Raw genomic sequence first — 72089 nt, 5'->3', positions numbered from 1 at the left:
GTGGTGGGAGATAGGAGGATGATTGCTAAGCTGTCATCCCTGATGGACAACCTCTCCCACCCCATGCAGGACACTCTGGCAGCCCTGTACAGCTCCTTCAGCCACCGGCTGCTTCACCCCCGGTGTGTGAAGGAGAGGTATCGCAGGTCCTTCCTTCCTGCTGCTGTCAGGCTGCACAACCAACTCTGCTCCCAGCAGACCACATGATGCATGTGCAAAAAAATACAAAATACACTGTGCAATTTATAGCTGTAATAGTTTTTGTGTCTGTACATATAATATTTCAGTTATTGTGGATTTTTTTTACTGTTTTTTTATTGCTTATTTATAATACTTGTTTTTTATTTCATTTTATTTTATCTTGTTTTTCTTTTACTATGTCTCTTGTTTTGCACTATACTCTATGCTGCTGTAATCCTGTAAATTTCCCCGCTGCGGGACTAATAAAGGATTATCTTATCTTATCTTATCTTATCTGTCTTTATATTACATGTTAGGATATAGTGAGGGATGAAACGGATATTGTATCTCACAACAAAGCATATGATAAACCAATTTCTACTTTTCCTAAAGTGAATTCAACCATCTCCGTACCATCGTCGAGGAGCTCCTCAGACCCAGAGACGGCTGCAATGAGGAAGAGGTTCCTCTCCGTCTGCTCGTCTTCCTCGGCTGAAGAAGACGGTCCAAGCGTCTATGACAATGTTCCCATTTCTGCCACGGATCCCCCAGTGAACCAGAACATCCCTATGAAGCTCTGCTCTGGTAAGCTTCCTCTGCTGGTGGCGGATACAACTCTTAGTGGAGGAAGTAGTGAAAGTTAAAATGCACTGCAAAATAGTCCTGCATTAAAAATGTTACGGAAAAAATATGTTATGTATTATTAGCTAAATGTACCTAAAGAATAGAAATCCAAAGTAATTAATGCCGAAAAAGTTACCTCCTTGAGTGTAATACTATTATATGTATATTAGCATACTTGTCACTATAAGAGACACGTACCAGCCAGGAAGAGAATTAAAATTTCAAAACTACTTCGAAGACACCAAAACACAACCTCAAAGAGACACAAAACAACCTCAAAGAGACATAAAACAACTAAAAAGAGACTCAAAACAAATACAAAGATACCAAAATAACCTTAATGAGACATAAAACAACTTCAAAGAGACCAAAACAACTTTAAAGTGATACAAAACAACTAGAGAGAGACACATAAAACCTCAAAGATACCTAAACAACTACAAAGATACACAAGGTGACCACAAAGAGACACAAAACAGCAACAAATAAAGACTGAAAAACCATAAGGTGTGCGTGTCTTGCTCCTATGTAGGAGAGTGTGTGGAGCCTTTTGCATGTCTGTGCCCAGGAGCACAATGTCTCATAATATGCACATGCGTACTATAAATCTACAAGCCATCAGCTCTGATGAATATTTTGTCCCCCATGCCCACATGTCCTCCCTTCACCTTAGCTGGAGGGAATTCCAGTTGAGGTGTTTGCAACTCTTAAGTATAACAACATGTTGGTCACACTATTATTGTCAGTGAGAGCATATAGTATCTTCTGCAGGTATAAACATCCATCTGCAAGGGGAAATATCTGATCAAAGGTAATCAAAGGTGCAGTCACAACAGAATTTGCAAAGGGATATTTACTCAAAAACTGGTAAAAAACTGAGCCTAACACATGATGATGACTAAAACAAGTCTCTTTGTCCAGTTGTCATCGTGTCCAAGACTCGTTGCTGAGCTCCAACAGCAGCTTCACCGAATACAGAGGCATCCTCAACTGGATCATCATTCTCCTGGTCAATTTTCTTTTCTTTACTTTTGATTATTACCGAACAAACTTTCAATTTAGGTAGAAAAGCCCTCACTTATAACGTAATAACCCACTGGTGTTTTACTGTCTGTATGTGTGTCATTCTGGCTTTCAGGTCCTGACTCATGCTCACTTGTTCTTGGAGAACTTCATACAGTGAGTATGTGTGTGTGTGTGTGTGTGTGTATATATATATATATATATATATATATATATATATATATATATATATATGTGTGTATATATATATATATATATATATATATATATATATATATATATATATATATATATATAGGCAAAACAATATTATCTTCCGTAGATTTTGTAATTGAATTTAGATATATAGGCACTCATAAAAAGGCCCCTAAAATGTGTGTTAATTGTATTATTTATTTGTTACCAGACTCTAGTTGTATTCTATTTCAAATCTAAAACTCTGTTGATGGCAATGTCAGTTGATCAGGCGGGTCACCACTGAAATACATCAATAACTGTTAGATTGCCTTGAAATTTGTTCAGACAAAATTATTGTCCCCAGAGGATGAATCCTAATGACTGGTGGTCAGCTGACTTTTGGTCTAGCACATCTTTTATTTGCCCAAATAATGAACGTAAAGCTTCAGCTGTATTTTATGTTTAGCGCTAACTTGCTAATCTTAGCATGCTAACAGGCTACACTGAGATGGTGATCATGGACAAACATTATACCTGCTTAGCATCAGCATGTTAGCGTTGTCCTTTTGATTATGTCAGTTGTTAGCATTTATCTCACATTAGTACCTGAGTACAGTCTCTCAGAGCTGCTAGCACGGCTGTAGTCTTTAGTTTCTCATATATAGTAAAGACTAGGGTCGGTTGCAACACTTGTTGCATTTCTTTCAGAGACTAAAGTGCTGCAGGGGTGACTTATTTTTGTAGGCCAACCAGGAAGTTAGCATCGTACTGGAGCCCTCTAGGAATTTTCCCTCTGGCTTTAGGAAATAAGCTCTGAGGCAAACAAATGTTTATAATACACCCACGTTAATTACACAGACTCCTTACGATATTTTTCTCTAGCTTTCAACCACATTTCACATTACTAGCAGATGGAACTGCATAATTTTTACAGTAAAACTTACAGGGATAAATTCTTGTACATGTACATGAAGACTGTAAGATACTCTAAAAACCACATTCAACATTGGTTGAACCACATAAAGTGTCCATATATATGACTATTATTAGCTTTTCATCCTTTGATTTTCTCTATCTAACAGACATGGCTTTTTGATAGATGTCAAAAAGGTTTTGGAGCATCTCATCGAGGACAACTGCAACTGGCCGTCTGTCAACCTCATAGTAGGTGAGCAAATGCAGCAAGAATACCAATGGCAAAAATAGCATTAGCTAAAGAGAAATAGTAGTAGTACTAGTAGTTGAAAAAGTACTTCACTGATTTAACTTTGCACTCTTGTAACAGACTCACAATGCACTTTAAAAAAAATTGGGCTAAATTGATTTAACAGAAAACAAAGAATCGTCTTTTTTATTCCAAATAATATATCCAGTATGCAACTAGAAAAACCGACAGTTTGATCGTAGTTTTGATATGTTATGCTAGTAGCAGCTGACTTAGATGAGCAGCGGGGTACAGAAGTCTGGTAAGACCACTTCTTTGAAACCTCCCACCCCCAGATTTTTTTCATTTTCAAATTTGTAGCCTTCAACTTCGACCGACGCTGCCTCAAGTAACATCACAAAAGGCTTTATACGATTGAAACAAACACAGTGGATGTGAGCTCTTAGGTGGGATTGGATTGAATTGTAAACACAGCACACTTAATAATAATGAATGTGTTGTAACTCTGTTATGTTGTTCATTCTGTACACATGACATCTATTGCATTCTGTCCATCCTGGGAGAAGGATCCCTCCTCTGTCGTTCTCCCATAGGTTTCTTCCTTTTTCTCCCTGTTAAAGGTTTTTTTTAGGGGAGTTTTTCTTGTCGGCACAAGAAAAACTCCCCTAAAAAAAACCGTGAGGGTTCAGGGACAGGATGTCGTATGTGTACAGATTGTAATGCCCTCTGAGGATTTGTAATTTGTGATTTTGGGCTATACAAAATACAGTGAATTGAATTAACTAAATATCTGTATTTCTTTCAGCTGCCAACATTTTTGCCATTACAGCTTTGCTCCTAGAGAGGTCTCAGGAAAAGGTGAGACTGGTATTTTTTTCTTTGTCTCTCTCATTTTGATCAGGACTATTCTGATTTTGAAAATGCACCAAAGAGCGATTTGTGAAGTCAAAATATTTACTATATTAAGGTCCACACCTCTACTCCATGTATTTCTGTCAGGGTATGCTGTCCCCCACCAACGGTCATCGCTTACATCTCACAAATCTGGGCATGCTCATGCTATTTCCTGCTGTGGTCATTGTACATGAGCATACAATATCAACAGGTAACAACTATATAAATGTGCCTCGTTATCATTCATTATTTTCTGTACATATATGATGCAGTGACAAGAAAACTAAATATTTTTTTTATATTATTAACTGCACTAATGGATATCAGTTGATTCTTTTTTCAGCAAATAAATAAGCTGTATGACGGCATATTTAATATCCTTGGCAACGTTGCAATCATGGGTATACTAAGGAATAAAATTCTCTTAAGACCAACGTTGAAAAAGAAAGGGCTTGTAATGATGGACTGAGGAGCACTTACTGAACGGGCCTATGTGGCACAGGCCACGAAATGTCAGGGGCCCCCTTGGCCTTCACCTACAAAATGTCACACAAAGGTTATAAGTCTTCCTTGCATCCCTCCCACCAGGGACGCATGGACAGATTCAAGGAAAAGACTTGGAATGCAACCAAAGAGACATGTACCAACAAGGAAGAGACTCAAAATGACCACAAATAAACATAAAAGAGGCACAAACAGATACAAAGAGACTCACAACAACTGTGAGCATGGGCAAAACAACCACAAAGAGACACAAAGCAACTACAAAGACATTACATTACATTACATTACAGTCATTTAGCAGACGCTTTTATCCAAAGCGACTTACAGGAAGTGTATTCAACATAGGTATTCAAGAGAACTACTAGTCACCAGAAGTCATAAGTGCATCTCCTTTCTTAAACAAGCATCTTAAAGCATAAACCAGAGCAAAAGTATAGTGCAGAGGCAAATTACGACGAAAACAATAATTGCAACAGACTAATACGAATATAATAAGTGCTACAAACAACTACGAATAGGATAAGTGCAGTAAACGAATACGAATTCAATAAGTGCAGCAAACTGATACGAATACAGAGAGTGCAACAACTAATACGAATGCAATAAGTGCTACGAGGAAGGCTCAGGGTAGTGCTTCTTGAAGAGGTGAGTTTTCAGCCTGCGCCGAAAGATGGGCAGCGACTCTGCTGTCCTGACGTCAGTGGGGAGTTCATTCCACCACTGAGGGGCCAGGACAGAAAAAAGCTGTGACCGGGTGGATCGGCCGCAGGGACCTCTGAGCGACGGGGCAACCAATCGCCCGAGGCAGCAGAGCGAAGTGGTCGGGCGGGGGTGTAGGGCTTGACCAAGGCCTGGAGATAGGAAGGAGCTGTTCCTTTCACTGCCCTGTAGGCTAGCACTAGAGTCTTAAACTGGATGCGAGCTCTTACAGGGAGCCAGTGTAGAGAACGGAGAAGGGAAGTTGTGTGGGAGAACTTGGGGCGATTGAACACCAGACGTGCTGCAGCTTTCTGGACAAGCTCCAGAGGTCTGATGCCCGACCCGGGGCTCCGGCAAGTAGTGAGTTGCAGTAGTCCAGGCGGGAGATGACCAGAGCCTGGATGAGCACCTGCGCCGTCTCGTCAGTGAGGAAGGGGCGAATCCTCCTGATGTTGTAGAGGAGGAATCTGCAGGAGCGTGTGACCGATGCAATGTTTGCTGAGAACGACAGTTGGTCGTCCAGGGTCACACCCAGATTCCTCACAGTCCGAGTTGGTGTCACCACGGCATCATCAATGGTGATGGACAGGTCTCGGTGCGGGCAACCCTTCCCCGGGAGGAACAGTAGCTCGGTTTTGTCCAGGTTGAGCTTCAGGTGGTGTGTCGCCATCCACTTCGAGATGTCAGCCAAGCACGCAGCAATGCGTGCCTCCACTTGGGTGTCACCGGGAGGAAATGACAAGACCAGCTGGGTGTCATCGGCATAACAATGGTAAGAGAAGTCATGCGAGCGAATAACAGAACCCAGAGATGTTGTGTAGAGCGAGAAGAGAAGGGGGCCCAGAACTGAACCTTGTGGAACCCCCGTAGTCAGCATGCGTGGTTCCGATACGGCCCCCCTCCATGTCACCTGGTAGGATCGGCCTGTCAGGTAGGATGCAAACAGGGAGAGTGCAGAGCCTGAGACGCCCATCCCCTCGAGGGTGGAGAGGAGGATCTGGTGGTTCACCGTGTCAAACGCCGCTGACAGGTCCAGGAGAATCAGGACAGAGGAGAGAGAGTTCGCTCTCGCAGCGTGAAGCGACTCTGTCACCGCAAGGAGGGCCGTCTCTGACGAGTGACCCACCTTGAACCCGGACTGGTGGGGGTCCAAGAGGTTGTTCTGGTGGAGGTAGGAAGACAGTTGTTTAGAGACAGCGCGTTCAAGTGTTTTGGTTAGAAAAAGAGATTACAACAAAATGACTAAAACAATTACAAATTCACACAAAAGGACCATGAATAGACACAAAACCAACTACAAAGAGACAAAAAACAACTTAAAAAAGGGGCAAAACCACTGAGAAATGCATAACAACATAAAAAGAGGCCAACTTTGAAGTCTGTTTCTGGCCTTTTGCGTGTCCGGGCCCATTGTCTCATAATCCGCCCCTTGCTTAAGAATTAAAAAAAGACACTATCTTTCCCAGCATATAGGCACGGTTATTTCAAAACCGTAACACAATTCAAGTTTAGTTTGAAGCCCAACATTCTTTAGTAATGTTTCTCTCATTGTGCTCTACATGATGTTTCATCATTGCTGGGGTGTTTCTGTTTTATTGTCCACCAGGTGGAGCGTTCTTATCCCTCTGGTTCTACACTGGTCTGGGGATGAAGCTGTATTCATACCAGGAAACTAATCGCTGGTACAGACAGGCTCATTTAAAGGATGCAGGTACTTTTTTCGCCATCAGAAGTTGTACTGATTTAATTTCGTAAAAAAAAGAATAAAATAATAATCCAACAACTGCCTATATCTGTGCGTTTTCAGAGATGGACAAGAATGTTTCTGTTGCTCAGAAATCCCCCAATGAGCAGCCTACTTTCCAAGGTGAAACCTTTCATCATTCATAAGATGATACTTGATGTATTTACATTAATTTCTTCTTACTTGGTCCTCTGTGACTCTGGCTTTGTTTCCTCAGATCTGTATTATTTCCTATTTGCCCCCACTCTGTGCTACCAGAGAGACTTCCCATGTACTCCTAAGGTCCGCATCAACAAGCTACTGCATAGCCTGCTGGAAATGGTGAGCTGAACAGTCGCTTCATTTTATATCTATTGAGTCCAAAAACCTCCACCATAAACAGTGCAGGTTATTATTATTATTATATATCAACAATTACAGCAGTCACAAACAGATATCCTCTGGCTTTAAAGGGTGTTCAGTGCTAAAGACTTAAAATGCCTTAATAAAAACAGATTAAACAAATAAATAAAATGTTGTATTGTCTTTGTATACATAATTTACTGTGTCATAATTAAATTAAAAACATATGTTAAAACTAGGGTTGGTAATCTTGAAAAGACCAAGAAAGAGTATGTTAGATTTTTTAAATGACGCTACCGAAAAACCAAACCTGGTGTTGCCAACTTTTTCAAATATAAGTAGCTAGCGGCGCTGACTACAAAAGTCGGGTTGATTGCCGTCGGGATTTAAAGAACCTTTCAATAAAGTAACAATTGTGATTGGACAGTTGATTGTTTTTTGATTTTGGTACAGTGTGTCTCCAGCTCAAAAATAGTCAAAACTCGCCGCCACCTCTCCAGGAAAACTAACAATAGTGATTTTTGTATTTAGTGATGTCAGGTCAATGCTGCCCTCATGTCATCCAGTTATTAAAGACAAAAACTTAAATAATTTCTCTTTTAACAATTTGTTTTCATTCAGTTATAAATATACAGTAAAATGTGTATTGTATTTTTCTGTATTTCTAGATTGTTTTTAATTCGGCATTTTGAATATTACATAATTCACAAATGGTTTGTACTCCAACTATTTCATTGGTTTAAATGTTAGGGAACATTGCTTACATACAGCTAGAATTTTTTTTGGTCACTTTGACTAAATTAACTGTATTAGGTGAATTCAATAGCGCAGTATTTCAATATTATTGTGTGTGTGCTAAATTATCTATAGTTCATATGTATAACCAACAAGTTTAAAGAGTTTCTTCTTATTTGGTATGGGCATTGATAGAAGCAGGCTAACAACTACTTGAAATGGGCCTTCCCAGATGTAGTTGATGTATAATATATGTCTCATGGATGAAAACACTGCAGCTTGTTAATCGTGGCATTTCCTTCCTTTAGGTGATCGTCATCCAGATCATGGTTGGAATTGTGCAGCAGGTACAGCAGCTGGTATTGTACAGTATTTTACTGTGTACTTATCTGGGAACTTACATAGTACAGTCTGATATCTATCAATGTACTAACACACAATAATGAGAATCAAAATATCGTATGCCATGTAGGTTTGATTTGTTATAGTGTATTTAACTGAACAAGATGTGTCTGAGTTGTGAGTGCATTTATCATGTTCTGATGGGCCCAGTGGGACGACCTGTCCGTCAGCACCGTTAGCTGCTACAAGTACAGTAGCAGATACTGTACTGGCTATGAGAAAATACAGGCACATTGCGCTACATAGGCTAGTGGAAGAGAAGCTAACGTTACAGAGGACGTATTCATTGTATTTGCGCTAAAGAACAAGCCTTACAGAGTCGCTAGCATGGCTGTGGAGTCTATGTATAGGCACATTGGATGCTATTACTGAACTGTGAACGTCTTTTTTCCCCCTCTCAGTGGATTGAGCCAATCTTCCAGAGATCAGAAAACTCCTTCTCTGTGAGTGAAATATGATCCCTTTTTATTGTGAATATTAAAACAAACCTGCATCTGTGAAATTTGCTTTTCTAAATTCATATACACAGAGCATGGACATCACTATGAGAGTGGAGCACCTTGTGGGACTGGTGGTGAGTGTTTTTTTAAATTTCTTTTCACATTGCATTTTCAAGTACTTCGATAAATTGTGTCTAGAACTATAAGGCACTGAGCAGACAGAGTGCTGCCCTCATGACATATTTTTGTAGGCCAACTAGGAACTTAGCATCGCAATGGTTCCCTCCACAAAAAGCCAATAGTATTTTTTTATTGGATTTTGGATTATTGCAGAAAACAATCTCTGTGGCAAACAAACAGCTATCATATTTTCCAAGATAATCTTCAAATATGAACACCACTTTTCTGATATTTGAAGCGTGAATACAATCCGCAGGAGTAAAAATCTAACGTTAGGCTATAAAGGAACCATGACCACATGAACGCGAGTATAGACAACAAGGCTGTGAAGGCGGACTAGTCGGCGTGAGGACGTTTTGTAGTCTCATTAAGTCATTTGTCAGCAACTGCCTTTTCAAGATGCGTAAAATCGCCAAAATTAACTGGAGGGATATTTCTGACGTGTTTTATATTGTATCGAATATGTAGGACAAAACGATAAAATATCTTAATCTTGTGTTAACAACAGACCTTATTTCAGGCATCTAGGCAAAAACTCATTCAAAATAAACAATCGACTTCGAGGTGAAGAAACCGAAAGTGTAAAAAATGCTGACTCATTTCCTGGTTTTAGGTCTTCTCTGTGAGGACAGTGGTCCCAGCTTTTCGGTGATGGTGACATAGCAGACGTTGCTGTTGAGTGGTATAACGGTATCTCTAACACATTTTCTTGTCAGGCGCCAACCCATTTCCTCTGGCTCCTCTTCTTCTTCTTGACTCACTCCTACCTGAATTTCTGCGCAGAACTGCTGCGCTTTGGTGATCGCCATTTATATGGAGACTGGTGGTGAGTTGCACACAAGAATAAAAAATCAAAAATCTGCACATTGTGTTGTTGCACATTCAGCTCGGCCTCATTGCGTTTCATCTTTAATTTACAGGAACGCAACGACTCTGGTCACTTTCTGGAAGAACTGGAATATTCCCTTTCAGAAATGGTGTCACAGGTATTATAGTATGACGCTCGGATTACACAAATACCAAATAATTTCCCATTACTTCTGCTAACTTCCTCTCTTTGTCTTTGCTCCGTGTCATATATGAAGACATGTATACACTCGGCTGGTGGAAAATAACGTGTCCCTGTCACGAGCAGAGTTACTGGTCTTCCTGATGTCAGCTGCTCTATTTGAGGTACAGTCTAATATTGCGGGAAACTCTTTTTACTTAATACGTGAATCACTAAAGTGGTTCATATTTTTGAAGCAGAGGACATACGACATTTCAAATCTTAAAGGATTTGGCTTTTCAAGCTGAATTAAGTGTTGGGAAAGCGTAGTACTCACCCTCCAGTTCCCCCCTCCCCAGGTAAACAACGTTAGCTCTGTATGCGCTGTTGCCGTTGTTTGCACTGTTAATGCTGTTAGCACTGCTAGTTGCCAACTTGTTACATACATGTAACAATAAAATTGCATCTTTATGTGTAAGCATTCATTTATTTCTATTTAGTTTAGTTTGCTCGATACAAACATCATAAAAAACAGATGGCAGCAGTGGTACAGAGGGTCTGAGGCTACAACATATTTTGCAGTACCTGAATCTTACTGTGTGGAGATTATATGGCTATGGCCCAAACGAACAATGCAATAATAACCTGTTGTATTGTGTTTGCTCTCTCTTCTACACAGTACATGATTGCTCTGCCTCTGCATAGCTGTCGTCTGTGGATCTTCTTCACGATGCTGTTTGAGGTGAGAATATCACACCAGTGGCAGCTGGTGATTATTTACCTGCATGGGGCAATGTTTTCCTCTAGCTTAGTGGTTTGACTGGAACTTGGCTGTTACATTTACTCAACAGTTAAATCAGAAAAGCAAACTCACTCCATCCAACAGCTCAGCTTAGCTACTAAATATAACTGTCTCTTTTCCAGCTAAACAGAGGGATCCACGTGTAAACACCTTGGACTTAAAATTATTAAAACCTTAAAATAGATAGAACAACGTATCAAATGACAATGTGACAACACTGTGTCAATGCTCCCCTCGGCTTTACGGGGCTTTATAGTGACTTTCAGGTCATTGTTTAGCTGTCCGACTGCAAATCTACTGTTTTGGTTCATTCTTGTTGGTCTCGTAGTGTCAGCAGACAGCTGTTTGCAGAGAAAAGGCTCTGCTAACACCATTGTACCTGCTCATCAACAAGCAGCAGACAGACACAGTGAGAGACTAGCTGGTGAACTATTGGAGCATTGAGCAGCTAAATAGATAGATATTTCCCTAAGGAGTGGTTGGAGACCAAAGGAGAGTAAATATTCATGGACATTACTGAACAGGTCTACCCAGCATAGGCCCAGGGGCCCAAAGTGTTAGGGCCCCCCTGGCCTTCACCTACAACCTTTATAAAAGGTTCTACCAGAAAACAACAAAAATGTTCTCATCGGCACAAGCTAAATAACCTTATATGGTTCTAGTTAGCACTTTTATTTCTAAGAGTATAGGCTGGGCAAGAGGACAACCATTTCTAAATCCCACTCTGTCCTCTCCTTCTAGCTTGTGGTTGCGGTATTCCTTGCAAACTATTTCCAGGGAAACTATGGCAACGGCTTAGTGTGGCTGTGCCTTCTGCTGGGCCCTCTTCTGGCTGTGATCACCTACTTTCACGACCACTACATCGGATTCCGTCACCATCATCATCAGTCATCGTCCTCACCACTGACATCAGACCACGGGCTTCCCAGCGCAGCTTTTCTGCAGCCTCAGTGATCATGTGTCGGAAAGAAATTCTGTCCTATTGCACTGTATTCACAAGTAGACCAAGAGGATTCGACTGTGATCCAGAGTTCAGTTAACGCCGCCTGTGTCTGTCCAATGATCCATTTTGATGTCCGGAAAGTCTTTTGGAGTTATAATATAGGACCTATACCCAATTCAGCAATATAAATATGATTTGTAGACTCATAAATGTTTTTTACTATGTCTCTGCTGCTGTAATCCTGCAAATTTCCCCACTGTGGGACTAATAAAGGATTATCTTATTTTATACTGTGTACTGGAAAAAAGACCTGACTTGCAAATTGTGCTACTACTGTATACTTCCACGTTTGACAAATGTTTATGCAATAAACAACAGATTCCGTATTTCTTCGCCTTAATGTGTACGTATGAGGATTGTTGAACGTGACTGAAAAATGAACTGAAACAATCTAAGCCAATGTGTTAGAGTAAAGGTCTGTGTGATCATTCCTGTTAAAATGATGTGTGTCAGCAGCATAGAAGATAAGGTTGCTGCTTACACACTGATGTGTCAACACATGGTTAAGGTGCCATAGTTCATCTAAGTTTATGGTAAGTTTTATGGACACAATCTAACCAGGAAATACAAGGAATGATTGTACCTCATGGTTCAATGACTCCAAAGGTGGATTGATTTAAAGCACATCTACCAAGTTTGTATAGGCCTTAATGTGCTGCTGCCTCTCCACTCAAAGCCCACCTCATATCCAACAACCTGTTTAAAATATTTTGAATGGTTTCTGTTCGCAGCAAACAGCACAGAAATAGCCCTCCTCAAAGTCATCAATTACTTTCTCCTCTCCTCAGACTCTGGTCACCTCGGCGTCATCATCTTCCTCAGCCTCACTGCAGCTTTCTACACCATCAACCACACCATACTTCTCTCCCGCCCTGAATCGTCCCCCAACATCACCGGTACTGCACTCTTCTGGCTAAGGTCATATCTCACAACAACAGTTCGTCAGCAAGGCGTCCCCCAGGGTTTGGTGCTTGGTCCTCTCTTGTTCATCCTCTACTTGCTCCCACTTGGTAACATCATATGCCGTCTTGGCCCACTGCTTCTCGGATGATGTCCTGCTCTACATTTGCACTACATCCATCACCACTGCAACTCACTCCACTGACCAATGCCACACTGAAATTAAATTATGAATGCAAGCCAACTTCCTCACACTCAACTGTGATATCAGACACGATCATTAGCAGTCCCAAATCCTTCCCCATAACCATTCACAACTTCTGCCTCATCATTGATAACTCCACTGTCTCCCTACCAACACATCCGCAATCTCTGAGTTATTTTTGACAGAAGCCTCTCTTTTGAATACCACGTCAATCAAATGACCAGTTCTGCCAATTTTCACCTTAAAAACATAGTTTGTCTCCGGCCATCGCTCTCAGTCTTTGCTTCATGGCACATGATCCAAAGTTCTTAACAAACTCCACTACATCCAGAACTCTGCTTCTCTGCTTACCCATTCCTGATCCAGTGATGACATCAACCCTGTCCCCAGAACCTCCACTTGCTCTTTGTCCCACAACGGATCCAATTCAAAGTCATTCTCCTCAATCACAAAGCCCTCCATACCATGCACCCTCCTACCTCACCGACCTACTCCACCACTACACTCCTAAAATATAATATATTTTTTAGCCATAAGAGATAAGCTGACTGATTACATATTCTTTGCCTCTTACAGCTCGTTAAACATGAGCTTTCTGTCTTCACATAGACTATGTACTTTTGCCCATCTATTAAAAATATTTTTTATCTGGTGCCCAGGCATGTCAACTTTAACTTTAAAACTACAAATCTACCCCTGAACATGGGGTTAAATAAACTTTCACACCCAACAAGTTCTCCCTATTTCACTCTTTCCAAACACCTCCTAAATCCCCAAGCTTGACATGTGTCTTTTAAAAGTGGTTGCTACGCTGATGGCAACCTTAGGCCAAGGTACAGCGGGTAAAATAAGTATTGAACACGTCACCATTTTTCTCAGTAAATATATTTCTAAAGGTGCTATTGACATGAAATTTTCCCCAGTAACAACCCAAGTAAACCATACATACAAAGAAAACAAAACAAATAAGTTCAGAAATTAAGTTATGTGTAATAAAATGGAATGACACAGGGAAAAAGTATTGAACACGCTTACTGAAATGTATTTAATACTTGGTACAAAAGCCTTTGTTGGTAATGACAGCTTCAAGACGCCTCCTGTATGGAGAAACTAGTCGCATGCATTGCTCAGGTGTGATTTTGGCCCATTCTTCCACACAAACAGTCTTCACATCTTGAAGGTTCCGTGGGCCTCGTCTATGAACTCTGATCTTTAGTTCTTTCCATAGATTTTCTATTGGATTCAAGTCAGGTGATTGGCTGGGCCATTCTAGCAGCTTTATTTTCTTTCTCTGAAACCAATTGAGAGTTTCCTTGGCTGTGTGTTTGGGATCATTGTCTTGCTGAAATGTCCACCCTCGTTTCATCTTCACCATCCTGGTAGATGGCAGCAGATTTTTATCAAGAATGTCTCGGTACATTTTTCCATTCATCCTTCCTTCAATTATATGAAGTTTGCGAGTGCCGTATGCTGAAAAACAGCCCCACACCATGATGTTCCCACCTCCAAACTTCACTGTTGGTATGGTGTTTTTGGGGTGATGTGCAGTGCCATTTGATCTCCAAACATGGAGTGTATTATGGCATCCAAAGAGTTCAACTTTGGTCTCATCTGACCAGACTATATTCTCCCAGTATTTCACAGGCTTGTCTAAATGTTGTGCAGCAAACTTTAAACATGCTTTTTCTTCAGCAATGGAGTCTTGCGTGGTGAGCGTGCATACAGGCCACATACAGGCCACACAGAACCTTTAGAAATATATTTACTGAGAAAATTGGTGACGTGTTCAATCCTTATTTTACCCGCTGTATGTCCATAACAAAGACTCTTAAAGTAAGGAAATTAGAAAATTAACCAAAAGCTCAATGTCATCTAATCTATTGAGTTAATAAACACTTAACTTGTGAAAATGGTATAGTTTGTAAGTGAAATCATGTGTAAAATCCATCAACAGCAAAAGATAACAGTCAGATAAACCCCAATACCTGCCCAGCACCAAACAGCAGACAGACACAGTTAGCGACTATAGCTAACATAGTGGAGCATGTAGCAGCTAAAGAGAAAAAAAATTTCGGAGACGGAGACCAAAACAGAGCTAAGAGGAGAGTGAATATCGGACCTCAAAAGCCAAACCCTCAGCTTATTCTGCTTTACTCAAGTATAAAAAAACAAATTTTGGAGCTTATCATTACATATGTTTCTATTTGGGTTGATCATAGGAGCTGACTTGAACCAATTTGCTATAGTGCCTTGGTCATTTTTGTATTCATATTTGACCTTCTCTTTTAATACCTATTTATTCTATGTTTCATTCATTGCTTTATTATTTTTGGAATTACTATAATATAATAAATTACTTAAAAATTGTTGCTCTATATTCTATTTGATCTCCATCAATAGAAGCTTAACTGTAATTTGAAATAAATAAAGTGATGTTTTCCATTATTTATGACCCACAGTCCTTTGTGCAATGAAAAAACACACCATGGGTCACGTGATATTGTCACTGAGGCGGAAATGAAAGTTCACTAGCAACAGCAGCGGAGCACAGCTGAGAAAGGTAGGGGAAGAATACATTTAAACCTAATTCGAGACTGTTTTTAAACATATAACGTGTTCTGATATGAACCACGTTACTATAAATGCAGTTTTACTTGTTGTCAGCTAATTAGAACAGGGTTTAGCGACATGTCTTTTTGTAAAATCCCACTACGAAGCTCGCTCGCTAACAGTTAGCTTCTTCTGGGTGAAGGTAACCAGAATAAGAAGGAACATGCGCGACTTCCCCTTCAAAACAAATGCCACAGTGGTTGGAAAACCTCTTTTGTCTGGTAAACAACATTGGCGTGGGATACTTTATGCCACTCTTTTCAGTAAATACTCGCCTCCTAATTAAGTGTGTGGTCTCTTACACGCGTTTTGTTGGTCATAACCCTCTGCAACGTAATACAGTTTGCTGGCTAAGTTTTAGTTTGGAAAACGATGACCGGAAGTCAGTGTTTTCCCTGCGCGCTTGACAGTGATGCATAGAAATGCCCTGATCATCTTCCGTGTTTGTGTTGTGTGCGCAGCAGCCAAGGGTATTTAAATCCGGGGACAATGAAATCTGTTTAGCCGGGACAGTTGTTTATTTACTAGTCTGTATGAAGTTTAGCCAGCATCCACGAGCGGGGTAGCGGATTTAACTAACGCTGCGTAGCCGGTCAGCTGGTCTCACTAGGTTGACGTTAGATGCTATGCGCTTTTGTTGTGATTCCTTCGATCTGATTGTTTGTATCCACGAGACGGAACTCGAGGTGGTCATTTGGTTAATACAGCACCTTTTATAGTTTGCTTTTTCTTACGGCCAGGTCACATCTGACCATGCATCACTGGGTTTCGTCTGGTCTCAGAGATGCTGAGAGCAGCAGTCACCTTGGTGGGGCAGCGAGTGACGTTACACCGATAACATGATGAGAACCAGTATTGTGGTTAGGGTCTATTCTTAATATACAAAGTAAAGGGCAATATTTACCTCAGCTCCAGACTAGAGTTCAGTTTTGCTGCGTTCTTGCATATGCAGTCCTCTTTGCATCCAGTCCAGCAGGCTACATCTCTGACTTTGCTCAAGGTGATGTTGATAGGGTTTAATGAAAGCCTTGGCACTCTGATGCACACGAACACATTTCTGCCTTCATCCTAAATCTACCTGTAATATACGTTGTTGTAATGTTGCAGTGAAGCGACAGTACGTTGTAACATTGTGTGGCTGTGTTTCAGAGCTGTGAGGTCATGGCAGCTGCCAGCGTGAGCAGACCTGGCGGTTCCCAGACCACTGAGAAGTCTCAGCTGATCTTGAAAGGTAATGATCTGTTTATTTTTTTGTCATCTCAGTGACTAACTGGGACATACTGAAACAAATAATGAAGACCGAGCTCTGCACATGTGACAGAATGATGTCACCTGTCTTGTCCATCCATCATACCATTAAGATACCCTTTCTGTATGGCGCACTAACTAATGAAACCTTTTTCTCAATTTTAGCTACTCCCTTTTTAAAAATAATGGATTGATGTAACTCACCATACCATATTCCTCTTTCATTACTGTTGGTCAGAAGTATAGATGTTCCAAAACAATTATTTCCTTCCTAACTGTTATGCCGCTGCTTATCGGCCGATACGGAGTGTTGATCCGATACCAGTGGGGTCCTAAATACTAATTTCCACCAGTCAGTGTGAACTGTCAAAAGTTTACATTATCCTTTTACTTTTTTATAATCATCTATAGAGGTTATTGGGGGAAAAAACCACACAACTCAAATGATTAGGAAAAACATGATTATATTTTTTATTTAAGTATTATAAGCTACTTAGAGCTAGTGTTACGAAGTCATAATTCCCTCTCTAATATCTATTTTATGTTGCTGTTAAAACATCTCTCTCAAACAACTGGATTTGTTCAAGTTTCTCTCCAAAAACATACAGTTTACAAGATAACATTTGAATACATCATGAGAGTTATAATTGACTTTCACCCAACAATCATTTTAACTAACTTCATAATGTAACTCAATATAACCTCCATTAACGTAAGGTGTTAGCTCGGTTATTTAGCCGACCAGGACTGTGCTGCCCGCAAGCTGCTATCAGCTAACTGGCCATCCTCCTGCCAATTTGTTGTTCACAATAAAGCATTATCGGGAAAAATTTGGGTTAACAAGTTTTTTTTAACCACAGGTGTGTAGTACTAGTTTGTACATGTGCAGTAGTGATCAAGAGGGATGTACGGATCAGGGAGTGAAGGACACGCGTTGCTGTTGTTGTTTCTATGTAGCGTAACTGAGCTGATAAATGTTGATAACGTGACATCTGATTGGTGCACAGACCAATACCCAATAACCAATCCAGCATTTTAAGCTGTATCAGAGGCATTTCTGGTACTGGTATCGGACCAACTCTAATGATATTACCTCTCTTCTCCATCCATCATAACAGTAAATAAAAATACAAGCACAACAGGCAACCACGCACCCCCGTCCGAAATAATCATTATGAAATGTAATCTTGACAATAATATTATGTAGACTGCTAATAGTATTATGCACTTGTAGTACAATGTGATTTCGAATTGTCAATGGTGAAACTATTACAAGGGCATGTTGTTTCAATGAAGTGAACATCAACTACTCATCAATGACTCATTCTGCTGTTTTAAAGAAACATTTTGGATTGTGATGGTTTAGGTAACTGATAAAAAGAAGTCAAACAGGTCAAGAGACTAATCATCTGATCATATGATCAGACAAAATGTCATAAAAAATAATTATATTAATAATTAAAGCAGCTATAATCAGTATTTTACATAAACAGTGGATCGTACCTTTATGTGAAAGGGGTCGCTTGTAGTTCTGAACACACAGACTTTTATCATGTGACGGTTACCTTCAGCTCTGGGGAACTTTCTATTGTCTTTCTAGAGAAATTTACAAAATCAATGGCAACCGCTTCTAAATAAAAGTTTTTATATTTGTTGCATTATGAATATTTTAGATATGCTACTACAGCCAGAACCAGAACCAGACAACGCTGCATGTGTGCTGGTGCGTTCTCTCGTGTGCGCAAAGGAAGCTGTATAGAAACATTGATGAAGCAAGTTAAGTTGTTTGACTGTGAGGAGAAACTGTCCTCTGTACACGATATGCTGGCAATCCAGTGGACCCGTCTTGAAACCCGGACCCCGTTCTTTTACCGAACTTTGAGAGTGCTACTTTTTTGCTACGTCATCGAATCTGAATCTGTAAAGTGGCCTATTAACTAACTGATATTGTCAAATAAATGTAAGTAAGTTAAAAGTACAATATTTCGCTCTGTGACGTATTGGATAGAATAAGAAAGTTATATAAAATCTAAACACTAAAGTAAAGTACCGCTACCTCAAAATTGTACTTAAGCACAGTAGTCGAGTTAACTAAATGGATTTAGTTACATTCCACTACTGCTGGGGAACAGAACTGTTCTTTATAGATATAGCAGCTTCATTTTGCTCTCAAAGTGCACTAGATTGATGCATTTAACTTTAAAATGCACAACATTTTCCTAAAGGGATGCATGCCCCCAGACCCCCCTAGAGGGTCAGAGGGCCTCCCACTGCTGTCTCTCAGTCCTCACCTTATCTGGACCCCTCCCACCTCCTCTCACTTCCTCCTCCTCAGGGATCTGCTTATGTCTCCTTTGTGACAGAGGGTTGTACAGACAGAGGGCTCTCTCTCTGTCATCATTCATTCATCAGCCTCTCATCCTCATCAGACGCACCCTGAGAAACAGTGCCAGGCTGCGTGTTCTTCAGTCGACGAACAAATCCACTCTTTAAGTCTTGACGCTTCCTGTATCGAGATTCTCGGCAGGCCTGCTAAAATTCAAAGCTGCTAATCCTGCCTAAGCCCAGCTGTAGGCTTTTACCAGAGTTACAGAGCTTATAATAGCGCTGCGATTCAGTGAAATATCACTAAATGAGGAGAGACCTGTGTACTCAAAAAGGGTTGTAGAGTTTCAACTTTACTCTGTAAGATGCTAGGGCATATCAGTTTCATTTGACACGAGTATCACGCAGCAGTTGTACAACTTGTTCCATGCCTTCATGTTATTAGGTTGTTACAGTTCAACTGGAGCTAACACTCTAAAACAGCATCAAAAACACCATAAAGCAATAGTAATTTTTAGGCTGCAGAAGTCTCCTGATGTAGGTATTAAGTCGTTGAGAAGTCGTCAAACATTCCACCAGGCCTGCAGTGTGTCTACACACAGTTTTTTAAGTTATTATTATAATTTTTTTATTACTGAGGCCTCATTGGGACCATTTCATTATTTTCCCAGACCCCAGTGTTGTGAAAATGAATGAAAATTGCACCACAGATTTTCTTTCTTTCTTCCACTAGATGGCGATGTTTATGTTCGTCTGTTTGTTCGCCTCACCACCAACAACACAAGTTGCATCCCAAATCCATACAACATAGTAGTATTTAGTGTGTGTACACAGATAAGTGGCAAAAAGAGGTATACTTTAAAAAAAACAGTATTTCCCGCAATGCATATCACAAAGGACATCGACAAAAAGCTAGAAAAAATGTAACGCTAACTGTGAACGGTATAAACGGCTCAAGAAACACCTCAGAAAGCAAAAGAAATTACCAAAAAAAGCTTAGATTTTTGAAAAATATGTGTTGTCTCTTTGTTTAATTGGCATTCTAAAGTTGCATTTTCATTGATATCTGAAGGTGGAAGTAATATATAATTTTCTCTGAAGTATGTTGACGTCTTTTATAAAAGCTTGGGAAAGGTGTGGTGACAGTGATGCCAGCAGAATCTTTAATTCTGACTGAAAACAGATAACTGTTGTGTGGTGTCCTCTCCATGAACTCTAAAAAAGTAAAGGACTCACTAGGGCTCACAGTATATATTTTATCAGTAACATGTCATGTATAAAACTGTTAGAGAAGAAGTGGTTAACAATCTGATGGATAATGATCTAAAACTAATTGAAGATTATACTAATTTTAACGTTAAAGTAAACCAAAAAAATACCCAATACAGTTTTCATCCCTTGATCATAGAGAGCTTTCAGCTTTTACTTTAATGTATTCACACACAAAAAACACAATAATTATATGGAGATAATTTGAGTTGTGGGAAAATAACTATAAATGACAACACCAAAGTACAAGAATAATACTTCAGGACTTGACTTATTTTTCTGGAAGATAATTAAAAAGAAGTTAGTCTGGGTTCTTGCCGTCAATGATAGCTCTTAGAAAGAAAAATTGGAATCGACAGAAATTGAAATCGGCAGGTCAGACTTTAAAAAAAAAAATTGGCCAAAATAATTGCTACCAACGCATCTCTAAAAGTATCAAGAGAACGCTAGATAAACAAAGTATCCAACCTAAACAACAAACATGGCTATTGTTAGCACTCACAGCAGTTAAGCTACCAGCTTGTGGAAAACTCCAGCTACGAGTTATGAGCGCCCGAGCAGAGTTTCTTTTTTTTTTTTTTTTTTGTCAGAGCATTTGATTTATGGATTTTTTTTTTTTTCGGGATGTAAAGAGAATTTCAACAAATATAACAGAAATGTTTTTGAAGAATATTACCAACCCTAGCTTTAAGGTCAGGAGTAACACGCTCTTCTCTGTGTGTACATGTGAGGGTGCTGGATGCTCTGTGTTGGGTGAGCTGGTTTGCATTTCTTCAGTTAGATCTTAAATGAAAGGCCTTCTGTTTGCAGATGACCTAAACGTGGGGCCCAACCTCACTGGCTGGCACAGACAGTGGACAGTTTATTATTTAAAAGAAATTATGTATGAGGTGTTGTTGATATGAAGGCTAAACCTTTGACCTGTAACGCACACATGAAATTGAAATGCATTTCCTCATTGTGGTTGGACTGTGACCACAGTCACACAATGTGTATCTTAAGTCATTTTCTCACTAGACAAAAACTAACATCTGGCTTCTGTCTTAGTGGGAAAAGTTACAATTGGCTCCGATTGGCAGTGATGGAACATGACACCAGTGTAGACACGCTAATTTTCGCCCCTTTGTCGGTGCGATGCTAGCCGACGTTAAATATCAACAGGGATATGGACTGGTCCATTCACAGTCATTTTTACTTTTCACTTCCTTCAAACTCGACATAAACAAAACAAAACTTTCTTTTGTTAGTCTTTCCACTGTCTTAACGTACTCTTTGTTTTTTGTTTATCATATCTTATTGTTAATTTTCATATTTTCTATTTTCAAACTATGTCTTTTACTATTGCACTATGTTTACTGTCACGCTCCAATCACCAAGCTAAATTCCTTGTATGTGTAACATACTTGGCCATAAACGGTTTGTGATTTTTAAAGTGCTGATTTGTTGTGGGAAATGTGTTTTAGAGGTGTCACATTGAAAAGAATAGAACTGTTAGACAAAAACAACACACTTTACATTTCTATCATATTCCTTTTTTCCTCGATCTTTCTTGGGTCAGTGGTGTCTGCGAAGCCCCAGTCTCCAAAGCTGCCAAACCGTCAATCCCGACTCAGCTCTTTTGTCGAGGTGACCGCAGACGGCCTGAGCAGCGAAACCAAAAAGACGGGCAAACGCAGTGGACACCTAGAGCTGCAATGGAACGAAGACCTCACCCTGTAAGAACAGCATCACACATACACACTGACTATTATATAATCTTATATTGTATTGTTTGTAAGCTAAACATTACTGTAAAACATACAAATCAACTGCGTTCATCCCAGTCTGTCGTTAAATGTACTGACAAGGGCAATGAAGGTAAGTAAGGCTTTATTTAAAGAACTCATTTAAGACATTTCCTGTGGTAAAACAGACAAGTTTGATCTACCTCTATGCAGTGTCTGCTGTTTGTTTGATGATGTGTGTTGGTGTGGTAACAGGACTTGGCTCTGATGTGCATGTGTTCATGTGAACTGCATTTGTTCCGCAGTAATGTGACGCCTCAGAGTCGTCTGGATCTGAAGCTGTGGAGCTGCCACACCCTCAGGAAGGAGCTACTTGGCAGCGCCACCATAGACCTGCTGGACACGCTGCGCACTCATGATGGCAAGAGTAAGGACTCACACACCCAGAGATAAACAGTTATACTATGATATATTTCTCTACAGTGTTTAATATGGAATAACCTTCTAACTAGAATAGCTCCAATATCAATACCAGAATCAGAAATTCCTCCAATACAGCCTAAAATGTTAGATCTGATGTGATATCATTTAATTAATTTACACTTCACAGGAACAACAATTACACGTGTCCCTCACTACCCTGATCCGTACATCCTGCCTGATCGTTACTGCACGTCCGAACTAGTACTACACACCTGTGGTTAAACACTTGTGCACTCTTATAATGCTACATTATGAACAACACATCTGCAGTGGGAGAGCTAGTTAGCGTTAGCTGTTAAAAAAATATCACAATTTCGTTGCTCACATGATGTGTTCAAAACCATCAGAAATGAAAAAATGAGCCGATAATGTCTAATGTTTAGTGAAAGTCAATCTTGTAAATTCCTCTTGCAAACATGTACAAAATATTTGCAGGTGCCTTTTACACTTATTGAAGTAAATTGTTTAAAACTAGTCGGTCTATAAACTGAGAAAGAATTTAAGGACAGATATTATCAGGCAGCGTCCAGCAGTGACCACATTCTGCTCCGCCGCCCTGTAAATGTATTAGCTTTACAGTAATGAAACACCTGATAATATTCTTCAGCAGAATTCCCTCTAATGTCCTCCTGAGCTTCAGTACGAGACTCATTTCCCCTGGAAATCTAGTGTTTCTTTCAAAATGGTGACTAGTAAACTTGGCATTATCCAAACAAATTGTGACTTTCTAAGTAACTGGCATCACTGAATACTGGGAGCTTTGCATGAAGAGATTAAGCATTATGACGTATTGCCTTTAGGGGTTGAGTTTCCCATCATTTACTACATTGTAATAAATGTGCATTACTTGATATTCCAAATAGCTTTGCTCCTAGTGCCATGACAACATGTGAGTTTTGGTTCTTAAAAACTACTGTATGTTCTACCTGAGTAAAATGTTCTACCTGAGTAAAATCATAGAGTAAGTTAAGTCGTTAGTAGCCAACGGGACGGTTTTTCCTTCTACTGCTACTATGAAGTAAAGCACAGCAGCATTATTCATGAAGACTAACAACTCCTCTGGTATAAATGTCCCAGCAGGACATAGACTGTATATCAGAAGTAGACGTAGTCATGGAAACGTTACCCATTGGTTTGTGGACTGTCGTTTTGAAGCCTCGAGTTTACCACCATCACCTCGCCATCTTGGATACAGCCGTCGCCATGTTATTGTTTTTTTTCAACCAATGAACAGAAGTTACCATATTTGGAATGCTGAGGAGTGATGTAGAGGCGCTGTATACAGCTCTGGTAGCATTAGCAGCCTGTCAATCACAGTAAGCCCGCCCTAAAGCATACTCGCCTTTATGGTCTTATTTGACTCTAAATGGACCATAATTTACAAAATGAACATCATGCTGTATTGAAGAAGACTTGGAACTAGAAATTGAGACCATGAACTCATGTTTACAATGTTTACTGAGGGAATATCTCATAGACCAAGAGGAGTCGCCCCCTGCTGGTCAGTAGAGAGAATGCACATTTTAAGACACTTCCACATCAGCTTCAGATGGCAGAACTGGAGGTTGCTGCCTGGCACTAACTAAAGAAGGCTGACTTCCTCTCTTCCATCACTCCAACCCAACCTTTTGCCCTCTCCCCACCCCCTTTGTCCTATGCCTTTCTCCACCACTCATCTCTCTCTCTCTCTCTCTCTCTCTCTCTCTCTCTCTCTCTCTCTCTCTCTCTCTCTCCCTCTCTCCCCCTTCTAGTGGAGAACGTCCAGCTGAGTTTGGTGCTGCAGACGGAGAACAAAGGCTCGGTTGTAGCGGGAGGCGAGCTCAACGTCTGTCTGGACGGCATGGTTGTTGATCTTGGCACGCTGCCCAATGGCAGCACGGCAGCAGACAGTGAGTCCCGCCTTATACCACACACACACACACACACACACATAGGTGAAGGTAATAAAAAAATGCACGGAGAAACACCTAGAGAGTCAAACACACTGAGGCCATGTGCACATGCTGGATATGCGTATCACTGCTGTCAATGGATAATCGACACTTTCACAAGAACTCCTCTTAAGAAGTGAATTAGAGTGTAACTTTATTGTATGGAAGTTTAGAAAACTTATAACAAAGTTGTTAATTAATGTTATCCAAAACCAATCCATGAAAAAACTGAAAACTTTTTGTCAGAAGCCAAGACTGTTTTTCACTGAGTCAGGGAAGACATATTAAAGGGAACATGCACACACAGTTTTCCTACAGGAGTCCAGACCTATTAATAACGAACACGACACAATATTAAAGCATTTCCCCTCCTCTCACTCTTTCCCTTCCCGTTTCGCCAAACGTTCTTTAATATTGCAAACTATCGTTTGTGTTTGTTTTCTTCGTGTGTCTCTGTCTTGGTAATGAGTGTTTTTCCCTTCTTGGAAAAAAACAGAGGCTTCACATTGTGTAATTGACAACTTTGCGTCTAAGTCATGTCTTACGCACACAGCGTATGTGCCCATACACATTTTGGTTAAATAAGGAATCTCTTGTTGGTGTATTGTGTAAGCAGTAAAATAGTTTACAATTATATAGCAGATTATGGCCATATTATAGTATCTATTAAAGTAAAGTAATAAGGATTTGATGAATAGGTGAGGTTGATATGTGAGGGGGATAATGTGAAGTGAGCTGGTCATCAGACTGACACAAAATAATTGTATTACTTCTGCTAAAAACATTAGCCCTCTGGCTGTCATTCATAACAGCAGTCTGTTAAAAAGACATAAGATACCTATTATTATTATTACAGCATTTGAGCAGATGCTTTTTATTTTTAGATTATTATCTTGAGTTTAAAAGTCCCTTGGTCTAAATGTTAATTCTGTATTTATTTAAAATGTTAATTGAATAACATGCAAGTGAAAATCCTGAATTTATAAAGTTAAAGTGTACTAAACGTTGACTACTTTTCCTCCTTCTGTATCCCCTGGCTTTGTCCTATATACATGCTGTGTAGCCCTATCACATCTGTTAAGTGATCCAGAAAGCATCAGCTAGTCCAAACACATTTCCCTTTTAATGGACCCCACGTCAACTCAACCCTGGCAACCGTATGCTCTGCATGTTCTCCCCCAACAGTACATGTCTGACATGTGACACACCTATGCCTGAGGGCCCCTCTCATTGGGGAAAGTTAGATGTGTCATGGGGCAGACTCAAATTAAAGCCAGATTTTAACCCCTAGACGGGGCGAGTTCCTTAAAATGTTACATCAGCAGAATGCAGGTAATTCTAAAAAAATCACTTCAAGGTTTCTCCATGGAACTATGCTGTTTTGAATATTGTATATTGGCATTTTTCTCATTTCACTTTGCAAACTGCTTTTATCTGCTCTAGGTGTAAATTAGGAAAGTAGAATAGTTGAAGACAACAGTCCAGAAGTATTTGGCTTAAATTCAAACTATAGTAACCTGATCTGTAGCTTCAGTTTCTCTGCTGCATTGTGTCAAAATCTGGCAACAAGATAACCCAGTTTGCCCTGTATGTGTTTTTATTTATGTCAGGGTGTCAGTGGAGAGTCAAAGAACTTCTTTCCTGCCAAGAATAACATGTCAAGAATATTGTTAAACTTAATACCTACGAAACATATTGACTATTTCTCCCATGTCAGCCTGTATTCATTGAACTACAACACTGCCTTAAGAGAAAACACTCGATCTCCCTGTGCATGTGTTACTACTCCCAAACCAATATGAAATGAATTCATAGCCCTTAGAGGAAGGATTTCAAACCCTCAAGACGTATGTCAACAGTACTTTTTTGCTTCTGGGCAGTAACCCTAACTTTACTTCCTTTATGGTTTGGAAGCAAAGACAAGGTGTCTTTTTATCAAATAATACAGGTATGAAGCTGCCATGCATCCATCTCCCCTCTGTCACACACACACACACACACACACACACACACACACACACACACACACACACACACACACACACACACACACACACACACACAAGGCTTTTCATAGAGCGCCACACAGAGCCCACAGTGTGTTCTGCTGAATGAACACAGTGCCAGCAGTAAGGGCCGAGGGCCGCCACAGCATGGGCTGTATAAATGTGTCTCTTTGTGACTGTTTACATGTGGAGAGGTTAAAAGGAGGTGCATTATGGGGGTGTGTGCGTGTGCATGTTGTTGTACCACAGGAACAGCAAGATGAGAAAGTTCCTGTAAAGGGAGGACGTTTTGCAAGTCGTCACCTATGAAGGAGGCTAGGGTTTGGATTTAGAATTAGATTAGGAGAAGATGCGCTGAGTTTTGGTGAAATCTCAATGACTTTAAGGGCAGAGAACATACCTGTGATTTTGGTGACTTTGTGCCCCATTGCTAACTGCCAGCATTGTAGTACGTTTATCAATTGTTGGGTTGCAACAACAGCAATTCATTTAATCTAATCTTAGTTCTACACAGAGTTCGGCAAAACTCAGTTTAAAATGAGTTGAATACAGATTCCAGAAGAGCGAATCTCTGGTTAGTACTCCAAGTTTAAACCAGAATTAAATAGTTAAATCAATATGGAGTAATATTGCTTACCAAAATTTTAATAAATATGTAAATGAAAAAATGTATTTGCATGCTGTCAGGACCTCGTACGTAGGCTATTAAGGAGGGGGGAACCGTTAACTTTCAGCTGCTCTGTATTCCTAAAAAAAGGTTACACTGTTTGCTAGCTAGCTAACTAAAAAGTGAGTGAGTTAGTCTAACACTTCTCAGGGTGACTCGGCAGAGAAGCTCTAGCTAGCTAAAAGCTTGTGAGTTAGCTTAATTCTAACTTTTGGCCAAATTAATGGAACAATATGGCGAAATCATAGATGAACTACTGACAACAGCACACAATGGAAAACACTTTTTTCTTGGTAAAATTTAATCTAGTTTAGAGTTAAACTGAGTTTAAATTAAAACAATCTTAATTTAAAGTTGTTTTTTAAGATTAATGCAACCCTATTTAAAGATAAACCATGATTTTCTCAAGTTTAAAAATGAATCCTTGATGAATGATCTCACTTTCAGGAACTATTCCTTTAAAAATGTATATTAAGACTTGGGACAAAAGAGAACAAACATAGTTAACGTTTTGTCCTCACAGTGCAGTTAAACAAACGTGTGCAGGTCAAAGGTTAACATACAATGAATAGAGCCCCACTCCCGTTTTCTTTACATGGCCTGATTTTTGGAGGTGCCCCAAAACTCATACACTCATACACACATCACACACGCACAGGCACACACACAAACATAATCATAGACATCAGGCGTGGTAATTTGTTTCTGAGAATTGCGTAATTTAGCCTCATTGCTTTGCAATTCAGTAGTACAATCGCCTCCTGTGATCCTGCAGCAGTGTGCATGGGAGGGGGGGGGTTCCTCTCCTGGCTTGCAGGGGCTGGGATGACAGAGGTTGTGTGTGTGTGTGTGTGTTAAGGGGGAGGAGAGGTCAGTGAACAGGGGGCTGAAGTGTGCCCTCTAAACCAGGGCTTCAAGTCGAGGCACTTGTCTTTGTATGTGTGTGTTTTTACGGTCCCACGAGTGCAGATGCAGCCGCGTGTGTTTGAGCTAGTGTGTTCGTGGGTGTGCGTGCAAATGTGTTTCGCAGTGTGTGTGGGTGTGGGTGTAGGTGTGTAGGGCTGCCTGAATATATAAAGGTGGAAGTGTGTTGCCTTCTGGTGGCGTTAAGGAGCTCTGTGTGCTCGCTCTGAACGCACCTCTGTTAGTTTGGAAGTTTTACTCATTTCCCCCTGGCAGCTTTTCTGACACACACACACACACACACACACACACACACACACACACACACACACACACACACACACACACACACACACACACACACACAAGCGCACATAGCAGGCTTCATAAACCAACCCTTGTATTGAAAGATGGGAGGAAACAGAAGCCAGAGCAAAAAAGATTTCAGCCCTGGAGATATTGGAACACTTTGTAAATTAATGTTAGATGCTTTCACACATATAAACACACACTTTATGCACACACAGTTTCCCTTTCCACAGAAGCAGAAGCCACACACACACACACACACACACACACACACACACACACACACACACACACACACACACACACACACACACACACACACACACACACACACACACACTCAGTCAGTCAGTGTTGCTCTCTCTGTTCCTTCAACATTTTGCTTTTCTGGACCTTTGTGATGATCCACTCCACAGATTCATTGGCCATTCAGCATCTTAGTCTTGAATTTTGGGTCCCTCAAGTGACACCAACCAAGCTTGTGCATCATCTCTTCTTTCAGAGACCACCTCCAGTCTGTCGTGATTCTGCTCAGACGGCTGAACCCCCTCTCACATACAGCTGAAGAGACTGGGGGAGCAGATTTAGCTGTTTGCTGTCCCTATTTTTTAGATATTAAAACTTGCAACCAAAGGCCAAGAATTAACCCTTTGCTAATCCCTCCCCTCGATTGTATACTGGCCAATCACAGCATAGCATCCGCAGGCTTTGCTACTTTACCATTGACCTCCTGTTTTTATGCTGGTAGATGTGGTTGGTTAGCAATAGTTAATTACATTAAATAATATAATTTTCCTCTCCTCCTCAACAGCAGAGCAACAGCAAGAGCTCAGCATTCAATCTGTTTTTGCCCGACTTGCTTTACCAAGCAGCTGTTTTGAAGCGTCCGCGCCTGTTGTTCTCTTCTTGATGCGATCGTCCCAGTACTTGTTACCCCGAGAGGTTGGAAGGATATATACGAAAAAACCTGTGGAGCTAACATTAGCAGAACTTTTTAACAATTGTAAAAATGAAGAAAGATTTACCCGGCTTCACAGGAACGGTGTTGTTCTGAAATGTAATTTTCTTCTGTTACAATCACCAGGTGATGTGGTGGTTCACTTTTACATATGTATCTTTTTAGGCTGTTTTCACTGCTGATTTAGTTTGAGTAGTTATATCCTTCAAATTCATGTTGTTAACACTTCTGTCTGCTCCTCTCTGAAACCACTTTTTAGTTTTTCCCAAAGAACCCAGCAAGCAGGCTATGACACAATAGTTTCTCCTTAAGACCACTGTTTATTTTTCTGCATGTCCATCGGGTGTTCTCACAAGAAACCCTTTCATTGCTGCGGAACAGCAGTGTGTGTGTGTGTGTGTGTGTGTGTGTGTGTGTGTGTGTGTGTGTGTGTGTGTGTGTGTGTGTGTGTGTGTGTGTGTGTGTGTGTGTGTGTGTGTGTGTGTGTGTGTGTGTGTGTGTGTGTGTGTGTGAGAGTGTGTCAGTGAAAGATTACCTGTTTGCTTTACTTTAGATAGCAGTATATATGTGTGTGTGTGTAAAGTGTGTACAGAGACTGTCTGAGTGTCTTACACAGAGTGTGTGTGTGTGTGTGTATAAAGGAGAAAGTGAGTGTTAATGAAAAGCATGTTACAGGTCTGTGGTTTTCAGTCACAGTCAGGACTGAGCACACAGTCACACATTCCCTCACACCACCAAGACCGCACACACGCACACACACACACACACACACACACACACACACACACACACACACACACACACACACACACACACACACACACACACACACACACACAGGGATGAATGGTCTCTATTAAACCACCAACTGTACACTTAACACATGGTTCAGTTCTACATGGATTTGGTTATTCAGGAAAAGTGCCTCGCTATGAGAAGGTTCTCATTTTCTGCACCGCTCTGGAGCGGAGACTGTAATGTTCAAACTGCGACGGTAATGTATCGATGGATGGGGCCTCTAACGCTGGTGTTACTGAAACCCAATTTGCTGCCGAGCTTTAGTGTTGAATGCTTCTAAAGTTTCAGCCAGTGTAGCATCTAGAGCCGTCATTGTTAAAAAAGTTACACATTTAAAGTCCACCAACAGGTGTTTCAGGGTGTGGAGTACTAAATGCTTATTTGCATAGTAACACTATTAAAGTTGAAGGCACATTCTGCTTTAATTACCAAGATGACAGTAGAGACATGACAGGGAATGAGAGCAGAGGAATGACACGCTGCAAAGGTCTCCGGCAGGATTCAAACTACTGACGCTGTGGTTCATGGTTGGCAGCTCAAACTCTAAGCCACAAAGGGACCCCATTCTATGAAAGTGTTTTTAATAAGTGGTGCTTTCTGGAAAATAGCTAACTTACACAAAGTTTTAGAAACAAAATGTCTTAAAGGGGAACTCCACCAGTTTTCAGTTCAAACTTCAACAATTCATGATTTTGCTGCTTCAATATAAAAGCTTTTAAAAAACAAAATAACTGGGGACTTTTATTGCGAAGAATTTATAGGAAGTCAAATGTGTTTGTCGACCTTTTTTAACAGCGGCTTCTTTGACCATGTGATATGCCCGATCACTATCCAATCAGGCTGGTCACATTGCAGGGTCAAATGTGGACACAGAATGTGGACTCAGCTGAGTTCTGATCACAAAAGTGGCAATGAAAAGACAAGTGTAACCGTGGCCTTAGATGAATTTCAAACCCCAAGACTCCATGTTTTTATACTCAATATATTTATAGGGCTTTATAGATGTGTTTAGCATTCTTTTCCTCAAATAACGTGGGGTCTCTGGGTGTCCTCCCCCTGGATATGTTGAGCATCAAACAAATTTCCCGCATTCTGGTGGATTTTTATGTCCCAATTTATGGTGTTATCTATGTAAAGGAAAACGCTAAATGCATTCCACAAGTAAAAATGTAAAAACATAACAGAATAAAATGCAGTAAGGCTCTCCGACATTATGCACTACTTTCAAATATTTATTCACTTGTAGATTAACTTCTAATTTTCATGTTATCTCTTCTGTCCTCTTTTGTGTCTTTTGTTTGGGGTATTAACCTCAATGCTGATATGAATTCATCTATAAACCCCCTGGAAGCTCATATCAGTTTCAGAAAGATTTCTTCACCCACATATCTGTTGTTTTTAAAAGTTGGCTTGGATAATCTCTGTGTTGTGATTGACATCTAGTCATCAGATGGTTTAATCCGTGTCTGACAGTGATGATGTCATGTGTCTTTGCAGAGATACTGCAGTCAGATAGACCCAACCTGAGGAGGACACAGAGCGAGGAGACTCCCGGTACAGCTGGATCTCATAGCAGGTCAGGACACACACACACACACACACACACACACACACACACACACACACACACACACACACACACACACACACACACACACACACACACACACACACACACACACACACACACACAGTCTCTAAACCCGCCTTGAAATTGAGATACGGCTGGCAAGAGACCAACTAATGAATACAAAATATTTCTGATGTCTAAATGTATTTCATATTTTTATACTCTAATATTAACCACTTTCATTTTGGTGATCATTGAATTAGTTGAATCATTTTATTTGATCAAAGAACATCTGTCCAAGCTGGTCGGAAAGGTTGTTTATGAGGAGGAGAAGATGAACTCATAACATCTTCATAACCCTAACCCTAATGCCATTTTGGTTGAGGACGTGGCATGTACGGTGGCGCTGAGTGGTCAAACAACTTTCAAAAGGGCAGAAAATCAAACATGTTCCCAAAAAGTTTAAATGACGGACAAAAGTGTCGGTGTCAGAATACTAACATGATTAACACAACGTGAGTTGGTATTCTTAAATGTGCGTGAAGTTCGAACGAAACATGAAGTGATTCAATTTTACAAAAGTCAATATGAATAACTTCCTGTATGACAGAATTCAAGAGCTTCTATATTTAATGAACTTGGAAACATTTTAGAAATGAATACAAAGCTGACATTTTTGATATTTTCCCTGAAAAAGGGAGGCACAGGTATTAGCATGCAGCATGCCTTTTATGGAAATGTGTCCATATCTTGAATGGAATCACTTGTAAATTGTCTAAAATAATAGTCCATAAACATATAAGGTTCAGGTAGGAATGTGTGAAAGCAAAACCATTGGTTTGGAACAACACAATGAAAGCCTTCAGTGAATAGCTGTAAGTTTAGGTGTGTGTTTCTCTGGCTGCTGCTGTGTGAAATCTGCAGAAGACAGTGAGTTTACTTTGTTTGGTTATTGACCTATCCTTCCAACAAGTCTCAGTAAACTGCATATTATGTTAAAGAGAGCTCACAAGATTTTTAGGCCTCCGCACCGGCTACAACCATGGTGTCATGTTTTCGTTCCGTCTATTGTCGTTGTTTATCAATTAAATTAAATTCAATTTGTTTTGTATTCCCAAAATCACAAATTTGCATCAGAGGGCTTTACAATCTGTACACATACTACATCCTCTATCCCAGGACCCTCGCGTCGGTACATGAAAAACCCTTTAATGGGGAGAAGAAAAAAAAAATCACAAACCAAATCTTTTTTTAAATTTGGAAGATACGTCTACCTGGACTCAAGGATAAGTCGGATACGTTTTTCGGCCATAACTCAAGAATTAAAATAGTAATTATGACAATCACACATATGTATAATAGGATGAAATTATGAAGTGAGGACATTTTGGACGGACATATATGCAAACTACACTGCAGCATGACTAGCTGGATCTTAATGGCCAGGTTGCCATTGTCAATATTGAGACATCGGCGACCAATTCTTGGCTTTTGGTTGCCATTAGTGGCAAAAACTTTTTACCTTATTTAAAAATAAGGCCAGCAAACAACAAACGTGCCCCTCCAAAATATATATTTTTTCAATATATTGTTGCATTAGTGAAAGATAGATATCGCATATTCTATATTTAGAGCTGCCTTAGAATAAGGACAGACTGGATGTTGTCTCTGAAAGTAGAGATGATGGATAAGCTGATGTCTGTGTATCTTGAGGGACCCACAATCCAAGACTACAATGCTGAAGGGCCAAAGGATCTGTGGTGGGAATTAGGTCAAAGATCCAGAAAAGCAACATTTCAAAAGGCGAGAACAAAGGAAGAATCAACCAGAGACCTGCTGGATTTATTCCTGAGGGATGTGTGAAGAACATGACAACAGCTGCACTACTGCTAGAGTGCTTAACAGGAGTTAAATCTTTTGTTGATTTATGTCACATTTTCACTATTACCTGCATAGTTTCTGAATGACTTAAAATACAAGGTTAAAGTTAGTGTAGAGCTCTGCTGGGGGTGACATGGAACTGAATCAAAAGCTGGTCACAACACTGCTCAACTTTCTGCAGATGTTGTTGTAGAATCGTAATCACCTCTAATTCTTTTTTCTAAAACCCTTCTTGCAAAGTGCTTATGTAAAAAAACATTAACCCCGAGGCTGTATTAAAATCAAAACAACTAAAAGAAAGAGAGAAGAGAAAAAGATTGAGGAAGTGAGGAAGCCTGTGCCAGTATGGTCGACTGAAGCACTTACATAGAGTGCCAGCATGTTATTTCCCCCCTTGAATGTGGTTTGAGACGCTGCTCTCCCCAGCTAGAATGGTCATGGGATAATAAATAGTGGAGCAGTCTGCACTTATTTCAAAGCTCTGCGGCGGGGGGATGCGTGGGGTCGGATGGTATTTCCCTCTAAACATTGCAGGGGGGGCGTTAAACGCAGTTCAGCCAAAAGCTCAGACCGCCGCTGTCACGGAGACGCAGTCCGACTTCTCCATCCAGTTTGCGTAAGAAGGGGAGAGGCCGTTTTTGTCATTCTCTCGTGAAGAGGAGCTCCGTCCTCTTGCATCCACACAAGGGTATTTTATTGTCATTGTACAGGGTTGCAGACCCATTTTGCTTCACAACAAAAACACGTAAAAAAACCCAGAAGAACTTAATTAAAGGGTTTTTTCTTTTAATATCCTTTTAGCTCTTTGCGGGCACCTCCTGTCACCAGTATCACTGATGCTCAGTAGATGGGTACCAATGATGTTCTGGGCGGTTTTAATCACCCGCTGTAGAGCCCTCCAGTCCTGGGCTGTGAACATCCAATGCCAGTTCGTAATGTTTCCAGTCAGGATGCTTTCTATTGCTCCTCTCTTAATAGTTAACAAGAACTTGGCACGGGAATCAAGCCTCTGTAAGTTACCTTAAGAAACGCAGTCGTGCTGCTTCTCCTCATTGTCCTTATCACTTAATCTGGGTTGCTGTTCGAGCTCGGCCTCAGCATTCTTGTTAGGAAAAAAGCAAAGTTATATTTAGTGTTGGGAAAATATGAGGTCGAGAATGAAAGCAGCCGACACCAACACCTCTGGTTTTGTCCGTGAACACGCTCATATGTGTGCCAGGTCTGTTCCCCTGAGTCAGGAACAACTATGGGTCTGATAGTGGGTGGTCATAACAAAGCTGTGGGCTGAAGACGGTCAAAGAACAAGTCAACACTTTTTCCCCCCCTCCAAACAGTAGGTTCTAATGTCTCATCTCACCTCCCTTCTTTCCTCATCACCTCCTTTTCTCTCATCTGCTCCTCATCGCCCTCCTTCTCTCTCTCCTTCTCTCTGTGTTTCCCTCTCTTCTCAGGAGTAACAGGCACTCAGTGGGGGGTTCGCAGGGCGGCTCCCCGGGGGGCTCCCTGACTAACGGGGATCTGAATGAGGAGCAGATCACCGGTCCGGGGTCGTCCGGTCGCCTCCGCTCCTCCAAGAGTCACGTCAGCCCCGGAAGCAGCGGAGGTATGGGAGGAGTCAGAATATCTTGGTGTTGTCTCACTCTCTGTGTGTTGACTCAACGATCGTGATTAATACATTTATGTACAATAACTAGAGCTTTACTTTTGATGTTAAAATGATAGTAAATGCTGATGTTAATTTATGAAGGTAGTCTGTATCTATAAAGGGACACAAAAGACGTTCAGAGTCCAGTATTATACTACTTTTGTTATGAGCTATCACTGTAACGATACTTCATATAAGTTAAATCCATCCTTCCTCCCTCTCGTCTCCTCTGTGTCTTCCCTCAGACAAAGTAGAGCTGACGTCTAACGGGCTGGAGGGCAGTCGCGGCGTCATGGCCCGACACACTCCCCCTCCTCCGTCCTCCCCGTCGGGCCGATCCCCGGCCGCCAGCAGCAGCAGCAGCCCCTCGCCGGGTCAGGATGCCCTGGGTCCGGCCGCGCCGGTGGAGCCCGGCCCCAACGCCGCCTCCGGCACTGAGCAGGCCAGCAACAGTGCCACAGAGCCCACCACAGACTCACTCCCGGCAGGGTGAGAATCTCACAATCAGACCAGAGATATATGAGAATCCACACATATTTTAACTTGTCATACAGGAATAAAATGGAGCCTACTTTCTGTGTTGCTGTTAGCAGCTAAATTATTTTATATATTGGTACATTTTCCAACATAAAAGCCAATATCATATTTAACTTTGAAAGTCAGAACAAATCATCATTGATTAAGATATTAAATAGTCTAAATCTCAAGTTTGAGTGAAAATGATGTTAATATCTGACAGTCTACGGCAGACATCTGACTTGTCATAGCAGTTGAAAGCACAAGTGGAGCTAATAGCTTTGCCCTGTAATGTTACTCTGAGAGCTCTGTTCTATGTGTCTCAAACACACTGATGAGCCAGCATGCACAATACGCTGCCATTAATGACATTATTAAATACCTGCTTTGTCATGTGAAAGGCAGCAGGAGATGAAAACATCTTGTGAGATTGAATTAGTCATGTTTGCCCTCTGTGTCTAAGGCCTTTGCACACCGAGGGCATGACTTACAAAACATTTTTTTAGGATACTCTGCTGAAACTCTTCATACCGGCAGCGATGCAAATTTGCGATAATTGCAACACTTTCACAATAAAAGGTTTCAATAGATCCGTGCAGGCAGATGACCAACTAGCAGGATCCTATTGACCCAGTCTGTCTGAGCTCAACTGTTGTATAGCCTGAAGCCTCTGTGGGCTGTTTTATTGAGTTTTCTAACTAGATGCTCTGAGTGAATTTCAGTTCCCTCTGGTAAACTTTTACTCGGAGTACTGTATATGTCAGGGCTTTTGTTGTGAAAGGTAAGAACAGAAGGATTGGATCTGGTCTGCGCCGCCTTTGTCAAGGCTGATAGGAGTATTAGCTGAATAGCGTATAAAGCGTCAACCAAACCCGTATTGCGTAACGGACATATTCAGAACATACAATATAGTGTAGAACAACACGAAGGCTCAGAGTCCAAACAAATACAACTAACTCCATCACAAGGCAGAATAGACCAGATCCACTGCTTCCGTTCTTACCTTTCACAATAAAAGCCCTAGACATATACGCTGCGTACCCCTTTACCAGAGTTAACTCAAATCCACTCAGAGCACCTCCTAGCTTCAGGCTATCCAACAGTTAAGCTCAGAGAGACTGACAGACGATGCTCTGGGTCAAAGGATCCTGTTAGTTGGTCCTCTGCCTGACAAAAACATTGAAAAGTGTTGCAACCGTCGCATTTTAGTTCATCACTGCTCTCTCTCTCAGTTCAGGTCAAACGAGTGTTTGTAAGTAAAGCAAAACACATGAACAAATGGTTCCAGAGATGGATGCGTTTGGTAAATCAATTTAAGGGTATTAACGGCATAAAACAACTTGTGTTAGTGAAAGACTGCAGGTTATTAGGACATATTTAGAGAGCTGCTATTTCCTCTGGTTCATGATATCAATACTGCTTCACTCTGAGCTCCCTCTGCTGTTGTGTATCGGGTAGAAGTTTTATTTGTTAGTACGTTCATTATGAACTCTACTGTATAGGTGCTTCTAGTATTTTTGTGAATTGCAGAAGCATATGTAACACTCGTCTCCTTCTCTCCTCGTAGCTGGGAGCAGAGGGTGTTGCCTCACGGCAGGGTGTACTACGTGGACCACAACACCAAAACCACGACCTGGGAGAGACCGCTGCCTCCAGGGTATGACCACTATCTTTTATATGTCTGTTCTCTGTGGATGCATTGATTGTTTGGGTCAGACAAGGTGAGGCTACCCAATATACCAGGTCAACACATCAGGCTTTAGACATCACATATCAACCAGTCATGTCTTGCAGCGCTAATAGTTAGTTGATTTGCAGTTTTTTAAAGCCCTAAGAGAAGTTTGTAATTTCCTTTTGGCGTAATGAGAACTGTTGTTCATCAGGCACACAGAGGCGAGAAGTGTGTACACTGTTAAGCTCTGATTCACATGCGAAACATGTGGCTCTACGTGCTCCCTAATTATGTGACTACTCGCTGGCACTGCTGCCGGATTGGGCTGGTTTCCACCCAGCTGGGCCATTTTTGATTAAGCTATGCTGGGAAAAATAGAGTTGGGCTTGTAGACGAGGTCTGGGCTGCTTTTGTCAACATTTAGCTGGGGTTTTGAAAATATTATTAAAACATTATAATAGAATAATAGCATATCCGTTGTGTCCACTCATTCATATATTTAACTCATTTAGTTCAGGCCGCATAGTTTGCAGGGCTCCTTGGCTAACAGGCCTGTCTACAGGAACATGCTAGCACTAGTAAGTCACAAAAGCTCTCTGTTATTGAAGGGGAAAAACTCAATGCATATGATTCACAGTTAATTTAAAATATATTTTTGAACCACAAATCTCTTATGGTCTTACAAATGTCTGCAGACCATTTCTCTTTTTGAGTTTATGCTCAGATGGAGGAGCTTAACCCTTTGCAAATAGAAATGATTGTTGCTATTCTCATGAAATTAATTAAATTTGCCTCCATATTCAACCATTTTAAATGCTGTTCTGACGAGGCCTTTAGGTGTTCACATCATTAGACGTGCAGATAAAGCACTGAAATGTGTCCAGAGGAATGTTTAGGTTCAGTTTTGTCAGTTGCCAGAACAAGTCTTCTTGTTTGTTTGTCGTTTGAGGAATGTATAGAGGTCCGCAGGGATGATGTATTTTTGGTGTCCAACAGAGAAGTTAGCATCACACTGGTTGCCTCTACAAAAAGCCAATGGGATTTTTCCATTGGATTCTGGATTATTGCAGATAATCTGTGTGGCAAACAAACGTTTATGATTCTTATATGTTTTGTTCAGCGATATAATCTTCACAAATGAACACCACTTTTATGATTTTCGAAGCGTGAATACAATTAGTAGAAGTAAAAAGCTAACGTTAGGCTGTAAAAGAACTCAACCATGGCCACGTGACTTCACGTCTCCACCACTAATAGAGGACTTGTGTTCTAGTGATGACGTTTGGTCGTCTCATTTAGACACTTGTTAGTGAGTTACTGAGTGTGTGTAACTGGGTGACAGAGGGAAACAGTGGCTGTTTTTAGGAAAAGGTCACCCCCCGTTCTCCCCAAACCTCCAAACCCCCCTCCCCTCCATTTCAGTTTTTCCATACAAAGAACGAGAGCCCGGAGAACAAAAGTCCTTTCTTAGAGAGCCACATGTACTTCGATCCAACACTGTGTTGGCCGCCGGCCGCCGTGGCCCTTCTGAGGATCAATTAGCAAGCTAATGCCGAGCTAGTGCTCCAGAAGTACACACCATTAACTGTTTAGAGGCTGTGGGGGTGGGTTAGGCAATCGAGGTTTGGAAGCTGAAATAATGAAAGCCATCCGAAGCCGGGCCGAGGCGAGCTCCTGAGTCCCACTGCTCTTTATCAGATACGCTGTAGAGTTTCTAACCAGTGACACTTCATGAGCTCAACCACTCTGGTGAGCTGCAGGACGTCACAACACACTTTGGTTTGGTCTAGCAGCAGTAGGGCCTCTTAAATTAAAACGGATGCTGCGTTCACTTAAAGCCGTACTTGTCTGCGTCGCATGATGTCTGACCACAATGTTGCAATTCCTTTTTTATGATTTTGGACAGTTTTATTAAGGCAAAGTTAAACAATAAAAACTAGGCTTTAAAGCAATGTTGTGTTTTTATATTAAATATTGCATTTCAAACCATGAAATGGTTGCGTTTTGAAACAAAAAAAGTTCAACAAGTCATTATTCACTCTCTAATATCTGTTTTATATTGCTTTGAAAACTTCTCCTTCAAAAAACTTGATTTATTCAATTTTCTCGCCAAAAAACTACATTTGACAAGGTAATTTATTCAGTCTCCAGTCTTGATGTGTCCACCTCAATAATGTTGTTGTTTTTCTTACATTTTTGCATCAGTTATTTGTCCCACCACTAATTGATCGGCATGATGTCTTTGAGCTTCATCCTTACATTTATAGCTTTATTTCTTTTAGAGCTTTCCTGTGCCAAGGTACAACTTGAGTTCCAATATTTAATTTAATTTAATCAACACATGTCAAACTCAATCCCAGAAGGAAATGGGATAAAGACAGAAGATAGGAGCTTGTAGGAATTGCTGTCAGCCAACATGGTGATAAATAATGAGACAAAAGAAGATATAGGATGCACTGTATAATCTTGAACCGGACAGCTCATGAAGAGGAGATTGTAAAGTTCTAGTTCCAGGAAAAACACGGAGTAGAAAGTTAATGATGCGACCGGTACGAAGAGTTAAAAGTCAGATAGCAGAACTAAGTAGAGACTCTCAGACAGGGTCGTTGCGGGCTCTGGGATTTTCTCTGGCTCCAGTAAATAACTAGCTAGTCCTAATACCAGAGTGGGAACGGTATTTTTCTTACCCCTTTAAAAGGAAGCTCGGAGGCACAGTGGTCAGAGAGACTATCCCTCAACCGAATGACTCTCCGTGTCTGCAATCATCCCCGCTGCTGAAGGGTCCTCGAGCAAGATCTTAAGAGATGCAGTTACTAAATATGTGTTCGACGTTTCTATGGATTATCACTGTGTTGATCAAACTTGAAAATTGAAGTTATTTATCTGGCTCATACAGTTCTGTTATGGCCGGTTAAAGAGCTGCTAGATGCGGTTTTTGGTGTCTCTTATTCTGAGACTTGCTGAGTGAGATTAATACCTCAAGTACCACATTGAGTAATATAAACTTTAGTATTGCTGGAAGACTCTATTTTGCATGTTTTAAGAGAGAGATTTAGGATTTAGTTCACTTAATTTGGCTAGTATTGGTGCACAGAGGGTCTCCAGAAAACAGTTTTGGAAATACTGCACTGCAGCACAAATTGTGGATTCATCCGCCACTTAAAATAGTTTCATCAAACGCATCTCCTCATAATTGAGTAACTTTACTTCTAAAAAAAAACTACAAGGCTCCACAGTTTTGAGAATTCAATTATTTTAGTTTTTATTATATTTTTAGTTTTATTTCAAATTAAAGTTTATCTTTGCAATAGATTTTTGTTTGTGGACCAGAAGGATTCATTGTGCCATGTATTGTTTTAGTAAGGAAGACCAAGCACATCTGATCTCATGCCGCAAGAACACAAACATTTTCGTATCTTGTTTGTGCTAACTTTAGCACGCGACGGTAGCGCTAACCTGGGTGACACATAGTTTGTGTTACCTGTGGCTGCTTCACTATAAAATGTCCTCAGTGGTTGACCAGTAAAACCTTTTTTTACTTAGCAAGATATGTCTGAAGGAGATGTCAGATTACAGTGAAACGAATAGTTACAGTAGAGTTCCTGCATACATTGTTTCCTGTGAAACCTGCGTGTGTTGGGTACACAGTTTAAATGCTTCAATTGCCCCATAAATTCTTCATCAATAGGGTAAGATGTAGTGAAAATGTTAGAGATTATAAATTTGGATGAATATGTACTCTTCCTGCCTTACATACTGTTTACTTTCATGAACTGAAAACACACTATGAAAGAGTTAAAGTTGTTATCTACTTAATTAAGTTGTAATTTACTAAATGAACATCATGCTGTATTGAAGAAGACTTGAAACTAGAGATTGAGACCATAAACTCATGTTTACAATGTTTACTGAGGGAATAAATCAAGAGAGAAGTAGAGTCATTTTCTATAGACTTCTATACAACCAGAGGAGTCGCCCCCTGATGGACAGTAGAGAGAATGCCGGTTAAAGGCCCAAACTATTTACGCAATGATATTTTTGATAATTAAGAATCAGTAATGTTTATATAATTACTAGGTGGGTAAATGCAAATAATAAAACCACTAGATCAGTCTGGTGAGTTCAGGAAATTCATCACTTCATCACAGGAAAAGACAACTCTATTGCCATATTACAATATAACATATCCAAAATCTAAGACGATATCTCGTCTCATATCAGAATACTGATATGATATTGAGCCTTTATTTAATGTGTGTATTTGCACTTGGCACTGTGTTTCCCGCAATTCAGAAAAATCTCTAAATCTTTTTTTTTTTAAGTTAAGTTTTGTTAAGTGTGTTCCCAACAGGTAAATTTAGAATATTTATATTTTGACGTATTAAAGCTCACTGTAGAGGAGTAGAGCAGCATTTATTTTACAGCTTGTCTCACACATCCATTGCAGTAGCTGGTATTTTTTTTTGCAAAGGAAACTAGACTATGAGACCACTTAAGAAAAACCCTGAACAAACCATAGAGGAAGAATGTCACTCCTCCAGTTAGTTATGAAAGGTCTAATGAAACGTCATGGAGTTTAAACCTCCCAAGCCCATTGCTATCTGCACAACGTGTTTTTGTTAGTTGGTGCTGTTTTCTCTTCCAAATTCTGTAGCGCTGAAGTCAGAGATGTGAGAATAGCAAGCAGAGCAGCAGTCAATCCTGCCGAGCCCAGGGAACTGGTCTGTGTGTGTGGAGCCGCGTTCACTTGTGTGTGTGTATCTGTGGACCGTCTATATCTCTAGTACACGTCCAGATCCCCCGTCTCAGGGGAAGAAAAGGGTATACATAGACGTCTGAGTAACACCGCTGGCACTCAGAAACCTGCCGTCCCCCTCTGTTCCCTCTCATCATAGTACTTGAGCGCTTGTATTGTCTTTAAAGTGACTAAACAGTTGAATGACCTCTGAGGTTTTGTCACAAAACAAAAACCGTCTCTGTCCAGACGAGGGTTTTAGCGTCGTTTCATAAATAATCTCTGTCCACACTACCAGGCCTGAAAACACATATCACATGACCCGGACTGATAATGCGCTCGAAGTGCTCGAACAATAGTTTCCCTCCTGAACATGTGGGCGCTAGTAGAACTAAACTGTGCAACATATGCTCGCATAGCCAGCAGGGTCAGTAACGCCTGTAATTTGTGTTGAATTAACAGCTGAATCAAAGATGATGTTGTTTGTTTCTTCGGCCGGCTTGATGAATCATGAAAGCACGGGTTGTGACCGACAAGACCCAATAAAGGAGCGACCGTGGGTGACTGCATCATCATTCTCAAAGTTCTTTGTTCCCTGCCCGTACAGACAAAAAAATGCAACCCCAGAGTTTTTCCAACTAAAACAGCACCTAGGCGTAAACGTAGCAGAAACTGGGAATTGTGGATGTAGCCTGAGGCTTTGCCAAGCTCGTGATAACACTACAAATAAATAAAAATAATAATAGTTAAAGTTGGGGACCTGCCTTGTTAATATCCCCCAGTATGATTCTGTCGCTGCTAAATTGATTTTCTTGAGCTGTAGAACAAGTTTATTGGTTGAGCATTGATCATGTGCAAGTTTGGGAATTTTTGTTTTAGATGCAGGTCCGGAGAAAGTAAAATTGAAAAAGAATTACATTCTAAGCCAAAATTAGTTTAAAAATGTGTCTGTATGTGTTTTATTCTTCTAACCTCCGTAAAGGTTAGTTTGTTTCAACCACCTTAGCAATGTATTCATCCCCCTCTTGTTTTCCTTCTCCATGTCCACTCTTTATCCTCTCTTCCCTCCCTTTTTCTTTCCTCTTTTCCTCTTCCTCCCTCCCACTCTGTCCCCCTCCTCTCACTGTTAATCTTTCCTTTGTGTTTTGCTTTCCTTCTCTCTTTAAGTCAGGGCTGTTACTATCAGCAGAGCAGCTTTTTGATACAACCACCCACTCTTGATGTTTCTTAATAAAGATGTTGTTGAAAGCCACAGCCCTTTCTCTGTCCCCCCCTTCTATAGCTGGGAGAAGCGAGTGGACCAGAGGGGCAGGTTCTACTACGTGGACCACAACACCAGAACCACTACATGGCAGAGGCCCACAGCTGAGACCGTGCGCAACTACCAGCAGTGGCAGAGCCAGCGCAGCCAGCTGCAGGGCGCCATGCACCAGTTCAGCCAGCGCTTCCTCTACCAGGTACTTGGGGCCTCTGCTAGCCAGGTTAGCACACAGTATGCTAGTACTCAGGAGATAACGGCACATCGCTAAGGCCAAAGTTGCAAAGGATTTGTGCTTTCATTTGAAATGTTTGCCCCCCAGAAACAGCAATACGCACTCTCAGCAACTGATCAACCACCACATCGCTCATTAACCCTCTGAACCCCAAGCAGTTTCGGGCCGTTTTTCGGTCTTTATCATGTTTTTCTCTCTTGATGTACACTGCAATATACAATTCCTGCAGCTCTATGGAAACAGGACAACCATGGCTTGAAGTAAAGTAAACTCAAAATATCTTTTATGCAGTATAACACAGTTACAATGCTATAAATCATAGAAAAGAAAAAAAACGCAAGTTGAATTTGGAAAACAATGGAGGCTCTACTTTCTATATACATTGAACTATCTAAGTTTCTACAACCTCCTGTCCTCTCCTCTCTGCTCTGTGTTCAGCAGCCTGCAGTTCAGTCCAGGTTTCACTGACTCTTTGTCACGTGACTGTTGATCTCAGCCGAGTCAATCACGGCTTTCTAGTTGTGCTGAGGAGCTCAGATTTAATGTTTTTTTGTGATGGATGACTACTGTGCATTGCTAGAATCTTTTAGATGCTACCACCGGGGGCGCTAATATTTGACACATGGTTTCTTTAAAGCAGCACAAATCCGTTAATCCACAAACTCCAGTCTCGCTCTAGTGGATCATTTTTTTGTTTTTTTATTTGTTCTCTAGTTAACTTTGGATTTATTCTACTTACTAGGCTATTATGTTTTGCAGTTGTTATTATATTTGAATACATGTGCTTTTAAATAGGTTTTTCTCTCTTTCCGTTTAGTTCTCATCAGTTCCTATTATGTTTTCTGGTTGTCTGTCCTTGCATCCGGTCCATTCTCGTGAAGGTCACTGTGACCTGAATATTTTTTTCCGACCATAACTCAAGAATTCCTTAGCTAATTATGAAAATTTCACAAACATGTCTTATTGGATAATATGATGTGTTAAAGTGATGACATTTTGGACAGACGTGGGCGAAAACTGAAATTTGACTGGCTTTTTCACATGAATCCTCTGCACCATTTATTCAATGAGAAGCTACTCTTTTTATGTCTATGTCTTTATCTGTTGCATGTTTTCACACAAAAGAAGCACAACCTTATCAGAGGTGAATATTTGATGACCGTATTGTCATACATTTTATTCAGTCTCGATTTGGTGTTTACAGTGGTCATTTACATTCAAGGGGGCTGTAAATGTAGTTCTACAAGAAAATTGTAGCACACCAGTCTACTTTAATTAAATTAAACAAAATTTCCCAACAGAAAAATTGTGAGCAGTTAGTAGCTTTGAAAAATCACTAGCCATGTGACGTCACAAACCAGCTTTCCCAGGTCTTCATTTCCCATCAACCAAAGTTTGTCATTCATTTTAGTTAAGATATACTCTATGTCCTGAATTTTTATTACTATTTCTCTTGTATACACAGGCGTTAAAGAGAATGTATGGTCATGAAAATTTGCCTCAAAGTCATGGGAAATTATTGGTCAAATGTAAATAAACCCTGATATCGAATCCTTGTTAAGATTTTTTATATCAACCCTGCAATGCACCTTGGGACTCAACACCATCAGCACATGTTTTGGAGTGAGATCGGCCCTGTTTGCATCACGCTGCTGTTCACTCGTGGCTAACAGTCAGAAGATGTTGGCTATAGGGGGGGGATTCAAGATGTTATTTGAGACTTGTTTATAGTGTTTTTCCAGCAGAGGCTCTGCCGCGTCTTTGACAGCAAAGCAGCCAAGGTCAGACTGCAGACAGTAAAGACTTATGGGACTAAAACAACAGAGCTTTCTCAATGGACCATTAGTAAAAGCAGCCTTATATGCTCTATAAAAACACCCCACCCTGTGTGTGTGTGTGTGTGTGTGTGTGTGTGTGTGTGTGTGTGTGTGTGTGTGTGTGTGTGTGTGTGTGTGTGTGTGTGTGTGTGTGTGTGTGTGTGTGTGTGTGTGTGTGTGTGTGTGTGTGTGTGTGTGTGTGTGAAAACTCAGTTAGGCCGTTTGTGTGTTTTCATGTGATTCTGAATGTTTAGTTCTCTTGTTTCATGTTTCAAATAACCATCTGTTCCATCCATCCGTCCGTCTAACCCTCCCATGATCTGTCCGTCGCTTTTTTTAACTCTGTCAATCATTGAGGATGTCGCATCCAGAGATTCCTCCTTTTACACTCTCCCTTACTCCTGTGGTCAATGTTTCAAATGGTTTACTACTCGGATTAATCAGAATATTCAGTCTCATCTTTTTTTGGTCTCCTAACGTACGTAAGAGTAGTTGACCTTTAACCTTCATTCAACTCCTGGCCGTTAAACCTACAAACAAAGCGGAGAAACAGAACTCCTTTGTGAAAAGTTAAACACAAAATGCTAACAGGTGGTGTAGCTGCTACCTTTGACCTTTCAGCTGGTAATAGTATTGCTCTGTTTACACCCATGTTATTACTGTAACTGAAATAGACCTCTGCCAATGCCGCCCTTTAGCAGGGAAAGTACTGCTCACATTTAGACTTGCATCACATGAATGTGAATGCATCACAAAGAGTAGCTGTATAAGTAGTAACAAACTTCAATATTTTTGGTTTGCCAAACTAATTGTGCACATTAGGGTTATAAGAAAATATCTATTCATAAGCATAGAGCCATGTAGAGTGCTGCAGGGATTTTTGTAGGTCAACCTGGAAGTTAGCATCGCACATGACACTTTTGTTCAGCAAGATAATCTTTATAATATAATCTTTTTTAGTTTTATTGAAGCGCAGAACTAAAAAGCTAACTTTAGGCTCTAAAGAAACGACAGCACAGTCGCATGATTTCACGTCACCACCGCTTGTGTTAAACACTGATCTAACTTTAAATATCTAACCCATTCATATAACCCATTGACTTTGAGCCAAAATGCTAACTCATTTCTGGGTTTTACTGTTCTGGAGCTGAACAGGATGATTGGACCGACAGGCAGTCTCTTTTTTTTTCTTTACTGTAAAAAGTGTTTGTGTATATTTTAATTTTTAATTGTTTTATCTTCTATTATTGGACCATATTCTTTCATTAATTCAACCAACAAGTTTTCCCTCAAAGGAGGAGAAATAAGAGCTTCTCTGCCAAATCATAATGAGTAGCTTTAAGATAACTAACAAACAGTGTACCGTTTTTGTTGATGTCGCTCACTGGTTTGTGCAATTTTGCCGTCACCATCTTGGCTTTTTTTGCATCCGATTAATGGAAGTTACTACATTTGGAGTGCAGAGGAGTGATGGAGTGGTGCCGGATACGGCTCTGATAGCAACTGTAAATCACAGTAGGCCCGCCCTAAAGCATACTCTGCTTATGGTCTATTTGACTCTAAATGGGAAACTAGCAATTGAGACCATAAACTGTTTACAATGAAATTATTATAATTTAAGTGAGATATACAGTCATTTTCTTATAGTCTTCTATACAATCAGACTTCTTTTTGCAACCAGAGGAGTCGCCCCCTGCTGGTCAGTAGGGAGAATGCAAGTGTTGAGACACTTCCGCATCAGCTTCACCAAGAGGTTGCCGCCTGGACACCATAGATAGATAGATATTTGCACAAAAACGTGCCCAACCCTCATGGGTTTACAAAACACCAACAGTACAGCTGCAGTGGATCCACATCTCATCAGGTCACATTTGATTACAAAATTACATGTTGCTCCATCTTAAACAAAACATTCTGCCTTCTCTCCCAGGCCTGGCAAATCAAATTTACAAAGAAGGTTCCTTTCCTAAAACACAACTCAAGTTTTTCATAATCATCCAGCCAAAAGAAATCAACATAAATGGAAGTAATTTTACTGAAGAGGACATCCCTTATGTCCTCGTAAACAGGACAGTAAAACAAAAAGTGCACCTCATTTTCAATTTCCCCGAGCTCACACAACAGATTCTGTCCTCCTCTGGAGTGGAATGAAACCTACCGGTCTCTAGGGCTAATGGTAATGTTCCTGAGCGTAACTGCACATAGGGATCTTTGTCTTTTTCTTTAAGTTGTACTTAACATAAAGTTCTGAATTATAGTTGTTCTTTATGAGACAATAAGTTCTTAACTTTGGTTTACACCATATGTCAACTGACCATTTTTCTTTATGGATAAGAAACAGTTTGGTCCTAATATCCTGAATATTACAAAGTAACCTGTTCTGAAAAATGAAAGACAGGTCAGTCATATAAAACAGAGATTTCAAACCCTTAGCCCATGGATGGCCATGTAAAATGTCCCAATGAAATATCTTTTTTGTAAGTCTCTGATCAGACATGTTCACAAGTCTATTCCAAAGTCGAAGCATTTGACATTTATGTCGGATCTTTGGTGATTCCCAACCCATGTCCCCAGTAATGGCCAAAACTGATGTTGATTTTTTAACTCCCAAGAATGATCTAATCGCTCTGTGGTGCACAGTGTTGCAACTTGTGTGCTCACCAAAACCCCAAACACCGGAAACATAGTCAGACACAGGACATACACATGAGTTATATAGTTGTGTATATGTATGAAATCCTAAATTTCCACAATGTTTAACTTTGTTCAGTACAGATCCTAGTGCTCTTCCCGCTGACTGAGCTAGAACATTGACAGCTTCTTTAAATGTCATGTGCTCATCGAGAGTAATGCCAAGGTATTTATACTGTTCAGAGTAAGATAGTACTGTTGAACCAGAGCTAAAAACAACTGAACTTCTCTGTAATGATTTGTGTCTAAAATGTACTATTTGTGTTTTGTCTTGGTTTACCACTAGCCTCTATTTCCAGCACCCTCCACAACAATGTTCAGCATAATCTGCAGATCTTTTTCCTGTTCAGCAAGTAAAACTACATCATCAGCATATAATATGCCCACTGTCTGATCATCTGCTTTGACCCCCAAATTAGAAGCTTTAATTTGTAGAGCTAAATCATTAATATAAATGGAAAACAATGTTGGAGACAAAACATCTCCTTGCTTCACACCAAATTGTTGGGAAAACCATCCAGTTGTATATTCATTCACTTGAACATGAGCAACAGGTGCTTGATAAAGGGACTTTAAGGCAAAATAAAACTTCCCGTTTACACCAGAATCTAATAACTTATATTCAAGAAGTTCCCTATTAATCCAGTCAAATGCCTTCTGGAAATCAATAAAGCAAACAAATGTAGACCTCTTCTCCTTAATCCTTGCACGTATAATGGAAGTGACTACATATATATGATCAACACATGCTCTGGCTTTTCCAAATCCATTTTGCTCGTCCGCAAGAAAACCTGTCCTGTCAACATGCCATACACGCTCCTTCCTCGTCTGGTCAGAGACATTCGGGTTTTGTGTGCATCCTCCCTTCCTTCCTCCCTCCTCTCCCTCAGTGCATGTGAGAAAAGCCAATAGGCAGGTCAGCCCTCCATGTTGATAGTACACTGCTCCATCTTGGAATGCCCACACTGCTGATAGCAGCTACTATTTATGGCCCCAGTGTGTGTGAACAAGTAAACGCACCCACACACAAAAGAGCTCATTGCTTAACAGTGAACACAGCCACATGTTCTACTGACGCTCTCACTGTGTGTGGACGCGCTATAAAAAACAAATTACTCAAAAACAGTCAGATGATTCATCGTCCTCTCACTCTCTTTTCCATCTTAAATCAGGACTTTAATTTTCTGTGGCAGATCAGGATTCTGTATTGGTTTGTGTGTGCGTGTGTGTGTGTGCGCAAGACTGTAATGTTGAAGTAAGGTGCCACATTTCTTTGCTGTAGCACATGACAACCAAAGAGGGTCAAGGGGCTGGTCGTCCTCTTAAGTGGATTGCGGCGCTGTACCGGGTGTCAGCATAAACACACGCGCACACATATTATATTGCCCATTTGCTAAAAAAAAGTTCATTTTTTTCGGAAATCACATGTATATCAAAGGGCTGCCCCCTGAAAGTTGATGAGTAGAATCATCAGAAAGTGGCCTGTTAATTGACTTGAAGTTGCTTCTTCATTTTAGTTTTTTAGGATAGATCTGTGCCGAACTTCCCTTGTAAGTAATTGAATCATGAACAAATTGTGTATATAATAAAAATGGTGATGATGTGTAAAAAGAAGGCACACACCCACAAAGCATGGCAAATTAGACGGGGACCGTGTTTCAAGACTGGTCTGGTGGGTTGCCGACAAGGAGGACAATCTGCTCGGTTGAAAGTTTCACCTGAAGCCAGGGGCGCCGTCCCAGGGGCGCTGTCCCATGGCGCTTTCCCAGGGACGAGTAGACGACCTTTACCTCAGGTTCGACCAAGAGCCAGGCGCTGTGTACCGCAACAAAGGGTACGCGCCCGATGAGGGTCATGCAGCGCCCGGGAGAGGTTCCACAAAGAGATCCTCCTGTGTGTGTGTGTGTGTGTGTGTGTGTGTGTGTGTGTGTGTGAAGATCCTCCTGTGTGTGTGTGTGTGTGTGTGTGTGTGTGTGTGTGTGTGCGTGTGCGTGTGTGTTTGTATATAGTAATTGCAGCTCGTTAGGAACCCCAGAGAGAGCAGCCTCAGAGTCATTAACTGCAGTTTCCGGCTTCTCCCTCCCTCTCTCTCTCTTTCCCCCTTTTTTTCACCTTTACCAGTCTTCTTTTCCTTGACCTCTGTGCTTTCCTCTTACCATACCCCCTCCAATCATTCTCTCCCCAAAAAACTCTCACTCTTCATTTCCCTCTCAAAATCCCCTTTTCTGCATCGCATAGAGATATCTTCATTATTATCGTGGCTCATTTCGACAACATCTCACTCTTTCTTTTTTCTTTTCTGTTTTTTACCACTCACGTCAGTCTTTCGTCCCCCCCCTCCCCCTCCACCTCTCAGACTTTCTGTCCATTCTCGCTGGAACAAGGACCCCTAACAGCAGCACCTGAATCAGCCCTGTGTTTTATCACTCGCGCCGTCTAACAGAAACCTCATACATGACCAAACGTCACGTTCACTGATGTTTACACACACATCCCGTCAGTGGCGTTTCCATAAAGCACGTTTGTGAGCGGTTTATACCTTAAAAGGACAACGAACAGGAGTTTAAACTGCACCGATACTGGTTTTGTTAACATTATGTTTTGACAAAAAGGAAGAATATTACCTTAAAGAACAGATTTTGCCAACCTATCTAGGCAGATCTTTTTTTTTTATATCATAAGTACGAAAATTCCTAAACAGTTCTGGATTCTCTTTTTATCAGGCCACGGTAATAGAAAACGGCATTACCGCCAAAAGTTAAAATATTGTAACTTTTTGCCTCAGCTCCCTTACACAGGGCGAAAGCTGTTTAAATTGCAGTGGCACATTAAGCGAAAGCTGCATTTCTTTAGCTTCATGTACTTGTACTGTACATTAACTACTTCAGTCCGGCTTTATAATATAATGTTGACTTGTTTTGTCGTAAATGTGTTCAATTATTACCACAGCTGAAACATAGTTGCTTAAATTGATTCATGGCTCTACAGTGAGGGTTGCCAGGTTGCCCTTGGCAACCATTTTAAGAAATTAGCAACCAATTTTTGGCCTTCGGTTTCCATCTCTACCAATCACTTTTTAACATATACAAAATATTGACGGCAAACAGTTAAACGTGCACCCCAAAATAAATGTTTGTTTTACATGTGTTCCACTAGTGATATTCAAATATTGCTGGCACAGTCAGAACCAGAACCAGACAACTCTGCACGTGTGGTGGTGGGTTACCTGCTTGCGTACAGGCGTTTGTTTAAGAGACAATGATGAAGCAAACTAAGTTGTTTGACTGTGTGTGTCGAATGATTGACTAAACCATCAACATCACACAAATGTGCAAATTGATTCAACTGACAAGAACCAGATGAACCTGAACAAATAACAAAAAGGAAATGTCTAGTGTATAAGTTAAGTAAAAATGGCAACCACCCTTTAGGTTTCGGCAACCCATATCTGAAGCCTTTAACAGTTAGTGTTCAGCCCTGCAATTAGTTTATTCTCTGAAAAATCATTGGCAAATTGCGATTAATTGTCATTTTTTCAAGATTAAATGCCAACTATTCTCTGGTTCCTGCAGTGAGCTTTTGGTGCTTTTGTTTGTCTTTTGTACAAAAAAATAATAATTTGCTTGATTTGACAAAACCTTTTGTGAATGGCAGCTCATTCAGCAACAAGGCAATTCAGAGAAATTGCAAAAGACAGACATTGTAAAAGGACTTTTAAATGTAAATGCAGCAGTCCTTAAAAAACAAGAGAATAGAAAATAAAAAACAAGCTCAAATAGAATAAATAAGAATTAAAATTACAGTGCAGAATAAAATATGATTTTATTCATCTTTTATATGCTGCAAACAGGAAAGTCTTCAGCTTTGATTTAAAAGAACTGAGAGTTCTAGCTGACCTGCAGATTTCTGAGAAGTTGTCCCAGATATTTGGAGCATAGAACCTGAACACTGCTTCTTCATGTTTAGTTTTTACTCGGGTTTCAAATTAACCAGTAATAAAAAATAATAGTTAATTACAAGACCCTCGAGTTGTTGGCCCTTGTTGACCCTCATGTTTTCAAAGTGTTTGAATGGCTGATGAACTCCCTGATCTGAAGTTTACTGGATGCCTGTCGTTCAAGTTCTCTCCTTGTCTGCGCAGTGTTTCATCTCTGCATGTGTGAAAACAAGTGGCAATGTGACGATGTTTTTATCAATAGTTTTGCTAAAAGGTTTGCAAATCTTCTTAAGCCACATCAGGGGTAAACAGGATTTGAACGCGTAAAAGCGACAAGCTTAATTTGCCATTTTCGGGCCTTAATGGAGCTTTTATTCTTCCAGATCTATAACACCCGGACATTATTTCACACATATCTGCCAACATGCTGCTTTCTCCCCCTCTCTTCCTCCTCCCTCCCTTGTTTTCTCAGCCCCGCTTTCTTTTTTCCTTCCCTCCAGCCTCGCTCTGTCTGGAAGCTGCCGAGGAGCTGAATGGTCAGAGCCAGGATGAAGTCATCATGTCTTTATATCATTATATTCTCCTTTTACCTTTTTTAGGCACAGAAAAACCCATAAGGGTGGGGCATAGATTGGCTGTCGATGGGAGCGACCCACATACCCACACACATACACATACACACACATACACACACACACCCTTTAACCCTGTTATGTGCCCGCTCTCGCTCTTCCAGCAGGCCCCATCCTTTCCATCCCTGACTCCCTCACAGTTTCCATGACAGGGTCACTGTAAAACTGGGCTCAGTCACATTTCTTTTTAGGAAATGCTGCGTAAAGTGACGTTGACGTTTGGTGCATAATACTCTACTTTATGGCTTCTCAGGGAAATAATCATCACTTTTGTGGTGCAACATGTCTCAGGGAAAAAAAAAAAAGGTTCACAAGCTTTCACTTGGAAAATGGTCCTTTTGATGTTTTTTCACCACAGTGTAACTCATAAAGGACTAAAAGCGCTACCTGTGCTCCCAAAACCTGCCATTCAATAGAAGGTGAAGCCACCTACACTAACTTTCCCACATTTTTTAATGATTTTCTAAATGTGTAATTGCTTTTTTGTCCATATTGAGGGTTGTTTGTCTTCTTACAATCAGCACTGATGACATATTTTTGGAACGCCGACCAGTAAGTTGGCATCTCACTGGTTCCCTCGACAAATGGGACTACAATGGGATTTTTACATTGCATTTGGGATTATGGCAGAAAATAAACTCTGCGGCCAAGAAAAACACATGAACTCGCTTTTAGGATTTCTGAAGCGTAAATGTGATCTGCAGAAGTAAAAAGCTAAAGTTAGCCTTTAATGGAACTACACCACGGTCACATGACTTCACGTCACCACCACTAAGCCAAAGGAGGACCAGTGTTCTAGTGATGACGTTTAGTGGTCTCATTTAGACACTTGTTAGCAAATGCTATTTTTAAGACATGTAAATTACCCTGAGGCGAAGTAACTGAAGAATTTTATGTCTTTGAACCAAACTTTTAATATATCTTAAGCTTGTGTTAACCACAGACTGTATTTCAGGCATCTAACCAAAAACTCATTCAAAAAGATATTGACTTCAAGACGAGGGAACAGGAAGTGTAAAACGCTGACTCATTTCCTTGTTTTAGGACGCTCAAGCTAGCTAGCTAGCTAACTATTTCCGCCATCATAAAAAACATAAAACAGCACCACATGAACTGCTCTGCTTAGTCCACATTAATTTGACTTTGAATTACTGGTCCTGATAGCCGAAACGCCTTTGATTAGCTTTTGCTAATTGCTAGAACTTTTGCTAATCACCAGCATGCTGTCTATTGTTATGGTTATGGTAGGCAGGAGTGCTATAAAGGCTCTGTTCTAATGATAAAATACAATATAAACTCTTTGTATCATTTTGTTAATTTGAGGTTCATAGAACTACCCAGCGTTTTATTTACAGTGCAGCTACAACGCTAACCAGGGTAACATGTTGTACAGCTGGCGGTTTAGCAGTCGTTTGCTGTACACACCTAGAGCAGCCTGTTTGATAAACATCTCTAGCGTGAAACCCCCATTTCAGCGGCCACTAATTCCTAACAAGCGTCTTTTTCAGCTGCTTTTCCACTCAAGCTAATGTATTCATACGAGCTTGTGCGTATTCCGACATGAGAACGTACACATTGACTCACTGTTTGCCACAGACAAACTTTCCACACCATGCACACACACACACACACACACACACACACACACACACACACACACACACACACACACACACACACACACACACACACACACACACTTTTTTTCAGTGTGTGTGTGTGTGTGTGTATGTGTATATGAGTGCAGGCTGAGTAAACCCCACAGTGGTTTCCAGGCCCAGGGTGAATAAAGGTGCCTTTTGTCAAGCCTGGGGTGGGTTGGGGCGGCCGGTGAGGAGGCGGGGGGCGGGGGGTGTCCAGTCTGGAACAAGCATGAATGTTCCCTTCAGTTCCCTCAGACATCGCACCTCCCTGCCTACTTTCACAGCAGCGCTAGAAGAGAGCCAGAGAGAAGAGGAGGAGGAGGAGGAGGAGGAGAAGGAGGAGGACGTCAGGGTGGAGCAGGGAGATGGGGCGGTGGGTGGGTGGGTGCCAGGGTGTATTTAAGGAGGTGAGCGGGAAGCCGGGGGATGGGGCGGGGCTTGCGTCCAGCCAGTGAGCTCATTGGAACGGCGTTGTTGTTTCATCCTCCTACCGAGCATGTCGTTTTTTTATTTTTTGGGAGGCATACGAGCCACCCGACGGACAGCTCCCTCAGTTGCCCCTCACCGCTGCAGCAGAGAGGAGCTACCCCCGTCCTCCAACACCCCAACACACACACACAGCATGCCCGACTTACACACAGGTATCATGCCTGGTGGTGCAAGTCAGCAAGGTCAAGAATTGACTTGATTGGACAAGTTTGGAAGCGCTTTACTGTGTGAGTTTTGCTGCTTTTTTTTCTTATTTTTTCTTACTCATCTGAACTTCTTTTTCTTTCTGTATTTTTTGGGGGTTGTTGTTCCCCCCCAAACCTTTTTCCTTCCTCTTCATCATGCGGCAATGAGAAACAAGAGTGGACCGATTGAAGAGTTTCCCATCGTGACGTACAGCAAATTCAAAACACTGAGAGAGAGAGAGATTTGTTTTTAAAAATCAACGCAGAGAGGAGGAAGAGGACTGAACCGAGACAGAAAAAAGGTGTTTCCTAACAGGAATTGTTTTGTCTCTCTCTGTTTCTCCCTCAGCCGTCCGGAGCTCCGGTGGAAAATGACCCCCTCGGCGCGCTGCCTCCTGGATGGGGTAAGTTTGCCGTAACGGTGTTCCTCCGTAAACAAAGTTGCTCTTAGTGAGGGGATGCGGAGCCATGTACAAGACGGATTCTATCCAAAATAGGGTCGGTTCTGAAAGCCCCTCGGTACTTGTGTTTTAGGTGTTGGAGGCACATCTGATCAGTCGCAACTGGATCCTTATGTCTGCGCTGCTTTCAATCAAAACCTGAACCAGTTTTGTGTTGTTTTTAATTGACGAGTTTTGCCAGAAGTCAACAGTGAAGCAGTCTCAGTTTAGTTTAATCTCTAGACTTAGTTTAACTTCTTCAAACTGCACTTTACATTTCTGCAGACGTGGTTTGCGGCACGGCTGCATTTTCTCTTCTCCAAAGAACTCTGAGCACATATTTGATGATTTTAAAACCTTTATGCAACACCAGAAACAATTCTGGTTTTGTGGATTTTACTATTGGCTTGAGCTTCTTCTTCGTCATCCCACGTCAGCTGTTAACTGATTGATCCTGATTTTAGATTTTGTCTCCGTTTCTCTTTGATACTCTTGCTCACGTTATAACAATTTCTCCACAAATTACAGAGGCTGCATTATTGACTGTGACTCTTCATCACCCATACATTATCCCTAACAATTAATGTAATCAGATCCGCGCAGAATCACACATTCATTGACACAGGAACGCCGTCGGCAGCTCCCACCGACTTTTTCACCCACTTCCAAAAAAAAAAATCCCTCCCTGCCCATGATGCCTTTTCAGCATGTTGCGGTACCTCTTAGACGAAAAAACCTCAATTATATCGCTGGCTCCGGTTCGTTTTCTCTGGCGCGCTCGTTTTTTTGGGGGGGGGTTTCTTTTCATTTGCGGTTGCTTCCCTCGCTTTTTCTTTTCTTTTTAAGGCTTAAGATTGAAAAAGAGAAATATGGGAGAAAAGGGGGAAAAGATGGAAGAGAAGCGCAATAGACGGCGGCGAATGAAATAAACTATAAGGGAGAAGGGGGAGGGGGGTCAAGCTGGATAGTAATGTGGGGGTAGAGTGAGTGGAGGAGAAAAGTGAGTGAGAGTTGCAATGTGAGCACTACTGTTTCTGGGCCCTCCACACACTCCTGTTAATGAGAAAAAGATGTCGGGGGCGATGGAGGGAGGAGGATGGGGCACCAGCTACTCTCTCGTGAGACCGGTGGCCCACCGCACACACACACACACACACACACACACACACACACACACACACACACACACACACACATTATTCCTTGTTTAAGCTTCTTCAGTCTAAACTATTTCGTAATCTTTTTTTTTTTAATGAAGCCTTGGTTCCATGTCTAATATTTGCTCCCCACAACATGGTCACTCTGACTTTCAAACGCCCCCACTGCCACCTTAATGCCACACAAACACACACTTGGTTTTACCCCGGTGAGGTATTTGAATCAAGCCTTGGTGAAATATCACACAGACTCGCTGGTTTTCTATTGTGGTGGTGAGATTTTTTTTCTTCTTCTTCTCCATCACAAAAGAGAGAGTGAACACAGTTGTTGATCTCCCCAGTTGTCATTGTGTAGTTAATCGCAAGTTTTTCAGCATCCTGCAATTTTGGGGTTTTATCTCGGCAAACAATAAAAAACACTCAAAATAAGTGGATCGTGGTATATTATGCATTTTTTTTTTGTGCCATTGTGGTGATTATCTTGATTATTTCGGCCGGGATACATCGTCTTATCTTCATGTCGTCACACTCCCACTCCATATAAACATCACACATCTCAAACAACTGGCTTGATCTTCAGCGCTGCTGTTTTCTGTCTGTGTCCACAGAGAAGCGTCAGGACAATGGCAGGATCTACTTCGTCAACCACAACACCCGGACCACGCAGTGGGACGATCCTCGGACCCAAGGGTGAGACTCTGACCGCCAACGTGTGTGTGTGTGTGTGTGTGTGTGTGTGTGTGTGTGTGTGTGTGTGTGTGTGTGTGTGTGTGTGTGTGTGTGTGTGTGTGTGTGTGTGTGTGTGTGTGTGTGTGTGTGTGTGTGCCTGCTTGTTAGGTGGAATGTCGCTTTGGGTGTTTGCTGGTACTGAAGAAGATTTAACACATGGTTTAGTAAGACGACAGAGGGAGTTGTTTCTCACTGATCAAGTAGAGAAGGAGTAGTCCTGGAATATTATGAAATCCAAAGATTTCCAGAATGAATTGGCACATTCTCTGGAGCACTCCCTGGAATTTTTTTTACTTTGGGGTTTACAGGAGCAAACTTATTTTACAAATTGCTGAAAAACAGCACTAAAGGAAGAAAATTTGGGAAAAAACTTTAGGGGCTCTTGGCTGACGATCTATCTGCCGTCCATTTGATCATTTTTTCTGACATCCCCCTCTATTTCCTTTGACCTTTAAACACTTCCTGAGCCAAACTGTTTTCCTCTCACCTCACTCACTCTAACTGAGCCTCCAACTGTTTCGGAGAAAGTCAAAACTCACGTGTTATAGATTACAATCTCCAGTCCTTTTCTGTGGCCGGACTTTTAGAACGTGCATCTTCTCTATATGACATCATGAGGGCGAGCTGGAGATGTGGTTTGTCCCTCTCATCTGGTAGCACAGCTAAGTGTAGCCACTCACGCTGACTGCTGCTCAGACCGTTTTCCCACCATCGCCAATAACGTTTCTCACCATCTGAATTGGCAAAACCAATTTTTACCAGAAAGACCAATGTCCATGGCTAATTGAAACGTTGTGAAACTAAATGTTAAGGTTTTGCCATCGTTGTAGTTCACTATATTGAACACCTTAACGTTTTTCTTGTGTCTTACAAACTAAGTAAGGACATAAGTCTTTACTGGCTACCTTGATTAAAAAAACACAACTTGTGTCTTGGCTCGTGAAACAAGTTAAAAATCATTTTTTTCATCCAGATGATTGTAAGAGTTTTTTGATGATTTTATAATACCTGCAAAACAGCGTTAAATATTGTTAAATGCCTTTCAGTGTTAGTTTTGTTCTTTTTTGTCATTTAAAAAAAAAAAGTCCAGATGATTGGAAAACGTTATCAGGAGAAGTGTTTTAAATTACCCACATTTTTCTTTTTTCTTTTTTTTATTTTTTTTATAAAGGTTGCTCGTTATTTCTTTTTCTGACAAACTTACAAAAGTTCTGTGATTCAAACGTGAGATAATACATAAGAGGCACATAATACATGGGTGGAATGAGGAACTGATGGCCACATTAAAGGGACAGTTCACCACAAAATCCAAACTATGTATGTTTCCTCTCACCTGTAGAGCTATTAATCAATCTAGATAGTTTTAGTGTGAGTTGCGTAGTTTGGGAGATATCGGCCTTTGAACTGTCTTAACTTCTCTTTGGTATAATGAGAGTATATTCACTTGATGTGAATAGTTTCATGTAGGAACAATTGTTAAAGAAAATAGTTCCTACGTGAAACTGCTCACAACAAACTCAGTGGTTTATCTTGAGTAACTGGGTCATGGTTTCTGAAGAGAGACCTTGCTGTCGTGTTTTTCAAAAATGTTTTTTTTTGTGGCGATTTGAGCACCACAAGACGAGTGTCATTTAGTCCCATTATATTAAAGAAAAGGCACAACATCTCCAAAACTACCAAACTCAGACCAAAACAACGAGATAAGAGGACAAATATGTAGTTTTGATTTTGGGGTGTACTGTCGCTTTAAGAATATTGCTCCCAGTCACTAGTTTTTAGTAGTTGGAAGCTGCAGAGGTTTTTGTCGGGCTTCAGATCCACAGGGTGGTGGAGAGGTGTGTCAGTTTCATCCCCAGGACGGGGCCCCCTCCTTTGGGCTGGGACCGTGCTCACTGCCCCCCCTCTCCCTGTTGCAGGATGATCAAGGAGCACCCCCTGCCCCCGGGCTGGGAGATGAAGTACACCGCCGAGGGAGTCAGATATTTTGTGGACCACAACTCACGCACCACCACCTTTAAAGACCCCCGACCCGGGTTTGAGCCAGGGTAAATATTCTCTCAGCCCTTCCTCCCCAAAACCTGCTTTTAGTGTGTCACAGGCCGAGGCAAAGACAGTCTGACGAAGTGATCTCTGTCAATCAACAAACACTGGAAATCAACTTCTCTTTCAAATTATTGCACAATGATTTTGCCTAGGTCTGACATTTTAAATATCAATTTAGACACTCATGGTGTGAAAACCTTAAAAGATCATGAAAAGAGGTCAAAACTATTTCTTAATCATATTTTATATTTGTATATGCTTTTTATTGAGCCCATGTTTTATCCATTACATTTCATTTCTATTTCTAAATATTCCTTTGGACCAGACAGAATCAACCTCAACCTCACAGCAACATTGTTCAAGCTAGCGCACACACACACACACACACACACACACACACACACACACACACACACACACACACTGACACACACCTCTTCCCCTCAGCCTGTGGATGTTTGCTTGCCTTGAAGCGGTCTAAAATCTCACCGCAGAAGTCAGGAGAATGTGCAGATGTGAGACAGTAGACTGCACTGGCATGTGTGGGTGCCCTTGTGTTTGTGTCTTTTCAGTGTGTATTAGCTCATGTCGTCTGTGTGTGTGTGTGTGTGTGTGTGTGTGTGTGTGTGTGTGTGTGTGTGTGTGTGTGTGTGTGTGTGTGTGTGTGTGTCTGTGTGTGCATCTGCAAGCTGCTTTCCATGCTGATATGTCAGCGTATTGTTAGTGTGCTGGTTACGGAGGGCTTCACTGTTCTTACTCCGGATCCTGCAGCGCTCCTCCACCGCGGTCTCCATTTCCTAACCCCAAAAACCGAGACGAGCCCGGCAGCTCGCCAAGCACCAAACCCAGACTATTAGAGGCCTCCTTCCTCTTCTTCTTCATCTCATTTTCTCTCTCTCTTCTCCCATTATCTTTCTAACTCACTCTCTCCCTGTCTCAGTCTCTCTGTTGCTGACAAGGCACATATCCCTGTGTGTGTGTGTGTGTGTGTGTGTGTGTGTGTGTGTGTGTGTGTGTGTGTGTGTGTGTGTGTGTGTGTGTGTGTGTGTGTGTGTGTGTGTGTGTGTGTGTGTGTGTGTGTGTGTGTGTGTGTGTGTATGCAGTGGGTTGGTGGAGCTTATACTAACACAGCTGCAGGCCCAGACTCACTTCTTGTGTTTGAGACCCAGACACACCGAGTCGTGACTGAGAACAGAACGGCCGGTGTGAATTTGATATTTTTACGTCAAGTCTCTGAACCGCAAACCTGGAACATGAGGCAGTTTCAGGGTGTCGTTTTTTTATTTTTTTTCTTTATTCCTGTCACATTTAACTCACTGCGGCCTCGTTTTTTCACCTCTATGGAAATAATCAGTCTCCACATGCTTTATACATTGAACTATTTACACTTTTAAAACCCCTTCTTACCGCTTCTCCTCTCCTCTCTGCTCTGTGTTCAGCAGCCTGCAGTTCAGGCAAAGTTTCACAGTTTTTTTGTGCCCTGACTGTTGGTCTCAGCCGAGTTAATCCTGGCTTCACCGTTGTGCTGATGAGCAAAAAAAATATGTGATTTTTTTCAAGTCAATTAGTGCGATTATTTTGGGCAACATTTTAAATAAGACATATCGAGTAAAGTGATTTTGATGAAACTATTTTTAAGCTTATATTTGGTTGAACTTCTATTGAGTGTTCATGGCTCATGATGTGTTGAAGGACTATCAGAAAGATGATTATACGCTGATATTGTCTGTTTTTATAGCTCCAGGCTATGATAAACGGTGTGGCTTTGGTGATTAAAAAAAAAAAAAAGAGAACATGCCTTTCAAACCCGCCGGCGTGTTTCAGGGTTTAGAGCATTTAAAGGAGACCATTACCTTTCTGTTGATCAGCTGACCGATAAAGAGTTGACAACAATAAGACACCACGGCTGTCAGTCATTTTGTTTTGGATTATTATCTACATGGAATTTGCCCTAACAGTGTGAAAAATGACAGTTCCTCTCTTTTCTGTGTGTGTGTGTGTGTTTGTGTGTGTGTCTTTGTGTGTGTGCAGGTCAAGGCAGGGCGGGTCACCAGGCGCTTACGACCGCAGCTTCAGGTGGAAGTATCACCAGTTCCGTTTCCTGTGCCATGTAAGTGTTAAAGTCATGATTTCAACCCTTTAGATCACCTCCCTGCTCATATTGTGCACCTGTTTAACAATAATATTCAAAAAAGAAACTAAAAAAATCTTCTAAGCTTCTAACTTCTTGATGAATGTTTTGTGTTTTGTCTCGGTCCAGTCCAACGCCCTGCCCAGCCATGTCAAGATCTCCGTGTCCAGACAGACGTTGTTTGAGGACTCATTTCAGCAGGTCAGAGACCAACCCAACGCGCACCTGTTCTACAATCAAATACACCTACATTTACTTCATCTTGTGTTTAATTTGCAATATTTTAACCTTATAACCAAAAAACATGATATACATCCTGTATAACATGTATATGTTTCCAGCAAAAGTACTCATGACTAGACTAAACCCCGTTATTGGCTTTATCTGGAGTCCGAACTCGGTCTGCAGTCATTATAATATTTCACCAGACGCATTTCAATTTTTTTTTCATTTGATTCAACCAAACTGTTTTGGTTTTGGGCCACATACAGTACAATATTAGGAGTCACGGACCAAACAAAAGGGAATTTGTAGTTTTCAACCAGTTACACTGCAAGAACATCAGTGTTTCTAGATCAGAAAACCACGTGGGCCAAATGTTTATCAATCAAAATATCTACACATCACTACTAAACAGTTTAAGGTTTAAAATTACAGTTGTTTACTGGTGTGTCCACATATTACAAAAAGTATTTCTTTATCTGCTGCTCTTTTTAAATTAATTCATTACTTTAAAACCCTAATCCATTGCATGGCCTGAGTGCTCATTTAAAATATTACAATGTTATGTGTAAATCTGTAAATATGTTAAAACTGACAGAAATAACTAAATATTGGTTTCTGTTCATGACAGAAACACCCACTTAAAAGATTACGATGCAAATATAAATGTAAGATGTAAATCTGTCTAATATGTGTATAAGATGTAACAAACAGAACAGACAGAAATTGTACAATATTGGTTGAGATATATTAGATAGTTGATATTGAGATAATTCAACTAAATTGAATTGACATCCAGTGGCCACAGTTTGGCCTCTGTAGGACAAAAGTATCCGTAAACTGGGGAAAACAAATATGCACCTGACACACAGCGATGATTTCAGACTTTGCACAATAAAAAAATCTGTTAATCATCATTTATTTTCGCATAAGGGGAAATTAAAGGTGTAAATACACGTTTATTCCACTTTGTACATGACTCCAGTTTTACATCAGTATTCTCAGATGTTGCCCGTAATAATATATCCTGTCGTGTCTTCAGATCATGAACGTGAAGCCGTACGACCTTCGCCGCAGACTCTACATCATTATGAGAGGAGAGGAGGGGCTGGACTACGGCGGCATCGCCAGGTGAGAGCAATAGCAAAACAAACGCACCCTTCTCCTACTTCTTCTCCTTATGTTATTTCCGTCATTAAGGGTGCGGTTGGTTTTACATTCAACCCCTTGGTTTTATTAATGTTGGTGACGGCGTGTCTTTCCTGTCCCCGCCTCTTCTCCATCTCTGCATCAGTTTCCTCCTCCACCAAAACTAACTCTGGTAAACTGCAGTTCCAGACTTTTTTAAGAGATCATAAAGAGGCGTTGGGCATTAGGGTTCCTTGGCTGAAGGTGTTAAGATTGCTGGATTTCAAAAACGCTCCATCCATAAATTCTTATTGTTGCGTAACTTGTTTACTTTCTGTCCTACTTCCCTCCACCCACCCATCACATGTATCCCCCACCCCCCTGTATATGTTGTTGTTTTTCTGTTGGCGGGCCTTCTCATCTTTTTGTTTCCTGTTTGTTTATTTTAATTGTTTTTTACATTGTGTCTCTGTCTCCGGTGTCACGTCAGTGGTTTTACCCTATGGTAGGTGACATCATGCTGTTCTACCACAGGGTAGAACCACGGACGGGATGTTGTGAGGTGTCTGCGTCCATCCGTCCGTCAGTTCATATCCCCCTCCAATTAACCCCGACGGGGAGTGCAGGGGCCCCTGGGAGCGCTAGTTGCTGGTGCTGCAGCTGGTGCTGCAGCTGGTGGTGTTGTTGGTGGTGGTGGTGTTGGTGGTGGTGGTGTTGGTGTTGGTGGTGGTGGGCCCTCATTCTGTCTAACATCATCCCACAGTCTATTTGTGTCTATTTGATTCTGTTGTATTTATCCTTCATGTTACACGTGTTGTCTTCATGTAATTTATGTGTCAAACTTGTCGATGTATTATATGTTATATTTTATACCACTGTCCAGGGATAAAGTTCCTCTTTTCGACAGCTGGTCTACATAACATTACCATAAGAAATAGCCTAGATGAGGAGTCTTATTCTCATTTAAGTTCTAATTATATATTTTGCGTATTAACCTCTGTTTTCTGAGAGTTTTTATTAAATCTGACAGTATTAAATTAAATTTAACTCATCAAATTCCATATACTCCTCATATACACCTCATCACATTTACAGGGATCCCACAAAAGCGTTGACCAATTTACCAGTCGTGGAAAAATTTCAGGATACAACTTAAGTGGCCGAAACTAAAAAAAAAAGTGGGATCCCTGATTAAGATGGGGGTTTTTCAACATACTTAATTAGATACCCAACCGTAACGAAGAAGCATCACAAAATATATATTTTTTAAATCCAATCTTACTGGAGATGCACTTAAAGTTAGACCTGCCTGAAATTACAGACTCAGTATATTCTGTTTTTTATCTGTTGGATAAATGAGATTCATCCAACTCATCTTAAAATCTGATTTACTTAAGCTATTATTGATTTACTACCATTTTTCAGACATACAATGTGTCATTCCTCTGAGAGGTAGAATAAGTTTTTTTGTGAGTTTTGTTATTGTTGTTTTTTATTATTTTCTATAAACTGTGCTGGTTGATCGTGTTCTGTCCTTGGATTAAATGTACTGTGATTGTAAGATGTCCTCTTTCCTCCATATTATCTGTTCTTGTTCACAAACCTCAAAATGTGCTTAGATTGTTTTTTTTGTCTCCGCTCACAGTAATTAAAACAAACTGTTCTGCTTCCTCCTCTGAACTAGTCTTTGATAAAAATTGATAGTTCTGAATCAAGCAACATTATTTTCTTGTATTTAAAAAAACAAAGAAATAATAGTACGCCCGTGCTGTCGTGTCTCAGCTCTCATATCTCCTGTACTGTCCTCTTGCCCTGCAGGGAGTGGTTCTTCCTCCTGTCCCACGAGGTGCTGAACCCCATGTACTGTTTGTTTGAATACGCCGGCAAGAACAACTACTGTCTGCAGATTAACCCCGCCTCCTCCATCAACCCCGACCACCTCACATACTTCCGCTTCATCGGACGCTTCATCGCCATGGTAAGCTTCATTTTGGAATAGTCACTCATGAGCTTTGATTTGCTCCCATAGTTTGTGTTCTGTTAGCCATTAGCCAAACATACCAGGGGCGGTTCAGAGTTGTGAATAAGGAGTCAGCAGGCAGTCAATGACCGTATGAAAACAGGCAATAAAAGATGTTTTGAGAAAGTGTTATACGCCGCAACCACGAGAAGTCCTTGAGCATGCAGCCATAACTAGCCACCCAAAATAGTATGCATAGCTGCAGCAGAATACGAGATTAGCCATGGACAGACACAGAAGTGCACACTCACTCACAGATACACACGTGGTGTGACGGATCGCATGATCCTCCTGGCGAAGATAATAGTAAAAGCAATAAAAGCAAATACAAGCCATAAAAAAGGACAGCACATGAAAGCAAGTCGGTATAAATGGGCTTTAAGAAGTGATTTAAAGAGATTTCTGATTCTGCGAACATTATCTCCTCAGGCGGGACGTTTCAAAGCCAAGGAGTATTAAGCATGAAACCAGACTTTTTTTTCTTTCTTAGAATTACCAGCAAAGACTGAAACATTGTGCCCACATGTGTGTGCTTATTTTCTGGACATGCCGCCTTTATGTGCTAACAACCAAGGTGTACAATTCATTACACCAGTGTTCATACAGTCTCCAGTCTCTATACGTGATGTACAGTGTTCACCATAATGTCTCACTCTCCCTCTGGGATCGACTCCAGAAAGAAAGGTCCCAAAACCGACACCCCCGCCCCTCCTTCCGTCTGCCACCCCACCCCTCACCCACACCATGACCTCACCGCCGCGCCCAGCCCACGCCCGCCAGCGGCTGCCTAAATTTAGTCCAAAAAACGCACTCTGCTGAATTCCCTTATAAAGATGCTGGTCTCTACCAAACCCCCCTTTTCTTCTCTTTTCTTTACATTTACACCTCACTTTCCACTGACACTCTGTCTATAAACCTTCCTGTCTGTCTGTCTTTTGTGTGTGTGTGTCTGTGTGTGCCGTGCTGGCTGTGAGACAGACACATGGTCAGTCAGACTACAGTAGGACAGAGCAGAACAGTCTGAGTCAGTCAGTGGGCGTCTGTGTTGTTCTTGGCTCATCACAGCTCTGATCCCTGTGTGGTTTTTTTTTTTAACATTAAACAGCTCCATCTGGCTGAGTCTCACTGAACACACACACACACACACACACACACACACACACACACACACACACACACACACACACACACACACACACACACACACACACACACACACACACACAGCTAGGATTATGACTTGGTTTGAAGCAGACTCCTCGTAGTTCTCACAGGGGAAATAAGGATAAATAGGTAGAGAATAACACATGGCAGGGGCTATGATGTCGGTTCCCCTCTGGACCAATCACATGGATTATCAGATATTGTTTCGTCATCAGCAGGTGTGGAGTGAATTAAGTTGCGCTGCCAGAAATAAAAGCCCCATTCATGTGTCCTGTAAAGGCGACTGGCTGTTAAAACAGTTCCAACACCTGAATGGGCACGGAGCAATCCCTGGTGATTCATCGTATTTTATCATTTGTCAGGAACAAATTGGAACCATATGTCGGCCAACCATCCAATAACACTATAATGTCACAAAATTACAGCTCTAGACCCGGGAGTTCAGTGAACCAACTCTGTGTTTTTATCTACATCATTCTGAGTCCCTTATTGTGGTTTCTAAAGTAATGAATCTTACCCCACAGGCTTTGTACCACGGGAAGTTCATCGACACCGGCTTCACGCTGCCGTTCTACAAGCGGATGCTGGACAAGAAGCCCACACTCAAAGACCTGGAGTCCATAGACCCCGAGTTCTATAACTCCATCATGTGGGTCAAGTAAGTACTGCAGGATGGGTGATCACACGATCTAACCCCCTAGCTCTCATCTCTCACCTCTCTCTGGCATGGCAGTCCACAGACAACTGGCGATAAAGGACTTACTATTTATTACAAATTTAAAATGTAAAAGTGGAAATTGGTTAAAATGGAATCTTTCCAGAAATCTTTTCTTTTTTTTATGATCAATAAACTTTGGACGCAGATGAGGTTTAGCTTCCCATTCTGTGAGAAGTTAAACAGTTCAGTGTCTTAAAGGCAGAGTAGCAATTAAAAGAACACTGCTTCTTAGATTAAAGTGTTTCTGTGTGTTTGTGTGTCCAGAGAGAACAACCTGGAGGAGTGCGGTGTGGAGCTCTACTTCGCTCAGGACATGGAGATCCTCGGGAAGGTTTCCACCCACCAGCTGAAGGACGATGGCGAGAACGAGCTGGTCACTGAGGAGAACAAAGAGGAGTACATCAGGTGAGTTCACACGAAAAAACCTGAACGTTCACAAAAAAAGTCTTCAGAGAACTCTATGTCAGAAAACCCGGAGTCCGAACCCTAAAGACCTGCTGCTCTTCCTTCACCCCTCAGCCTGCTGACGGACTGGAGGTTCACCCGTGGCGTGGAGGAGCAGACCAAAGCCTTCCTAGACGGCTTCAACGAGGTGGTTCCTCTGGAGTGGCTACGCTACTTCGACGAGAAGGAGCTGGAGGTGAGGAGCAGCGGGGGAGGGCCGGGGGGGAGGGAGAAGCCAGTAGGGCAGCTTTGTTTCCATTTTTACTGGTTAAATTCTCCTTTCATTTAGAAACCAAGCACCTCTGAAAGGAGTGGAAGTGGTTAAATAATGTTAGCAGGATGCACAAACTCAAAGCTACTTGGAGACTATTCCAAAATCATGCCTTTATTAATAAAAACCATGAAGCTTTAAAAACAGACATTATTGTCAGTTTTTAAACTTTCCGACAGTCCTTGAACCGTTGTGTTACGAACACTTTAGTCAGGAAAAGAAACCAAATGGAAGCTTAACATTCTGATAGTTCATCAAAATCACTTTATTCTACATGTCTCATTTAAAAAATGTCAGGTTACAGGTTAACACAAACGTATACTGGCTGTACTGAACATCTGTTCCTGCCTATTTTTTGTCAGTTACACTGGTTGAGTTTGTAAAATGTTCCTGATCCTGGGCCTTGCCCAGTCCAAACTGGGAATTAGATCATTCTGGAGTAGAGACAGTACATACAGTGACTCAGCAGGTCAACACTGTCCCGTCCCTGCATTGTCTTCTGCCCACTGAGTCAGACAAACATACTAAAGGACAGGACTGTGGTGTGTTTCAGCTGATGCTGTGCGGGATGCAGGAGATCGACATGACCGACTGGCAGAAGAACACTATCTATAGACATTACACCAAGAACAGCAAGCAGATCCACTGGTTCTGGCAGGTACAGACACACTGTGGCTACAGAGGCTACTGATCAAAACACACACACACACACACACACACACACACACACACACACACACTGTCCGAATGTGAATGATGGAGTCGTGTTTCTGCAGGTGGTGAAAGAGATGGACAACGAGAAGAGAATCCGTCTGCTTCAGTTTGTAACAGGAACCTGTCGGCTGCCTGTTGGAGGATTTGCTGAGCTCATCGGTTCGTGAAAACGTTGTTTTTATTATGAGTAGTGTGTATTTCTTGAGATTCAATTTTTCCATCAGCTATTTTTTTGCCCACAGCACCAATTCCATCAGTACACCAACAGAGAGAGTGGTGTCATACTCTGCTGCTCTGTTTCTCTTCTCCAACAGAAACTACACTTCCGGTCCTTTCACTTTTCTGTTTTTAACGATCGAGAATAAAGTCTGGTTCCGTCACCTCTAGTAGATTCCTCACTTCGATGACACTGATGGTATCACGGCCTTGCCATTATTGGTATTAAAGGCTTCGATGTGAAAAATCTACTTGACGCTTCATTTACATTGGTCCGAAAAAAATATATAGTGAAAAACAGGAATAAATAAGTGTATGAAACAAGTATTTTTTTGTAAAAACCGAGAGAGCAGCAAAGTGATGAGTGTAACATGTTGTACTGATGGAATTAGAGCTGTGGAATTGTACATTATGTTGTAAGCAGTTGTAATAGGCTACAGGTTTTTTTTACCCATTACTTGAATCGTGAAATTTACACGATAATTTAGTGTATTTAAATTCATGGTCAGATTAAATAAAAGAAAAATCTTGAGTTACGTGGTTTTGTGAGACCATTTTAAAAAAAGGAAAAAATGTATTTAATGAAATAACTTGTTTTTTCCTTTTCCCTGTGCAGGAAGTAACGGTCCCCAGAAGTTCTGCATTGACAAGGTGGGGAAGGAGACTTGGCTTCCAAGAAGCCACACATGGTAAGCTTCTGCCTCATCTGTTACCATGGTGACGTTGTGTAGCAAAATACTCTGAGACATTCTCAGTGATGTTCTTGAAGACAAGAGGAAGACTGTAAGGTCCTGGTACTGCTTGTCTTTTCAATGCGACTCCGATCATGCCAGGATACATTCAATGTCAAGTTTGTACACTCTAAAATCAGATCTTGCTCGCATTGAGTTCCTATCAGTCAGACCACAAGGCAATGTAGCCTGGCTCACATATTTAGGATCTCATTGAGACAGACCAGTTGTCTGAGTTACTGCTGATGAAAAAACATTTACTGTTTTTGCTGCTTAAAAAAATAGCCAACTAACAAAATAACGGGGGACTTTTATCATGAAGAATTCACAAGAAAATGTGTTTATCACCAAATTAACGGAGCTTTGGTAGCAGGCTGATCTTAAATAAAACAAGTCTACGAATACTGAAACGAGGAATAGTAACGGCAAAAACAAAAATAATGCTTTATTGTGAATAGTTGGGAAATAAAATGTGTTAATCCACCGTTTTACAGCTACTTTATTGACCACGAAACATATCACTGTCCGATCAGGCAGGTTGCATTTAAATGTGGACACATCTGAGTTCATTTGATCAGAAATGTTGCATTGAAAAGACCACGGCCTTGAACTCGACTGAAGAGTCCAAAAAGATAGCAAGTGCACCTTTAATCTTATATTATTTTTAATGGATTATATTGTGCATCGTTTCCTGTGAATCCCTCGTGTGTAGGTAGGTCAATTAAACCAGAGCTGGGATGACGGACTCCGACACTAACAATGAAATCTGCTGTATAGGGAGGTAATCAAAGGAAAAACTGATTTGATTTCATGACAATCATGAAGATAGTACCTTTAAACCCATGGTGATTTAAAATACATTCATACATTACACTTTGGTAGAGTCAGATAATGACTAAAGTAATTTGGTGTGTAGGATTGTGAGACGGCAGAGACAGAATCAACTTTTTTTATGTGGACAACACAGATGGGGACATCTCTGATATGTCAAACCGACAAACTGAACAACACAATGTTCTCGTCCTCACAGCTTCAACCGTCTGGACCTGCCGCCCTACAGGAGCCTGGAGCAGCTCCGAGAGAAACTCCTGTTCGCCATCGAGGAGACGGAGGGATTCGGACAGGAGTGACGCAGGAAAAACGGAGAGAACTGCTCATTCAATGGGATAGTTCTTTTATTATTAATATTTTTTTTTGCATTTGTTAATCATAGAGCTGAAAAATCATCTGTCATCTGCGGCCCCTCACCTGGAGGGGATGATGTGTGTGAGCAGAGAAATGGGATAAAGTCGGAGTGTGTGCGCTTATCTGTGTATGTCTGCGTGGTTGCTCACATTGATGACATTGTGTATATGCATAAAAAATGGTGTGTATGTCTATGTGGGATTGACAGGAAGGCACATACAGAGAGTTATATTTGAGTAGAGTATTCCCCCTCCTTCACACACACACACACACACACACACACACACAAACACACACACTTCTACACGCACCTCTACTCACCGCTTCGAAACGCACCAAAAAACCAGACAACCGGATAGTTTTAACGTTAGCAGCGACTCACGACGGCAGCACAGTTACCCGCAAATGCAGTATAACATATCTACAAGAGAAAACTACATTTTTTAACATTTTAAAGTGATGACAGAAAGAGAGCAAGAGCATGTGTGTCTGTACACCAGACACAGAGAGCCGTTATCATGAGCTAGTGACCCTCTGTTACAGAGGATAGAGAGACCAGATGTGATTTTATTTTTTATTTTTCTGTTACTTGTGAAATTCAGCATTTTTGTCCTCTGTACATAACTAAAATAAATGAGATTTCAATCTGCTTTGTTGTTTTTTTGTTTTTTTTGGAGAGACAGTTTGACGTGATGTATTCAGGGGTCACGTTATATAAATCAGAGTAAAGGCTTTCGCACACAGGGGGCTTTGAGTTAAATACTTACAATTATCACAATGACAATGTTAGCATGAGGCCAACAAAGTACATACTAACTAACACAGAGTTAGTGCAGTTAAGCTTCCTTAGCATTCAAGCATTGTGGTTGTTGAACTTTAAGTTGATTGTTAAAGAAGTGAAAACGTGGTTTCAAATGTTAAGCATTTCTCTTAACATGCATTAATCAAAGTTAAAGTTTTGGGGGGGAAAATCAAGTATTATTTATTTTGAATTTAACTTAAAACTGTAGATGTGGTTCGATCAGATTTCATTGACAATGAAATCCAAATAAATTTACAAAAGATGGAAACTAACTATCTGTGTTTATAATTTTTATTAATGAGATGACTGCCATAATGTGATAACTTGAATACACACAACAAGGTTCAGACCAAATTAGCTTGTCCATTAAAAGGATGTCATACAATAAGGAATAGACTGACAGTGGTGTGATAGATGTGTTTAAGGACCTCTGTCAGAGCTCAGAAAGTGAAGATATGTGTCCATTAGGGACCCTGAAGTAAGGTGAACACAGAGAAGCAGAGCGGTCCCTCCTCTGAACCTCAGATGAACGGAAGCATCTTAGGCCAGTGTCGGCTCAGTTACTCCACAGTAGAAATGACGACAGTCTGGAGCGAGAATCAAAAAGTTTCAACCTTTGCGTAAGAGATGTAAGTTTCATCCGAAGAGCACAAAGAGGCTCAGTGTTCTCAGCTGGCCATAACTGCAGTGGGTGCAGCCAAACAGCAGCACCGCACGGTTTGCCAAATGTTGCAACTTGCAACAAGTCTTGTGTGAGTCCAGGCGTATTGAAGATATCTCGACCATCAAAAAGTGAGCGGAATGGATTAAACACTATTTTAAATACGTGC

The 72089-nt window shown here is 41.1% G+C and overlaps 2 protein-coding genes across 4 annotated transcripts in view; both read left to right on the top strand.

The window, feature by feature from the left end:
- The window catches only part of LOC129108684 (diacylglycerol O-acyltransferase 1-like), a 13118-nt gene extending 948 nt beyond the window's left edge, over window positions 1–12170 (top strand). The window contains 18 exon segments of the mRNA XM_054620578.1: window positions 574–729; window positions 732–765; window positions 1726–1813; window positions 1943–1983; window positions 3087–3172; window positions 3975–4027; window positions 4169–4274; window positions 6873–6977; window positions 7074–7133; window positions 7228–7331; window positions 8396–8434; window positions 8891–8932; window positions 9019–9063; window positions 9826–9935; window positions 10030–10095; window positions 10195–10282; window positions 10777–10839; window positions 11641–12170. Coding sequence (XP_054476553.1) covers window positions 633–729; window positions 732–765; window positions 1726–1813; window positions 1943–1983; window positions 3087–3172; window positions 3975–4027; window positions 4169–4274; window positions 6873–6977; window positions 7074–7133; window positions 7228–7331; window positions 8396–8434; window positions 8891–8932; window positions 9019–9063; window positions 9826–9935; window positions 10030–10095; window positions 10195–10282; window positions 10777–10839; window positions 11641–11853 — 1440 coding nt within the window. The 5' untranslated portion in view covers window positions 574–632 and the 3' untranslated portion in view covers window positions 11854–12170.
- Window positions 12171–15504: 3334 nt separating this feature from the next.
- On the top strand, window positions 15505–71106 carry wwp2 (WW domain containing E3 ubiquitin protein ligase 2). Of its 3 annotated transcripts, none has more exons than XM_054619725.1 (24): window positions 15505–15567; window positions 16767–16848; window positions 22018–22174; window positions 22489–22610; window positions 24418–24555; window positions 31736–31814; window positions 35141–35292; window positions 35580–35823; window positions 37418–37507; window positions 43540–43714; window positions 55494–55548; window positions 57350–57431; window positions 59387–59515; window positions 61545–61623; window positions 61774–61845; window positions 62909–62997; window positions 64813–64972; window positions 66703–66836; window positions 67161–67301; window positions 67416–67536; window positions 68165–68269; window positions 68388–68484; window positions 69158–69230; window positions 70303–71106. In XM_054619725.1, the coding sequence occupies exons 2-24, from the start codon at window positions 16779–16781 to the stop codon at window positions 70400–70402; spliced, it is 2664 nt and encodes an 887-aa protein (XP_054475700.1). In that variant the 5' UTR covers window positions 15505–15567; window positions 16767–16778; the 3' UTR covers window positions 70403–71106. The 3 variants fall into 3 exon arrangements, with proteins under 3 accessions (XP_054475700.1, XP_054475699.1, XP_054475701.1); XM_054619724.1 differs by lacking the exon at window positions 15505–15567 and adding an exon at window positions 16112–16617; XM_054619726.1 differs by lacking the exons at window positions 15505–15567; window positions 59387–59515 and adding an exon at window positions 16112–16617.
- Window positions 71107–72089: the final 983 nt, after the last annotated feature.

This window comes from Anoplopoma fimbria, chromosome 19 (assembly GCF_027596085.1).
Source record: "Anoplopoma fimbria isolate UVic2021 breed Golden Eagle Sablefish chromosome 19, Afim_UVic_2022, whole genome shotgun sequence".
Classification (NCBI taxonomy): domain Eukaryota; kingdom Metazoa; phylum Chordata; class Actinopteri; order Perciformes; family Anoplopomatidae; genus Anoplopoma; species Anoplopoma fimbria.
The sequence above is the reverse complement of the archived record's forward strand: the minus strand, read 5'-3'. Positions and strand labels throughout refer to the sequence as shown.

Excerpts from the sequence above, each read along its gene's own strand:
- wwp2 (XM_054619724.1), top strand. The coding sequence starts at position 16,564 with ATGCAGTCCTCTTTGCATCCAGTCCAGCAGGCTACATCTCTGACTTTG. Across the intron at positions 35,293-35,579 it reads CAGCCCCGGAAGCAGCGGAG|ACAAAGTAGAGCTGACGTCT; the intron begins GTATGGGAGGAG and ends GTCTTCCCTCAG. Across the intron at positions 35,824-37,417 it reads ACAGACTCACTCCCGGCAGG|CTGGGAGCAGAGGGTGTTGC; the intron begins GTGAGAATCTCA and ends CTCTCCTCGTAG.